The sequence below is a fragment of the Bemisia tabaci genome, unplaced genomic scaffold (genome assembly GCF_918797505.1).
Source record: "Bemisia tabaci unplaced genomic scaffold, PGI_BMITA_v3".
NCBI lineage: Eukaryota > Metazoa > Arthropoda > Insecta > Hemiptera > Aleyrodidae > Bemisia > Bemisia tabaci.
The window spans coordinates 1-52,500 of NW_027311797.1; the positions used below are offsets into that span (position 1 = coordinate 1).

General features: G+C 38.2%; 3 protein-coding genes and 1 long non-coding RNA gene across 8 annotated transcripts; 2 read left to right on the top strand and 2 right to left on the bottom strand.

The window, feature by feature from the left end:
- Positions 1–436: 436 nt before the first annotated feature.
- On the bottom strand, positions 437–11,502 carry LOC140225942 (centrosomal protein of 97 kDa-like; the record flags this gene model as incomplete). The annotated part of the gene is given in 11 exon segments (XM_072305980.1): positions 437–536; positions 1,617–1,740; positions 2,473–2,907; positions 4,192–4,335; positions 4,779–4,975; positions 6,003–6,086; positions 7,027–7,223; positions 8,170–8,271; positions 9,049–9,207; positions 10,166–10,311; positions 11,352–11,502. Coding segments are annotated over 11 exon segments (1,695 nt in total), but the record flags the coding sequence as incomplete, so codon positions are not given.
- A 5,101-nt stretch (positions 11,503–16,603) lies between these two features.
- Positions 16,604–19,637, top strand: LOC140225943 (uncharacterized). Its single transcript, XR_011900780.1, has 3 exons — positions 16,604–17,066; positions 18,082–18,288; positions 19,228–19,637. It is a non-coding gene; the product is annotated as an uncharacterized lncRNA (long non-coding RNA).
- A 2,992-nt stretch (positions 19,638–22,629) lies between these two features.
- On the top strand, positions 22,630–31,268 carry LOC109036400 (G2/M phase-specific E3 ubiquitin-protein ligase). 2 transcript variants are annotated; one of them, XM_019050601.2, is made up of 5 exons: positions 22,630–22,952; positions 24,117–24,165; positions 25,549–27,098; positions 28,161–28,424; positions 29,236–31,268. In XM_019050601.2, exons 2-5 carry the CDS (start codon positions 24,155–24,157, stop codon positions 29,472–29,474), a joined length of 2,064 nt encoding a protein of 687 aa, XP_018906146.2. In that variant the 5' UTR covers positions 22,630–22,952; positions 24,117–24,154; the 3' UTR covers positions 29,475–31,268. The 2 variants fall into 2 exon arrangements, with proteins under 2 accessions (XP_018906146.2, XP_018906147.2); XM_019050602.2 differs by having other exon boundaries at positions 29,239–31,268.
- A 2,683-nt stretch (positions 31,269–33,951) lies between these two features.
- Positions 33,952–38,782, bottom strand: LOC109041012 (uncharacterized). 4 transcript variants are annotated; one of them, XM_072305982.1, is made up of 3 exons: positions 38,437–38,782; positions 36,449–37,195; positions 33,952–34,858 (listed from the first exon to the last, which is right to left on the bottom strand). In XM_072305982.1, exons 2-3 carry the CDS (start codon positions 37,117–37,119, stop codon positions 34,060–34,062), a joined length of 1,470 nt encoding a protein of 489 aa, XP_072162083.1. In that variant the 5' UTR covers positions 37,120–37,195; positions 38,437–38,782; the 3' UTR covers positions 33,952–34,059. The 4 variants fall into 4 exon arrangements, with proteins under 4 accessions (XP_072162083.1, XP_072162082.1, XP_072162084.1 ...); XM_072305981.1 differs by having other exon boundaries at positions 38,433–38,782; XM_072305983.1 differs by lacking the exon at positions 38,437–38,782 and adding an exon at positions 37,549–38,011.
- Between the last annotated feature and the right edge of the window lie 13,718 nt (positions 38,783–52,500).

A 52,500-nucleotide genomic window follows, 5' to 3' on the forward strand; every position in this document is an offset into this window, starting at 1 on the left:
ACAGTTTTTTGTGCCTCTTGAAAATTTTCATTTTTTGGAGTTGGCATATTTTCGTTCTCACTGGTTTAATTACATACTAAGATGGCATGAAAATTTGAACAAAAAAAATCGCACTCACAATCACACACTCGTAGGGGGTGCACATCCCCCCCCCCCTTTGCCCAAAAAAGTGAGATAGAAAAAGCGAACAAAGTCGGAAGGTAGGAGCGAAGAAAAGGAAAAAGAATGCTTAGATTTAGTAATTAATCATGGCCAAATTGACTCAAACTGCATATTAGATGCTTTAAAATTTTGACAATTTTTTGAAGAGAGCCTCCCTTACGCTGTCCCTCCCCCCTCCTGTTCAAAGTGTCTGAATCAGCCTATGGATTTAACGATAACTAGCCAGTGACCTCCAAATAAAAGTTTAATAAAAAAAGCAAGAAAACGTAGATACCTTTTTCCAAAGAGCATTCATTGCCTGCATTTGTAGCACTTGTAAACGATGCTCATTGTTCAAAGCTGCCCTAGTGGCTTCCATATCATCCGACAGTTTTCTGGAATACAGAAAGCAAGCATTACAGTAATTTTTGTTTTTACCTTAGAAGAGCGAGCACTTTCGGTAGGCCGTATCTCTGAGAGGCTATTGGCTAAAGTCAGCAATACACTATTAGATTTTTAAAGAGATTAGTAAAAAAAAAAATATATAGAAAAGTAAACTGAATTGAGACACAATATAGGATTAGGCTTTTGGATCAATACATTATTATTGTTGACATAACATTAACTTGCCTGCTGTAATTGTGTTAATCACATTCAGCACACCAAACATTTTCATTCAATATTTTTTTTGAAGTTCAGCCTTCTCAGGATATCTATGAGTGTAAGGCAAATATCAAGAGTAAATAGTAATAAAACGATGCCTCAATTCTTGTAGTTATGGAGGTTGTAATTACAGAGGATGCACTTGGTGTTCCTTGCAACATCTAATTCTGAAAGCAGCCAAACGAATGGCCCCTCTGTTACGGTAAATGATCTTTATAAAGTGTTATGTACGAGAGGTGTTGATTGCTGGGAGTGATAACAGTATTCAGCTTGCTGATATAAGTGCCAGATACACCTGCAAGCTAGAGCAACTTGAGCATCTTGAGCGGCGAATAGGCCTGTGGCCATGTTTTGCAATCTTCATAGCCGATTAGGTTGCAACTTGCCGCCCGTAACTTGCTCAAAGTAGGATCTGATCCTACTTTCCGCGTCTGGACGCGCATCTAACAAGCAGTGTATGTGGCGCTTCAGTGTTGCCCTCAAAAATCTTCTGATCATTCAAATGGTCTTGAAGACCGATTTTCACTATCATAGAGCATTATGCTTTTCATTATGGCATCATAAAACTTGTTGATGTAGGAAGTCAATCACTCGAAATGATACGCATTCAAGATTTGTCATCACAAAAGGATTAATTAAATAATTCTGTGATAAACTTATTGTTGAGTGATTTGATTCTTATGATAAAAAAAATTTAAAGGTAGAATTTCCTCAAATACAATTCAAAGGTTTCAAAAGAAAAGTGTTTGTGAACAAAAATGTTCTACATAAACACAAAAATCATTTTAACAAAAGTGAATGTTACAACTCACTTGATGTACTGATGCATTCTCATGTTCTGAATCTGCTGATAAACATTTGCCACTCTCTTGTCGAGCATTCTGGTTTGATAACCCCGCCACATTTTCTGAATACATGTAGCAGCAGAATCAGCATCTAATAGCAGACATGAAAATTATTTATGAATTGATGACAGAATGTACCAAGTTCAAAACAATTTTAACCAAAAGCTATTCTACTTGTAAGGGCTGTCAAGAAATAATGGCAGAAATGAATGTTTGACTGACCAGTGAGGAATGATTACTTTTGGTCCGTTATGAAATAAATGAATTTTGCATTAGTTTCTAGAAATATGCAGAAGTTGAAATTCTTTTGTACTATCTATACTCGACACTTTTCAATTCCAGGTTTTGTCAAACTTACCAGCCCACCAGAAATAGGGCATAACTTAATCTCCACCGGGAAAATTATAGGATGTGAAAAAATGGAGTAAAATAGTATGGAATTCCTGTTTGGACAGAGAGCAGAATTTAAAAATCTCCAAGAATCGACTAAGATTTTTACTTTACGTTTTGACCAATAGATGTCTGGGTCACCCTTTACAAAAAGCTGACCTCCCAATTCAAAACTTTCGGTAGATTTGTCTCAAAATTGCGATGCAAGATTCCATCTTGCCTCGGAGACATCGATTCTTTTAATCTGTTAATGCTCTTTGGCTGAAACAATCAGCAGTATCGAATTATTTTCTTTATAAAGTGATGTATTTATTTCAGTTTTAATGTTTTGAAATTTGGGAGTCTTTGATTATAATGAATCACTAATTTTGTTCTATTCTCTATGATGATGATTTCTTCGCGCATTTATATTAATTTAATAACAGTCTGGTACCTTGGTTATGCTTCTTATCCTTCTTTTCCAGCGCCTTACTACGTATCAGCGACAGCTTGTTGTGGTTCATTCCTGAACTTGCCTCTGCTAGAGAGTTGCTTTTACTCCAAGAACTTCTCCTGGATGTGAGCTTCTCAGAGCTTACGTCACTGGTGGTTGAAACATCACACTTTTCAGACGCTTCGTCTGCCACACTCTCTTGCTCAATTTTTGAACCATTAGAGTTGCTATGTTCACTCAATTTTTTTACTCTTAGTAGACTCGGCGGAAGCACTGGAGGCGTTGCAACAAGAGGACTGTTGAGGGACTCTGGAACGGGCAATAATGTTGTTGCAGCTGGTAAGGGTCCTGCTGTTTTTGGTGTAGGTGCACCGGGACACGGCAGCGGACTCATACTTGTATTTGGACAGTTGATGCTTCTGGACAGATTGTTCTCTGCATGAATAAAAACAAATAAAAAAGCAGTTCTGAAAACATGAAGGGCATATAAAGCAGGAGGAAGACTTCTTTAGAAGTCATATTTCACCAATGAGTAAATCACTCCTCTGAAGAAAATAACGACTATGTCAACATGAGTACCCAAGACTTAAATGCTAAGACTAACTCAGCAATGGAACTGTAGAAATATGCATCTCGGTGGCAATTTTTAAAAAACTCCGCTCCAATTTTATATTATCCAAGAAAAACACAGTGACATAATTACTTGAAATTTCGTTGAATTTCATTGAATATTCGTTACACCGAGAATAAAATTAGGGACGTTTTCAAGAGATGAAATTGTTTGTTTCTTCATTCAAAAAGTAAAGTATGAAACGAATTTTTCAACATCGCAAATCGAGATCCGCATTCCTGCAAATGCACTGTTGAAATGCTCACTAGCTCTTGTGATAGAAATTGCATCCAAAATGTGAAATACAAAATCTTAGATAAAGCTCTTGATTTCTTGAGGCAGACAACGGAATACATGGGATCGCTCACAAGAAAAAGCCCTTTGTCCTTAAAGGCAAATTTTTTTAACGGCGGGATCCTTAGAAAATTGGATTGAGAAACTGCCTTTGGAATTTTCATTTTCCTACAAAAAATGCTCTCTAGGATTCTAAATAGTAAATCGAGATGGATATATTTATTTTAATGCCAATAGAGGGCACAAAGTTATAATTCAATTTGATACTTCTGAACTCCAAATATTAAAGATAAAAGCTGAATGTTGACTACATTCAGAACTACAATTTTTGGACCGCTAACTTCAAACTGTTATAATAACAGACTGGTATGCATTCTTTAGCATAGTTTGAGACGAAAAGTTCCTATGTCATTCATTTTACACAATAGTAATGATTATTAGCATTAGGATTCCTTCTCTTGTTTGAGTTCCTTGGTTTCCTTCTCTTGTTGTTGAAAGTTCCTTGGTTTCCTTCTCTTATTGTTGAAAGTTTTCTTGTATGTGACTCTGTAGTCACATACAAGAAAACTTTCAACAGAACAAGATGTAAGTGGCTCTGCGGCTTTACATTTTCTATACTTTAAATGGTTGCAAAAATTCTGATTTCATTATTATAATAGTTTTGTTCGAAAATCCTTGCAAGAGTAACAAAATAGATTAACATGTGCATGGTCTCTTTCAGGTAGCAAAATTTTTCCGAAATAATGATCCCAAATAATAGTTTATGAGAGGTCTTGGAGGGAAACAGTAAGATCTCAGTTTCTGACAAAACACACCTGCCTCCTTAAAACACGCTAGTATATCCTCAGATCCAGAGACTTGCATTGTCGAGCTAGTTAACAACGAGGGATCCAAACTCCTTGTCATTAGAAAATCAGTTGAGGGGGGCCGACTTTTGTTCACCTTCTTGTTGCGAGGGGCTGAAAAAAATAAAACAAAAGAGCAATAAAGATTTTGCAGGACTACTGTGATTTATTTTTCTAGGTACCTGAGGCTTAGTTGACTGGCACATAAATGCGTCTACTTTAACATACTTGGATACTAATTAACTTTCTCCGTTTACGACATTACAGACTCCCCGCCATACTTCATTTTTCTTTTGAAAAGCTAGTCAACATACTTTCTTGTAAACTCCCTTGCTTTTTCTGCTCTATAAGCAGAATATTCTGCATAACTTTCAAGGTGGGAAGTTGGCATGTTTTTCTTCGAACAAATAAAATAGGAGCGGAAATTTTGAGATACAGCAATGGAGATACATCATTTCGCACTTTAGCCATCAATATAATGACTGTATCACCAATGAAGGTTTTTTTTTACACTAGATTGCTTTTACATTTTCGGTTAGCCTACGGTTAAAACTCACCAGGTTGTTCTTGCTTTAGCTGCTGCTGATGTTGTTGAGCTTTGAGTAAGATTAAGCGAAGTTTGCGATCCTGCTCCGTGACAAGCTTCTGACTTGCTGATGGACACGTTTCACAAAGGTATTGAACAAGTGCTGTATGCTCGCCAATGTGATACTGGCGGCCTCGACCTTGCGAATAAAGCCACTCTGCTTTGAGCCTGATAAAATAAGTTAATATTCAAAAACTAAATGAAATAGAAAGATACGATTCAATCACTGTGGAATATATTAGTATACACAGAATACATCTAAGATCTTTTATTATATACCTGTGGAGTACGTCAACTGGGGAAAAGGGGTGCAAAAAATTTATAATCTCAGGATCCGAGGATTGTGGCATATAAGAGACAAATCGTAGACATGAGGAAATTTTTACAAGTAATATTCTTTTTTCTCTCTTTCAATAAACTGGAAAATTGGGAAGATTCAACATTATTCTTGAGAGGAAAAAACATTTTGAGCTTTTGGCACCCCAGCTGAACTGTTGCTGATGTTACTAATTATTGCTTTAAACAGACCTCTTTATCCTAGACATGGCGTCATTTCACCAAAACCTTGAAAGAGGGGGGAAGGACAGCGGCGGCAAATGACTTTATTTTTCTTCTTTTTTTTGCTCGTCAAAATAACATGATACTAAATTTAACCTCTAATACTTCAAAAAAATTTAGCTTCTCTTACACTATGATTTAAAACCTACGAATGAAAGTTTTAAAAAAATCTAGTTTCCAGCAAATTTGATAAATTTTGCTTGTTTTTTGATATAGGCCTTCTGAAACACAAGAAGCAGGGGCAGTTCCCCTCTCCCCCTCCCAAATGATGCCACTGATCCTAGAATTATGTTTCAATCTCAAAGTTACTTTTCCTGTGCACACATTTTAACACTCGAGTGGAACCAGCAAAACAGATCTGTCAACTGGCAGTCGATACCCGAGCACAAAATGAGTCACCAACAACCTGTGGCAGAAAAAAATGAGCTAAGGATTTGAGAATGTTTGGAATGTCCCAAAAGAGTTAAATGCATGTAATATTTAACCACTAAACTTCTTGTCTTCCACAGGTCGATACTCAAGCATAATTTGTAAAGCATCTTTGTTGAATGAGAACCCCCAGGCAAAAAGAGTTATGAAAACTATGAAAATGAAGAGGAAAAACTTTGAAATGAAAAAAGAAAAACAGATGGATTACCTTTCAAGATCATTCACAGGTGTTCCATCAATCCCTGTGAGAGAAAGGCACCAATTAATGACAAATGAACGGTAATCAAAATCACTGAAAAGTTTTAGTTAAGGAAAAAATATTAAGTTTTCTTCACTTATCAGAAGAAATTACTTAAACCTCTTAAAACCTTGAGGCCTTGTCCACACGAAGGCGGTTCGCGGAACTTATTTCGAGGAACTTGTTCCTGGAACAATAGTTTTTAGCTCAGCTAAAAACTTATTCCTCCAAAACCAGGAACTTCCCCCGTACTCCGAGCTTCTACATATGTTTCTTTTGATGTGAATTTGTTTGTTTTTGTTTTTTACGTCCTTTATATGCGTCTTGACATTTATTTTTGTTACTTTGGCGGCCGTATTATAATCTGTTATTTTGCAATAATTGTATAGTTTTATTGAAGTTCCGGTTCCAGTTCGAACGAACCCATGTGGACAGCATGCCTCGTTTCAAGGAATAAGTTCCGGGAACTGAGCAAGTTCGAGGAATAAGTTCCGGAACTGAGCAAGTTCGAGGAATAAGTTCCGCGAACTGCGCTCGTGTGGACAAGGCCTCACACTTAAAACCTCCAAACCTTTTACCTTACCTTCCTAACCTTACAAATTAACTAAATCCAATTAATGGCTGCATGTAAGAAGCGGTGGAAACAGGTGGTTGCAACGAACAAAGGTGGTAAGTACTAGACTAACTAACGGCAACGGAGGAGAGACTTTTAGTCAGTCTATCATTTCCCCCTTCAGTCTATAGCAAGCACTCACTTCAACCAGTAGGATTGCTCCAAACTCCCTATGTCATTGTCTATTGCTATGTCTATCAATTTCAATAATCAGCCCACAGATTTTTTGTTTTAGTCAAGTTTTTTCATGGTTTAATTTTAGTCAAACTTCATCTTCAGGTGCTTAGGTTGCAATGAGAAAAAGAAGAATTGTTGTAATTAGCAAAGAAAATTCTTTATCTGAAGGTAGAAAACGTTCTTTGATAAGTGATTAAAGGATACACTTGGTTGTGTGACTTCATGACACAAGGGTTTTCTGCTATAGAGAATGCAGAGAGATGGTCTAACTGTGCTAAATGAGAGACTTCATTCAAGTCTAGAATATCGTTGTGTGCAAGGGTGAGAGCTGTAATGCTGGACGGCAAGTAGAGTTCACAATGGCGGAGATTCGTAATACGATTCTTTTCTAAATGCAGCTCCTGAAATTCAATGATGAATATGATTATGATTGATAAGATAATGAAAATATGATTGATAAACAAGGTGAAAGACGAGGAAAGTACCCAATTAATTAAAATGGTAATTGCTCAACTTAAAAAAAACCCTCAATCTTCCCTTATTTATTTATTCATCCATGCATCATTTTGGGAGGTCTACCACTCTCCCATCTTTACAGGTGACAAATAATATACTGGTAGCTGTGCGACTAAAACACTATCACCACTAAAGAGGGAGGGTAGCGGACTCTCCGAGATGACACACTGATAAAGAAATAGGTGAGGAGAGTTTAAATTTTTTACATTTAGCAAATCCCATTTTAGGTAAAATATCCTTAAAAAGTGAGGTTTGTTCGCTTAAATTACAACAGATGTAGGTTAAGAGTTTTTTTAACTCAGCCAACTTTGATTTCTCTCCTCCTACAGGGTAAAAATACATTACAGGGTAACAGACTTTGTCATAAAATTTCTGTTACCCTTGAGCTGTAGCTCTGATGCCCGTGAAATAAAAACTAGAAGATTATCAATTTTCTTATTAGAAAACTGAAATAAAATTTCAGAAGAGATTTTGAAATATAAAATAAAATTTTAGAGGAGATTTTGAAATATAAAATAAACTTCCACGTCTAATTTATATCATATAACAGCTTCAATTTGAAGTTAAACAAAGATATTGAGACACATCATGATTTTTTTAAAAATTAAAGAATCCAAAATATGAATTTGGTACATTCATGAAAAATGAGGAGTAAATCAATGTTCAGCAATTTACAATTCCAATGCAACTTTTCCACTTACAAAAAAAAAAAGATGACAGAATAAAGCCTTATGTAATCCAACAGTAATGTGCCCTCTCACACTGAAGTCTACTTTATCATACTTTAAGAATTATCTACAGCGTAAACAGGAACAAAAGGAACGGACATACCTTCAGTTTTGTCAGATGAGAAATATTTGAAATATGAGCTATATTATTTTCAGACAGGTTCAAGTATTCTAGCTGGCGATTATTGTGCAAGTGTTCTATAGCCTGAGAATTAGAAAACCACAAGAGAAAAATTGTTATTAACTTCATTAAATTAATTTCACCCGTAGGCAATAACAGTCATTCACATATCACGCAACATGTATTTGATGCAGTCTACAAACCTTCGGCTATTATGGAAACCAAATAAATTACTGGGTAAAACAACAAGGAAAATTATTTGGGTAGACTAAGGACTCAGATCAAATCCCTGAAAGCTAGATGCTGATACTAAAACAACTCTCCTAAAAAAAAACTGAGAGTTGCCTATTTTGACGATACTGTTACAGATATTGAAACCTGATTTGTGAGGAATTGCATTATACTTCTTTAGCTTTCGAACGTACTCTTAATGGGAATTTGGGAAAAAATTATTTTTCTGAGGAGCTTATGGCAACAAGAGGCAAAAACTCCAGAATTTTCCATCCGATTTTCACTGTCCAGCTCCACTCAGTGAAGACACAGCAAAACTTACTAAATGCAGGATACAAATTGTTCAGCTATCAAGAAAATTATATTATTAATGATAGTATTGATGATAATTATTTATGATGATTAATTCATGATGTACCTAGAGTTATACAACATTAAGTAGTGAGCATATTTACGAACACCTATCCACCTGAACAAAAAAAGCATCGAATATAATCATACTTGTATTTTGAAACAATTTGCTCAATTTGGATGGCTTATAATGGCTATATAATATTACAAAATAGTCTGTTGTAAATGCTCGGCTTTCTGGTAAGTAGTTCATGAGTTAAATTATGAAGAAAAACTTACCTTTATATGGTTGGAAGATAAGTTGAGATACTGCAACCTGATAAGATCTTTTAAGCCCTCAATGTTTAAAATATTGTTATGGGACAGATCTAATTTCACTAAATTCTTGAGTTTCAGTACAGGTGACATTCTTAAAACCTCATTGTGAGATGCATTTAGCTGGAATGAAATAAAAACAAAGGTATGTAATAACAGTGTAAATAGAATGCGAGGAGTTAAATGCGGAGTACCTATAGGGAAAATCAAAAGATTGGAGAAATACATTTTTCTCTATTGCATCTATCTCTTTTATAGCAAGTATGCTGAGCTACAAAACTTCTCTTGCTCGACACTGATCAAGTATACAAGTGAGTAATGTATTCCACTAAGTACTGTTTCAAGGTTCTTTATGTTTACAATATATCAAGTTACTGTAAAAATAATGACTAAGTAGATGGGGCAGAGCTGTAAACTCATGTATTGTATTTAAATGAAGTGATCAGAATTTTTTTTTTTTACATTTGATAAAAGAATGTCTCTTATAAGTTTTTCAATAGAGAAAATATTAATAATTTTTACAAAATCATAGCGAATGGAAATATGCAGCCTTTTGCTCTAACGACCATACACACATATGTTTAGGTATCATTTGCAGCATTTTGCCCTATTCATTAGGAAAAAACCGTACTTCCAAAATTAGGAGAAGAAAATTCATAAAGATTTTGCAAATAATTCTAAAATTCTGGAAAGTAAGCCACCCTGTAGGTGAGGTCTCCAGTTAATATTTTACCACGTTGCTAAAATTTGAATGTGATACGGCAGCCAAGGAATAATGGAAATGGAGAAGTGTGGTCTTATACTCCAATCTAACCTACCCTTGCTTGTAATATGTCTAATCTTTCATTTAACTTCAGATTTGTTGTTGCGATCCCTTCACACAGAAGGGAAAAAATTTAACCTCGGTACCTTTTGACAGAATTAGAACCGAGGAATGCCAAAATGACCGATAGAGAATTCTGAATAAGAGAGAATGGAAATTGAACTTCTGAGGGAATTTTTGTATTTTTTTCCAAACAGACCGTCGGGCTCACTATTCTAATATGTCCGGAAATTAATTCACGAGATAATTGAAACTTACCTCTCTTACGTCAACATAATACTCCAGGTTGTCTAATCTGGGCAACTCATTTTTGTGGAGGTCTAAAACAAAGACTTGGGCTTTTCTTGACTCGGGTGGTGGAATTTTTTTCAGACTTTTGCAAGACAGATTCAATACGGATGGATCTGAAAAGAAAATATATTCATGTGTTGCTTAATTGAATAATATAGAAAAGTGTTCTATTCCCTGTAACTACCTACATTGATTCATTTCTTGAAGAATTGAGAGCACAATAGCAGGCTGAACATCGATGGTCAATGGTTTCCTTTGATTTAGTTGAGGTTTTTTTCCAATTTCTCAGGCATGATTCTATAATTCCATTCTGCCATTATTTAATTATAACTTTAAACCCCTCGATATTGCCTGGATATGCTTTGTCTAGTGGAGTGGTATTGTAGTAAGTGGCTATTCTGATGAATGACATATTTATTTTGACTGAGTATTAAGAGAATAAGGGAACATTCTGCATGTTGAGGAAAGCTTTTACCAGATCCTGCGTTTGTCTCATCATACTTCACTCCTTCGTGTTCTGATGAAGACATGATATCGTTTTCCACAAATTAGTGTTGCATGATAGGATCATATTATCATCCTCCATAGCTACTCTTTGCTATTCTCTTGCTTTAAAAATAGTTTCTGACATTTGGGAATAGGGAATTACAATTAAAAAATCCCTTTGCGTTCTAGTGAGTCCTCGGTTCAAGAGAAATATCATCTGGAAGGATCAGTCCCTGGATAGTATCTCATAATTGACTTCTTGTTAACCATTTTACGTCAGCTCATGCTGAGCAATTTTCAGGCACAATTATCAGCTTTGTATACAAAAATGTATTATTTAATAGGAGGGTGTAATGAGTTTCCAACAATTTGATAGCATCACTATCATCGTTCAGCATCTTTCAGAGCACATCATGTCATAAATTAAAACAAAATTAACCTCTGAAACCGTGGATCTTTAATTGCAATGCCAAAGTTAACACGGGTACAAGGCTGTGTTGATGATTTAATGATAAAGCAAATAACATATCCCAGATACATATACTCGTAAGGCGAGAGGATAAGTAATTCAACCCTAAGTTACGAGCATCTACCTAGATACTGTAATGTTTAAAAAGATAAATCAGAAGGCACAAACTAATGGTGAAAAGAAAGAGCAATGACTCACCACTCATTGTATTGAATACAGAAAACTGTTGAGGGAAATAAAGATAATAAGTACTATATTATTCAAAAATTACTAGGGAAATGGATGCTTATCACTCAGTTCACTCACGCATGTCAAGAGCGTAAACAATCTTTTGCCGCTGTGGTGTTCACCATTCATCGATGATCAGCCAGCAATCATCCACGACAAACGACACTCGTTGTGTTGTTAAATTACTGTTGCTGCCCAACAAAAATGGCCGGGGAGTACGGTGGTAAGCGCCCCCCTTCCGCCCCTCTGGCTGAAATTAGGAGGGAAATTGTTTTAAGATTTAAAAAAATTTCGGAATCTTCCACGAAGTGTCAGGATGCTCATAATTGTCCTGGTTTTCCGTAAAAATGTGGTTAACTCGAAGAAATTTTACTATTCCTTTTAAAATTTCAAAATTTTCCCAGTTTTCTGAAAGCTATTGGATCCTCAAAACCTCTGTGAGAACTTTGGAATATTTCCACGCACCGCTTAGCCTTAAACTTCTCGCACCTATGTTTTCGAAAAAAGTCAGAAAAATTTCGGCACTCTGTGTTTTTTTGGTAAAATTTCAAAAAGTTTCATAACTATTTAGTGGTTGCCCACAAATTTTTCAGAAAATCTTTGAATTTTCCTAATTTTTTGGCAAACCTCCTAATTTTTTGAAATGTCTAATTTTTCGGCATGCCTCATATAATTTGGCAAGCTCTTTGGAAAAAATCAGAATTTTCGTATTTTATTTTTGTGAAGTATATCTCGCTCCGTAGAAAAAAAGCTATGCAAGGGATATTGTAGCTTGCAGGGAACTTGTCTCGGCTCCATCGTTTTCTTATACTTTTCCGAAAGTTCGTGAATGAGAGTCGGAAGTCGGAAGGTTCTTTGCCCCCTCCCCTTCCCCTACAAAAAAATATAAGTGAGGTTGAAGGCAGTGAGGGCCAAAAATGAGGAAAATTCACTTGCATCGTGCCTCGTCAGGACTTAAAGATGTATTTCCGTGTACTACTACTCCCTGGTAAACAGATGTGATATGAATAAGTGTCTTTGCGGGATGAAGTTAGTAGCATCAACTGTAAGGCATAAGTTGAGGCGTGAACCTGATTTTCAGCTCCTCTAAAATGCGACTGTAATCGTTAAAATTAATATAGAAAGTATCCCCTACGCGAGGTTTAATATCACCATAAATCCAAAGAATCGTGATTGTAGAAGCCCTCACGAGGCGAGGGACCTTTCCATTACGTATTCCGAAGAATGAAAGTCACTCACGCTTCTGACGGGCAGTGGCGTAGCTAGAATTCTATAAAGAGGGGGGGGGGGGGGGGGTCCATGCAAAAGCGTGACGGTAAAGTTACATTATTTTGTGTACGTCCCTGATAATTTTTTTTGTCTGCCCTCCAAAAGTTAAAAAGAAGGTACAATTAACGAGGTTAAAGAGGGAGGGGGGTCCAGACCCCCTGGACCCCCCCCCCCTTTCGCTTGTCTACGCCATTGCTCTCGGGTTATGACGGCACGAGGACCTAATAACGGCACGTCCGCAGAAAATACTGATGTATGTAGCACAGGTATGTCCTCCTCAACTGTACCTGCTTATATGATTTAATGCTGGTCATTTCTAATTCTAGCGGTTTTTTTCTGTTGTAGACGCTGCAGGCGCATGTTGACAGACGCTCACCTCCATCAGTGTGATATGTCTAAGTAATAATTTCGAGTTTTATTTTTTCGATCAAATTCTTGTGTGTACTTCTAATCACAATCCAGATTCTTTGCTTTTTTGTTAATAAATTCATGTATTGTTCATTCGAATCTCCTCTTTTAAATGCTTTTATTTCGCCTGAGTCCCTTCTTGCCATAGCCGTTGAAGTATTACGTGAGGTACTTAAGGGTAGGCCTATGACCGTGGGGTTTATTAGCCCAAGAAAGGGTGGAAAGGAAGGGAGAAAAAGGAGCATATGCTGGAGGGTACCCTGCTGATCTCCTCTTTCGAAAAAAGCCTGGCATCGTGTACGTGCAGAAGGGGTCCTCTTGCATTACGTGGAGGTGAGGGGGATGAAGGCAAGTCTTGATGCCTTCTTTTTGAAGGAGAATCATATTTTTTTCAAAAAGAAAGAAAGAAAGAAAGAAAAACAAATTCAATAATTTTTTTTTTTTTTTTGGAAGTCTTTGCTCACAAAGGCGCGATTTACCTAAGACTTAGCTTCACCTGTCTCCCCCTCGTAATGCAACGCAGACCCAACGACCATCAGTGAGTTACGCAACACTTGTACTTATGTACTTACTTACAGAGGTGCCGTAGTCAAAGAAAAGTCCAGGGGCGTAGCTAGGAAATTTCTCTGGGGGGGGGGGGAGCATGGGACCACCTCTCGTGGTGAAGAGAGCAGGGGGTGGGGCAGGGATGGAGGATCCCGTTTTTCTGGGGGGGGGGGGGCACGAGATTTCTGGGGGGCAGCCCCCCCCCCCCAAGACCCCCCTAGCTACGCCCATGAAGAAAACCGGGAAATATATTTTACGAAATGTGAAAATTTACTATCTTAGGAAGGAGGAATTATTAGATGACAAAGCCCTTGAAAATATGAGAGGGCGCAAACGGCAAACGTGCGTTGCCTACTTCTTAAATACATGCAATAACAGTAGTACTTGTATAACAGATATCTGGTGGGGAAGAAGAAAAAAAAACAATTATTTTTTCATAATTTATTTACAAAAAATAATGGACAGTGAAATCGTTAATGGAAAAAATCTGCTCATCCTGAAAACTTAAAAATAATTTTCAGTGAAATGTCTGATATAGTATAATAATGAAGAAAACTCGAATCAGTCTAATGCCAAGCAAAGAATCAGTCATAAAATGGGGATGAGGGCAGCATTGCAAACGGAAAATTGTCGTAATCAAAAGGCCCTAGACCTGTAAGGTCGTCAAGTGTCATAGGTGTATTTTCTCCCTTAAATTTTATTTTATTTTAATATTTCAAATGTAAATTTATTGTTATTTAAAAAAATCCCAAGGCATATTAACGTTCTATCCTAATCTCTACAAATCGTATTTCAACTCAATATTGGACCAAAATAAAATTCTACCTTTTTTTAAAAAAAAAAAAAATATCCCTGCACGGGTCAAGAGTCAGAAACAAACCCAAAAATGTCAATAAAAATCATAAAAAAAGAGTGAGAGAACAAGGGGATAAGTCTATCGAAACGTGGAAATGGAAATGCGGGCGTAAGGTGGCGGAGCCGTCAATTTGAATGGCGCGCCACGCTGTCTGGCCAACGGCTAGGACGAATGGCGCGCGCCGGTTGCTCAGTGCTCAGTGCGACGCGAGAGAGTTGAAAAGGAAATTCCATAGAGTACAATAGAGTCGCAAAGTACTGGAGCGGCGATGAAGCCAATCCATGAACAGGCGTTTCCGAGCCGCGTGTGCTCCGAAAATAGTGAACCATTTGCGAACCCAACGGCATTTTGTAACACGGCGGCTTATGGAGAAATCAAGAACTGCTTGTGTTTTTTAGGTATTTCATAATTCAATCAGCATTAATTTTTGCAAATTTTGCTATTTAAAGGTAGTCAAAGCCATAATGAATCCATTGATGTATATTACTCCTGGATAATATTCATATTGGGATTTAATTTCTGACTTATACCAAGTGTGAACCAACCGGCATTTCTTATCACGGCGGCTTACGGGAAAAGCAACGACTGTCCGTGTTTTTTCGACATTTTTTAATTTCATCGATATTAATTTGTGCAAATTTTGCTATAATTAGATAGTCAAAGTCATAATGAATCCATTGATGTATATTACTCCTGGATAAAATTCATATAGGAATTTAATTTCTGACTTATACCAAGTGTGAACCAACCGGCATTTTTTTACACGGTGGCTTATGGAGAAATCAGCGACTGCTTGTGTTTTTTCGACTTTTTTTAATTCCATCGGTATTAATTTGTGCAAATTTTGCTTGAAATAGATATTCAAAGCCATAATGAATCCATTAATGTATGTTACTCCGAGATAATATTCATATATGGACTCAATTTCAGACTTATTACCGGCCTACTTATTTTAGCTGGTTCAGTGTGTGTCTAGCCGACGAACGGAGCCGAGTCGGGACTGTCGGGAGTGGGGAGCGCTGAGCGCGAGTCTCTGCGTATGCGTCATCGCTAGTCGCCGCACACTAGTCTCCGGAGAACTGGACAAAACAGCCTCGAAAAGTGACTTCATCGGCGATCCAGTACTTTGCGACTCTATTGTACTCTATGTATAAGACTAGCTCCCAGCGGCCTGGCGGCCGTGGCTTTTAAGGCTTTGAGTATCCGCGCAGGGCTGCCGATTCGTGAGTAATTACTCACATCGTGAGTAATTTGAGCACCGGTGAGTAAAACGTGAGTAATGAGTAATTGGTGAGTAATCCGACGATCCGTGAGTAATCGTGAGTAATGCAAAATCCATGGGTAATTCTCAGTAATTCTCCATTTTTGGCGCGATTTGTGTGAGTAATCGGTGAGTAAAATTTGGAACGGTGAGTAATCGGTGAGTGAAAACAATGTCAATGTGAGTAAAATCGGGAAATGGTGAGTAAAAAGTGAGTAAAATTGAGAACGGTGAGTAAAATCGCGATCAGTGAGTAGCAAGTGAGTAAATTTTAGATTGGTGAGTAGCGGTGTGAGTAAAAAATTCGCGAAATGTGAGTCCGAGTATCGGCAGCCCTGCACTAGTCTCCGGAGAACTGGACAAAACAGCCTCGAAAAGTGACTTCATCGGCGATCCAGTACTTTGCGACTCTATTGTACTCTATGGGAAATTCTGACAAGACGAGAGTCCAGGACAAGTCGCGACGGCAGCGGTGCGGGATGCAGGGGAAGCGGTTGTGTGACCTTGAAGACCGTCGTGCGCTCAGTAAACAACATGGTTACCATGCCAACCGTTTACCGTTCCTCTGTCTCGCTCTCGCTAACCGTTTCTCTCGTACTCATTGTCTGTTATGGAACGATTGTTTCCAAACGTTCTAGTAAACTTATTTCTGACTTTCAAGTATAAATTTTTTTTTGCTTGCGTATGATGTATGCTGGGAGGGGCTATCGTCTCTCTTTTTGAATAATTTTATTGCATTTGCTATAAAATCGTTCCTAAAGTGGCTGTCATTTAGCAGCGCGACGTGGTGGGCAGCGCCACGAAACTAGCGCCATTCGGATCGTGACGAATCACCTTAAGGTGATTCCAAGTGATCTAGGGACAGCTCGTATCCGCGCAGAGAGCGCCACTAGTCGTTTTTCTGAAGCGACCAGTAAATCGTCTATTACTTCAAATTCCCTGCGAAGATTTCCCAAATCGGATCCATAACTTATAGCTAATTTTTTGTATTATTTTTTGATGTATTTTTCATCGAGATTGATTCAGTTTACGAGGTGAAAGTACGGTAACAGATTTTGAGGTGAGGAAAAGCGGCCGTGAGAAAAGTGACCGCCATGATTGTTGTTGTTTTGTTTACCTAACTTTAGGTTATGTCTTCTGTTTATCTGCACAATATACAATGTTCAAATTGTTTATCTGATAAAGACTCTACCGCCTTTACGTATAAGGAATAGAATTTCCCGTTTTTTTCTTGCTTGTTATTCTAATGCCATCATTGTGGAAAAATCGCGTGTGGAACTTGTGTTTAACAAGATTTTGGGACGGAATCGAGCGCACTGGACCTGCTCACCGCACTGTAACTTAGGTAAGTTCTTACACTCTATTTACTTCTTCAAACGCAACCCCTATTATTCCAGTAGGCGGAAATACTTTAGAGGAACAAGCAAAATATACGGAGACTGGGGTGAACACTATATTTGCGCCAACAATTCTCATTAGTTGGTAAATGAAAGCGCTGTATGTTCCGAGTATGTTTATGCACTCTCAGAGACGAACCAAAGACCTATCTTGAATCATGAATTAAAATCAATGAGCAAAGACAGCTAGATTTCCGACCCCACACCTTAAAAGGCTGAAATCTTTTGACAAGGATACCAGCGAAGGAATAGCGCGACACTGACTATGTTGTAAGGGGATGGTGGCTGACCCAAAAATTCAAAGGGGAAGTTTTATGCATTTTTAAAAAATATATGTGTGTTCAGTGAATTTTTCCTGTTGCTTACCTAACTTTCAGTATCTCTGGAATATTAAGTCAATTGTAATTGGACTGCGTTAAACAGAAAGGAACCAAGCCACATCAGCTATTGCCAAATTTAATCGGGCAATTTAAATTTTTACATGAAAACGGTTGTGCGGATTTTTGTGCAAATTTCAGTGGATTTTCTCTAGAGTATGAAGCTAATTCCTTAAAAATTTCAAAGGAATCCACACAAACGTCCTCTCGTAAAAAACTAAATGGCCCGGTTAACTTTGGCAATAGCTGATGTGGCTTGGTTCCTTTCTGTTTAACGCGGTCCAATTGAAGTATGCTCTGACCGAACTTTGATTTGGTTCATTGAATGAGAGGATGGACACGATAATAGAAATTACTTAAACGGTAAGTAATTTTAGAAAGGAAATGAATGCTTGAACAGGTAAGAGGTACCTTCAATTTCTGGATAATATGAGCTTTGCAGTTGAGGGAGGGACGATCGAGTAGATTATTAAGAGTGCCTACTTAGGTACTTGGCTTATTTTACAGAAATTTTCTATACAATGTTCTGCTCTGAAAAACCATCCTTTGCCATTCATTTCATCAGGAATGCATGTTTCTTTTCCAGGAGGTGTCCAAGTGTCAAGTCAAAGGATCATACTGATGCAGCATTAATTTTAGTGAATCCTGTCACTCTCTACTGGGATTCTCTGTAAGGACATTGCCAGAACCGGACGTTTAACTCAATGAACACCAATTCTTGTGATCTGATCCAACCAGAGTGGGCACCAGTGACCTTTGGACCTTTGGAGATAGAGGGTGCTCTCCAGAAAAGGTAAGGGATTTTGCAAAATATCTACGCGATATTTTTGTATTCTGCAAAATTTTATCAACATTTTTTCTGTGAAATCAAAGAATGTAAAAGATCTCTCCTTGAAGCTGTAGGTGTGCCCCACTACCCCAGGTGGGTGCCTTCCCTTGCTCACTGACCCTCCTTGATGCAAGTGCACTGCGACCCCCTACCTCCCTCAGAAAGAAAATTCATAATTCGCCTCATGCCAACTCTGAAATTGGTGAACTCTCTCCAAGGAGGTAAGGAAAGAAAAAATTAGCTAATTAGTGAATCCACGTTCATTAATCACAGAGACTATGTGAGTAGCTCAGATCTAGAGGGTCGTAACACACTGTTTTGAGAAATTTAGCTAAGTACACGGGTCTATTCAAAATAAGTTCAAGAAGAGTTCTGTACGGTAGAAATTGTTTGTGCACCTCCAAATGCAATGTGCTTATACCTCCGCTCATGCTTTATTAATTTTTTAAGGAATACATGAACCAACAGTTTTCCTTAAAATATTCTGTATAATTTCTAACACAATCGTAAATATTTTCATAACAATTTGAATTATATATTTTTGTCAGTTTATTTTTCAGAAGAACAAAAAATATAATAGAAGGCTTTTGAAACGTTTCAATGGAAGGATATTTTTCGGCCTTAGCCATTGCACTCTGTTCTCTATTGTCCTTTTCTACCAAGAATTCTCATGAGAGGCGAAGAATCAGTGAATTATTGTTGGGAATCCCCTCCCTTCTCCTGGGAGGTTTCTGTGATTTTCATTCCCCTCTTCTCCTGTAACTTCCGGATGTGGCAATCAAATCGGATTGTCTTGTTGGCTACCTTCCATGTCTTTGTGCTCGTCAAATGCTACTTAACAATAATCATTTTCTAAACTGTTTAGTTTTTAATTTTGATGAAATGCCTTATGTTCTTTTGCAGAGAGACCACCCCAGTCATATGAATCAGACAATCCTGTGCTCCCATATTCCAGAACTGGAACTGGACTTAGAGTAAATGCTGGGTCTATCTTGTCGCTATCGGTGAAATTTTCCACATCTCAGTAGGGACTGACTGGCTTCAAATTTTCTTCAGACGCCACAAGGAGCATCGTTTTCCCCCTTAGTCTTACCTATCTTACTTTTTTTAGTTCTAGAAATTACTCTTTAAATTTAATCGCTAAAACTCAAACGTTACATGTAGGTATCCTAAAGGGTTAGAAATCAGAGTATCATAGTATTTGAAGTTAGAATAAATAAGTCATAGTTAGAATGGTCTGGCAGCGTCTCTCTTAATGTGTGTAAATTTTCTCTCATTATCTTAATAAATTTTTTATTTTCTTTCTTAGATAAGTTTTGCTGGTTTTCATTCATTCACACTTTTAAAGATTTTGGTAAGCTTTATTGAAAACAACTATGGACCTCTGCAGTGGCAGGGCGTGCTTTGCGATATATCCATTGATCGACCCTTTAAACCTATGGAAATGGATCAATAAACAGGGTGTTAGCAACGAATACTTTAATAAGCGATTCATTACCATAGCTTCAAATCTGGAGATATCGGTAACCGATCATTCACGCCTCGCCACTGGACCTCTGAGAATAAACAGGATAAAACCATCCAGTTTTGCGCAACTTAAAGAAGTTATATATTTTCTGAGTTCCATTCTTACAGTAACCTGTTTGCTGCGATCATCTAGTTTAACTTGAGGTTTTCTCTAGAAAAATTGTAAACGATTTGACAAACGTTTTTCCTCATGAGAAAAATTAAAAGCAAGAAAAATATGAATCCTAGATGGAATGAAATTTCTTCTGTTTGCAGGGATCATATGAATTTAAAAATAAAAAATGTAAATGATTAAAAATAGTTAAGTACTAATTTTGAAATTAAAACGTCATTACTTTCTCAAGGTTTTTTTTTTTATCAATTTCAACAAAGTAAATGTATGCATAAAATTTTCCTGTCAAGTTCAGAGCAAGGAGGGGGAAGTCTGGAATATGTTGGAACGTTAATATGCATTGTAGGTATGTTTTTCTTCGAGGGTTTCCTTGTATTGTTAAACCAAGTAGCCTGGAACTTATAGGTATAGGAAATTTCTTGCTTTGATCCACAATCTTCCCTGTGAGAGAAGGAAGTGAGGGAAATGCTCCCTTTTGCTTCTAGAATGTGAAGTACATCTCTGCCGTGCCAAGGAAAAACGTCCTATGAACATTCGAGAGTTACCAGATTTCCTCCTACAAAATGTTTATTTTGGAGGAAAGATATGAATATTCTCCCTTGAAATTTTCAGGGGCTTTAGGTTAAGTTGTGAACAAAATTATCTGAAAAATTGGAAGGAAGATATTCATAAGTTTACCAGGAAATTTGTATTTTATCAAAGGAAATTTGGCAACGCCTGAAGGTCCATACAGCATTTTTCCTTAGCACGGCAGACCTCATCTCAAGCTTCTTATCTTCAGAATCTGTCAACTGAAATGTTAAAAGTATGTATGTTGCTTTAATTGAACGTCTGAGAACCCTTATACTTAACTTTCAAAAGAAAATTTAAGAAATTCAAGAACAGAAAGTTTGAAGCATAAAAGAGGATAAAACATTTTATGAGATTTAAAAGCAATCTAATCTGAAGCAGTTTCCAAGGTATAATTTTAATTCAAATTTTCACAGACAGGATTTATTCAGGTCTCTTGAATTGATTTATTGACCTATGATTTTGTAAAAATAGAATTTATGCAAGCCAACATCTGAAAGAAAGAAATTCAAAACTTTATAGCGCTTTTGTTGTTACTATGCTTGTGCAACTGTTCCTCTCATTCAACAGAAATTTGGTAACTTAAACGTAACAGTTCTGTAGGGAAAATTGCCCATTACTAAGTTGACGAAACGAAGGTATTTTGAAATCTTCAAACGGAACCGGCAGGGAGAGATCGATCAAATTTAATTTGAGATTGGACCAATAACAGAACTTGTCTTGAACTAGTGACCTGCGTGATTCAAATAGTTATTGAGACAAAATTTAGTGGAAGTGAATTTACGATTGATAGTGAGGAGTAAGTACACTTAGCGACATGAATTATTTTAAGTTAAGTCAATACTGAAAAAAGTAAAATTAAATACTTACTTCAGTATTTTCAATTCTGATTGAATTTTGATGTCTTGTGATTTCTTACCTCAAGTGGCTGCTTAGCATTAAATGCTTTAGTTTTGGTTTTGATGAGTGAAAGTAATGCCAGCAGGCCTTTCCAAAATCAAGTTCTTCTCATTGAGAGGACACGAACTGACCTTTGGAAAGACCCCAAAACACTCTTGATCACATGATGTTGAGGACAGAACGGGACGGACCAATTATGTGTTTTTCTGAGCTTTATCATACCTAATACTAATTTCACATTGCTAGGTCAGTGGATCAACCCAACTCCACACTCCTATATCTTATGGCAAGAAACATGAATTCTGTCACAGAGCTGTCTCCACTTTTCCTTTCGCGACACCTGTGATCACTAAGTGTCATCACACATACACAAAAAATCCACTCCTGTCATTTCACTCTGCAATTATAAGGTCTTTCAGTTAGAATGGTAGATCAGCAGCCTGATTTTTTACATTTATGTCGGCACGACAAGAATCGGAAATCGATATATTACGCAGCGCAGATGGGGCAATATCTTGTCTTATCTTGCTGACATAGCCAGTTAAAGTTTCAACAATCGGGCTACTTGAGGAAGTTAGTTGTCAGGCATTCAACATGGGAAGGAGGATTTTCCATCCTCGTTCTTACAATTACTTTCAAGGTCTAATGGATGGAATAATTCTTCCGCACTCTATAGGTTGGCCAACTATTTGGACGTTCTACGACCATTATGAGGAAGATCACAGTCGGGATGGAAGTTTGAAGCAGGCACTCTATGAAACATTCAGAGGCTTGTAAAGGCATCTACGAAAGATAGAATTGGGGAGGAGAAAGAGGGTTGAATCAAAGACTGCGTAACTTTCTTTGTTAGGTTTTCAGTGCTGTAACGAAACCATTGGCGAAGTATCATCGATACACCTGAATTCGAAACAACAAGGTAGTGGGAGGCTGTATTACCTGACATCACAATTTTGTAATGGTTCACTGCTTTTGCAGTGTCAAACATCCAATGTAAAAAATATTGTTATGTATCTACATCAAGGAGCAAAGGAACTGTTCATTGCTAACCTCCAAACTTGTATGGAAACAAACATGAAACAAATAATGAATTTACATAATTTATGGTATTAGCACAAATCTGGTTCAAACTTGTCGCGAAAACGATAGTTGACACATTTTACGACACATCTTACACGGATGAATATTCTCACTATTGCATTTCTATGGTGTTACATCTGTAAAAGTATCTCGCGTATGAAGGCGAGAGGAAAAACGCATAATGTTGAGTGTTTTCGGTTTGTGGTGAGCGGTGAGCGTTGAAAGAGAAGAAGAAGAAGTATGTTTTGAAGAGAAGAAGAAGAAGTATGTTTTGGTTTTCTTCCCTCCAAAAACTGTTCCTGCTCCACCACGATGTCTTCCAAAGAATGTCTTTTTATTAATTATGTTTTGGTTTTCTTCCCTCCAAAAACTGTTCCTGCTCCACCACCACGATGTCTTCCAAAGAATGTCTTTTTATTAATTATACTAAAGAGTAAATGGGGTAAGTAATTTATTATTATTGAATTCACCCTTTAAACCTATTTTTAATTTATCCACGAATATCGCATGTGTAACTCACATCGTATGCTTTGCTGAAGTTGCACGAAATCAACTTTGCAGTTCGCAAGGAAACACTCGAGTACCTAACAAGATTTTGATTCGTTATAGTGACATTAGTACTGTAGAAGCAGCAATATTCATCATATGCATCATTCTGCAGTACTGATGTCACTATGGCAAATCAAAATCTCATTCTACCCTCAACAAGTGCGTGTAACCCACCTGTTCCGTGCCATGTTTAAGTACCGACCTATCATCAGCTTTAGCCTAGGGTCGTAGAGCGCAGATCGCAAAGTATTTCTTTCCCAGGTCCCCCCTTTAGCCTATCACTGAAACTTCGGATCAGTATGACATTCCCGGCCCAAACAAGTAATAGTACCCGAAACAGTCCTCTATCAATTTAAACTCCCCGAATCAGACCATGTGGACCGTATCTTATCATGAACACGTACGATAGGCCTCCTCCACTTCGCACTGTGTGCAGTAATGGTTGGTACAATTGTTAAAATGGAATGCATTGAGACTGAAAACCGCTGAAAGTGTGTTGCCAGATCCCATAATCCTATAGCAGGATTGGATTGGATTGTGGAATTTTAGCCGGGAAAGTTAGCAGCCACATGGGCAGTGGCCTTCAGAAGATGTTAGATTGGGGCTTCTTCCTCTCCTAAGGAATGCATAAACGCTTCCTGACCCCAATTGCGATATCCCTAGCGCATCATGTGGCTAAGTTGACGCTGTTCTGGGGCAATGTGTATACTCGAAATTAGAAGTATTCTAGCGCTATTGGCCTGATGGCAAATTCACATTTTGAGGTTAAGTAACAATTATGGTGTCTGTTTTATCAGCAGAATTCACCTCCTTGTGCCCTTCCCTTATCAAAAAGAGCGCCTTAGTGACCACAGCACTTGTATCTACGCATCCAGTTGGCTTCACTTATTAGTGACTGGTGTCAGAGCATGAAAATTCCTTGTGTTATTACCGAAAGTGGCTTGAGGAGAGGAGAACTATAGATCCTGCCTCTTACGAATTTTGATGGCAACTGCCATTAATAAATGTGGAAATTAGGGCAAATTCAATTCTAATCTGGTGTTTATAATGTTTTCAGGTATTGCGTTGGTGCCTTTGATTTGAAACCCTGAAACCATGTCTCAAAGGTATGAGTGTTGTAGTATTAACATGTCATGTTCCTCTCACATATGATAAATTAATTGTAGTTAAAAGTAATTTTGGAAGTCAGGAAGTGTAAAGGAACATCTTTTCTTCTTTTTTATTAAGAGGACAGTTTTCGGTCTCAACATTGATAAGTTCAGATCCCCAAAAAATGCAAAATGCACTGGCCAAAAGTCATTATTATTTTGTCTCAGATGACTGAAAAACAAACCTCGATGCCGAATTTCAACACGCACAAAGTGATAAAAGGATTGACAGGTGTAAAATAAATAAAAAAATGAAATCCACCTTTTCAATGCTTCACAGGAATATGATCATTGCATGAGGCTTCACATCTGGAAATTTGTATTTTTCATTTTTTGAATGAAGTGTACTGTTTGAGACTGTACAGAAAAGACCATGATAAGTCACTTCCAACGTTGTCGAAATCTTGCAAATTCTCATTTTCCTACGAATCATTAATTTAGAAACAGAGAAATGAATCTTTCACAAAAATTGCACCCATCGCTTCAATTCTATGAGACCAATTGGAATACGTTTGAGTCAGTAAGTTTTCTTCTTTAGTTTTCTCAAAGTTGACAATTTTCGCTATCTACATTTGATACGAAAGTGTGCAGTTTGGGCCCGTCTACAAATTACGTTACGCTGTTTTCCCGTTTTTTTTCACACCCCTCCCCCCTATTTTACTCAGAAAACATAGAAAACAGCTTCAATTCTGCCTCTAAAAATCTACAAAGCTTAAAATTCTCCAAAAAATTGGCGGATATAGCATGACGTAACGCTCAGCTTAACTCACCCCCCCTCCTCTTCCCCTCATAACGTGACCTGAAACCCCCACTCCCCCTTGAGCATTACATAACTTATGGACGGTTGCTTTGACAACTCATTCATACTCCCCTCGTCTTGTGACATTTTATATTTGAAGAAGTCTCCTAAAATTATGTGACGAACATGTGAAACATTCTTAAATGATATAAATGATGGAGGTTAGTACTGAAATCCCAATTATTTTCATTTCACATGCTTTGAAAGGGTCCATTGCAGAAAAAAAAATGTGTGTTTCTTATTTTTGTCTATATTTTATGCATCTTTAATGTGATCCAAATCCGAGGGGGGCAAGCCGTACCGTCCCCTTGTAAGCCTTTTGACAATGTGTGGGCTGTGTACAATTTTTTAAGATTCCTTAAATGTTATCCTATTATTCTTTAATAAAATCAAGCGTCACAATCTTTGGTCCAAAATCAAGGGTATCCATGTCACTCTGTTCTATATTGACTTTCAGCTGGGTGATTTGAAGAAGAATGACCCACTGATGAATCTTAAGGTGCCTCTATCATCTGTTTTAATCTTTTTTTCCTTTTCTGCAGGCCAACACCAAAACAGTCTCAGCTGAGATCGCTGCTTCAACTATTAGATCAAGACCCTGATGCCGTTGAAGAATTCCTAAGTCAAAGAACGTCAACAGAGCCCGTTTCAGGAGATACCCCCAGAGGTTTACTTGGTTCCAGTGGATTGATTTCTTCACAAGGCACTTCGAGAGGATTGTTTGCTGGAGGCACTCCACGACAAAAAAATCAAGGGAACCAGTTAGTATCAACGACCAAATTACTTGGTAGTAAGAGCAAGAAAACCACAGTGGAACCACTAGATATCTCCTTCTGTAGAAAGCTCATTTTACTTCGTGATCACAATCACCGAAAGGTTCTTACTGAAAGTGAAGAGGCTGAACATTGTCGTGCTAATAATGTGTGTGACTCAGCAACCTTTCAAACAAATTGGTCCGAAGCAAAAATCAAGGATCACATTCGAGCTATCTTTAACCAAGGTGACGTGAAGAAAATTAATAACGAGGAATTAAAAATCCTTAAAATCGTGAAACAGAGCCACCTTGCGAACTATTTCCTAGAGCCGGGCGCTGAACTCAATGGCAGGTTTCTTAATGAATATTCCAAGGGAATTATATACATCAGCGCCGTTCCTAGTGACAATGAAGCCAATGCTTTAGTGCCCAAAACAGGGAAAGTAAATAAGGATCCGAGTTTCAGTGCATCTGGCTCTCCCCAACCCTCCACTTCCACCACCTCTCGGCAGTGTGATTATGATGTTTCCCATTGCTTGCCCAAAGGAAGAACCATTGCATTTGATTCATCAGAATCTTCAGACGAGGACATTTTCCTGCCAAAAAAGAGACCGAAAGAGACATCAAAACCGATCACCAAAACAGAGCATCGCAGCAGTGATATTTACACAGATCCGAACGGTAGACACTGGTTTTTTGATGATAACGGAGTTGGACACGAATTGGTCGACGCATCCACCACTACCAGGAGGAGCGTTTCAATGGCAATTGATATGGCCAAGACCAGAATCACCGGACCCTACAAACTTTTAACGTTGCGAAGGTCTCAAGTTTTGCAGGATCTGTTACAAAACCTGATGGAGTGTCCTTCAGTACCCGTAGCTGACATCTCTATGCGGTTGATGAACGAACGTGGTGTGGGAAAAGGAGTAATGAAAGAGGTGATGACACTTGCTATGCAGGAAGTCATCAAGTCAGACCTATTCGAAGGTAACGAATACTGCAAGACATTAAAGAAGAGCATCATCGCCGAGCGGATTGGGGAGTACCAATCATATGGTTTCATCATTGCATTTTCAATAGTACATGATGGCCCGATGCCAACATTTTTTAGTCCCGTTCTTGTGGATCTTATTTTTAATTCTGATCCAGTAACTGCGACCCTAGATGATGTGTTAAATCTGCACGTCAAGGCTCAGATAACGGCGTTACAGCAAGCCGAAAACTATGCAGATGCCAGGTCAGCTTTAGCAAATGGAGAAATTTTTGAACGCGCTGGCACCTACCAACAACTCAGCGAATCAAACTGGTTTGAGCAGCGAGAAATAGCAATAAAAGGTACGTACCTTTTTGTATTCTTCTTTAATGAGTCAGTAGACACTTTTTTTTTAAATAGCCTATTCTAAAACTACTAAATGAGCAGAGTATACAGTTATTTTCCTGGGTCATTTTGGAGCCGAAATCGTGGAGAAAAACGGTTTCCTGTTTACCGAAGATTCAAGGAAATTTCAAATTTACCTCGAGACAGGTCCACGTTTCGCGCCAGGTAACTGCACCTCTGTTAGGTTAGGTTCCTACGCGCGTCCTGGCCTTGTAACTAAAGAGCGAGTCTCGAACTCCTAGTGTTGCTTCTGATTCGTTCCTTTTGATGTCAGTAGGAGACTGCAAAAATAAACCAGGTATGAATCTTGCCTGTAACTGCTAATGCAGTTTTCTCAGCTTAGGAGTCATTAAGTCATTATTTTGAATTTTTCTTGTTTCCATCGTGTTCCTCGTTAAATTTGCAATAAGAATCATGTTGTTTGAAGCTTCAATTATTACTTGTCTACTGACTCATTATATCTTTGCACCATGACGTGAATGGTCACATCAAATAAGTAGGCAAATTGGTGCTTTAAACTTTGACGATACGGTTCAGAAACTAAATTTTTGTGGGGAGGCGATAATAGTTGCAATTATTAGATAACCCTTGACTGCCAAGTTAAAATAATAGCGTTTAAAGAACTCTCTGATTTTCATGGAAGAAGCAAGGTGGATTGCTGATCATTCCATGAAGTCCTATTTTTCTGAAAGTTGCATGTTGCTGTTCTTCTTGAATGTGATGAGTCAAACACGAAAAATTTAGATTTCACTCTAAATCAAATCGCAGTCCTCTTGGTGTAAATCTGTTTTTCATGTTCGACTCTGTATTCTAAAAATTTGTTGTCTCCCAGTCATATCAACGTATCCTCAATTCTATGTTGTAAAATTTACACAAAAGTTTCAGTTTTATGAGGAAAGCATTTTTAAATTTATGGTTGTATTCTAGATACAATGGTACAACTGGGAGACAAATTATTTCCACTGTTCATTATTCTCTGTTTCTATTTTAATCTTCTTCATTTTTTTTTTTTTTTATAGATGCCATAGAATTCTATTGCATACAGAATGTTAGAGAACCAGCACGTCTTCTAGGGTTTGGCTTAAATAGATATTACAGTCTAATTGATGAATTGAAACACTGCGATATGGCTGATGTGAAGCAACTTTTTTGTCACAGCCATCCTAAAAACGCCATCCTTTCGGCTAAAATGATGAAGGAATTATTCAAAGTTTCTCCTGAAGATGCAAAGACACCTGCTTACAAGAACTGGCTTCGTTTTTTAGACGAATTAGAAAAGAAAAGTAAGTAGCCTCCTGTCATCTTTTTTGTACAGCTAACGTATTCACAACCAGGATTACTACTTTCTGAAAAAATTGGCAAATCTTTTCATAATTTACTCCGGAATTTACTTTTCTCAAATTATTTTAGAAATTTTTCAATTTTTTACACTGAATTAATATGAAAAAAAAAATTAAGTCAAATTTTTTAATTAAAAATACTTCTGATGACTTTCGCACTGCTAGACTGACCAAATTCTGCACTGTGCGCCGTCAAAAAACTGTTTTTCCGTTACGAAAGAGGGTTACTTAGGTCCAAAAATGTGTTAAAATTGCATCTAATTGTAAGATGGGTTAATTTTTTCAAAAAAATTTCGGGTACGACCCCTGTACCCCCCCTCAGGGAAGTGTTCCGTCTCAGACCCGTATGTTGCGCGTCGTTATATTGGGGCATAATAACTCAAAAGTGGAAAATCTGAAACCATCTCATGATTTTAATTTTGAGTACTGTCACTGATCGTCTTATCACCACTCGCATACATACACCTTTAAGCTTGCTGAAAAACTAAGTGATATGTTTGTTTCTTGGTAAAAGTTATGAAAATAGTCATTAAAGAAGTCAGGGAAAAAAGTGAATTTTTGTCTGGAAAACCTAGAAAAGTCAGTGATTTCTTTTTTCCTGAAATTACGAGAAACCCTGACAACCAAGGAGTGTTAAGAAGCAATAAAGATAAAGATAATTTCGGAAAATTTGGACTCCTACTTTTTCTGAAAAACCGCATGCAAGTGTCTTGACCCTTTTCAACACTGTTTTTAACTTTTTTCTTTTTATCAGCAGCTGCACCTGGTCTTGAGTTGAAGGACATGCTTCGCTTCGCGACTGGCCTTGATTCAGTGCCACCCTTTGGATTCAAAACAAGCAAGCCTGTGATAAAGATTGAGCCTTTACTAATGCCAAAAGGCAAAATTTGTTTCAACCAACTTACGCTGCCTTCCCTTAATGCTTCTTACTTCGAGTTTAAGACGATGATGGAAACAGCAATGGAATTTGGTTCTGAACTGGACGAGGCGTAACCTTTTTACATTCCCTCCTTTAATGTAATTATGTCCAGTGTCGGTGCCTTTAGTGTTTTTCTAATAGAATAAGTTGCGTGTTGTCTCTAAGACTGAGTTACCAAAGTTGACTTGGATTTGAAAAAAGGGACTAGGGTTAGCACCTGCCTCAGAGCCTTCTGCGAAGTGTAAAAAATTTTCAGCTTGAAAATGGTCGAAGTTTAAAATGGCGAAAAATTGCGGGAAATTTCTGAAATTGAAAATCCAGAAATTGTGTTTTTCAAAATACCTCATAGTTCCAGAAAAATACTGCTGGAACGCTAAAAGTGTTGCATTATTGAAAGTTGAAGGATCTTAATGGTTTAACACCGTTTAATCATCGAAATGGATGGATTTTTCTAAAAACCTATACTTTTCTGAACTTAAGGGTATTTTGATAAACAGAATTTCTGGATTTACAATTTCTGAAGTTTCTCCTCGATTAGCTGCCATTTTAAAATTTGATCATTTTCAAGCTGAAACATTTTCACCTTAGTCTGTTATCGTGCTCACGACATATTTTTTTCTTAAAAGTAGACATATTTATCTTTAATAATCCCAGGTCGAACGTTTTTCTACGACATCTAGAAGCTGCACAATTAATTCTCAAAAATTGGTCTGATTCAGACATTGAACAGCCATAACTCGTGAACGACTGGTCCAAACTATAAAAACTTGGGGTCATTTTATTTGTAATATTAAGGCCTATTCAATGGACCATAAATAACTAGGGGTTACCATAAGAGATTTCAAAGTTGAACACTGTGCGAGCCCCTCCTAAAGCGGCTCAATTTTGACAACCCCCCCCCCCCCACCCCCTAAAAAGATTCCTCCTCGATGCAATAAAAATTGCTGCAAACCCGAAGTTTCTATCTCTATTCATTCTGAAATAAAATTTATTTTTCAGTTACTTTTTGGAAACCCGGTATGTAAGGATGTGTAATGACGCATTTGTTTTCATTTTTTTTAACAAATAAAATGTTCAATATTGGGTGCAATCCAACAGAAAAGTGACTGCAGCGTCGAAAACCTCTTAAATTACTCGCTTTAAGGTGATTCGTCAAGCTCAAGTGACGTGGTCGAACTTGCATGCGATATATCGCATCTTATAGGTAAAAAATCTCGGCAGATTTTGAATTTTCAGCAAAACAAAGGACGATAGCCCCTGCGCATGAGCCTAAAGAATCACTCTAAACCCAAAAATCGGCATAATTTAGAGAAATGAAAACAGAATAGTGTTTGGAAAAAAACCTCGCATTCAATACAGAAATCGATAGCTGAATCGAATGCGAGGTTTTTTTCCAAACACTATCCTGCTTTCATTTCTCTGAATTTTGCCGATTTTTGGGTTTAGAATGATTTTTTCGGCTCATGCGCAGGGGCTATCGTCCTTTTTTTTGCTGAAAATTCAAAATCTGCCGAGATTTTTCACCAAAAGATGCAATATATCGCATACCAGTTCGACCACTTCTTTTGAGCTTGACGAATCACCTTAAAGGAAGTCCATTGTTGCAAGTCAACCTCTGTTGGAATCATTAACAATTATTAATATATATTAATATATTACAGTGCAGTGTGATTATTTCTAATTAATAGTTCATGCATTAGTTTTTTTCTTCTTTGTTTTTAAATTGATTTTGCAATGAAAAGTTGCATCAAATGAATGTGAAAAGCTTGCTACTTCTAAGTTTTCAAAGCTAAGCCCCTTCCTCATTTAAAATGTTCTCATTCATCATTTATTTTTAGCTTAATTAAATGATTGGTTCTAAATTCTAATGTGTTCTTGCTAGTATAATTGTTTTTCTTCTTTCAATTCTAGTTATGTATTCCTAATGGTTTTAGTTGTAACTAGTCTTTTTGCTGTACTGTATTTCCTCTCATTATTTTCTCACTCGAAGTAGATTTTTGTTAAGAGCTGATACATTCTAAGAGATAAATTGACTAGAGGAGAAACATTCTGAGTTTATGCTTTTGACAGATAACGGTTAGTTCCTAAGACACACCAAACCATGCCAGGGGGGTGAGGTAGCGCAGGGATGCCCTAACCCCACCCTGCACGCCCTATTTTTGAGACTTTTTGGAACCGCTATCTGTGAAATGCGCAAACTCAGAATGTTTCTGCTCCAATTCAGAAGACGTATCAACTTGCTTCGGTCATTACTTACCTTATTTCTATGATCCATGTTCATAAATGTTTAAACTTACAGTTAGTTGCGCTATTTGTCCAAACAGAATACTCAAAGTGTATCAGCTCTACAAATATTTATAAGTGTACTTATTGTTTCTTTGGACCTATCTGGTCTAAAGCTTTGTTCGTTAAACATGATGTTACCTAATCTTATTTTTCTGATAGTTTTTTAATAATTGCCGGACTAATGTTCAAAGTTTTGATAGTATTACTTTTATTAGTCTCTACCTCATTTGATTAATGACTGATGTATCCTTAATTTTTGTCCCTACAAGCACAAACATTGTGGAGTAGTGAGACTGATTTTTTGAAAAGTGTTCTCCTGTCTCTTATTTTGCCTATTCTTATAAGGGGACTTAATTTCCTTTTGTCTTTTTAAAATGGCTATTCTCTTGCCTCTTATTTTGTCTTTAGTTTTTTCTTTTCTATTTATTATTTTTTCACTTTGTTTTCTCATTATTTTATTGTATTTGCTTTTCTTCCTTTGTTACCTATTTGAACTTGCTTAAAGTTGTAACCTGTTAAATGAGGTTCAACACAATTTTTAACTTTTGTTGCTTTCTTTTCTTTATTCATCTCATTAAAGTTTTTGTATTCTTCTACTTGCCATTGATTTATACTAACCTGAATCCTTGACCCACATCAAGCAGAATTAAGGACCCAGCTGAAAGACCATTGTCAATGCCATATCTTAAAATATATACCCTATTTTTTTTATTAGAATCTGATTTTTCGGAGCATTTATAAATGCAAAAACCTTACATGCCCTGTTTCCTAAATTGTGCTAGAGCAGAAACATTCAGAGAAGCTTTTGACAGATAGCGGTTCGTTCTGAAAAGTCACCAAATCAGGGAGGGGTTACAGCACCGGTGTAACAACTCCAGAACTAGCCGCTATCTCAAAAGCTTAGACTTGGAATGTTTCTGCTCTAAGTATTATTGAATCAGTCTATGCAGAAAAAAAAGTATGTCTTAAATCCAAATTTTACTGAAGGACTAAAAAATTTCCTCACTTCCACGGAATGGGCCAAAAGTTTTTTTGAAGATGTCAGTTGCACACTCAAAGGGCTCTGTGAAGCTGTGTATCTACTTTTCGCCAGTTTGTCAAATTGGTCTCTCTGTTATAAATCATTGTAGTTTGTGGCCATGTTTGGTTCCTGCATCAAAACAGATAAATCGTGTGTTTTTTTTCATTAAATTAGGCAGATACAAGAGAAATTGAATTTCCTCTTCATTTTAAACCTTTAGGTTAGGTTACAGGAAATACTTTTTATGATGAGTGAACCAAAAAAAAAAAATAATTTTACTCTTTGAATGGACTTTCCACTTAGTGGTCTCACTGTCATTTAATTTAAAATTTTAGTGGCTGAATATAAGTACATATGTCCAACAGTTGAGTTAAACGCAGTAAAAATTGCAGAATTAGTGTTGAAACTTTATGAGTAAAGAATAATTTACGCGGCAAAAGAAGTTCATTTTAAGTAGCCTACACTATGACAATTAATTGCTAATCCATCAGTTTTTAAAACACTATGTGCCCTATTTTGATGAGAGAAGTTTAAACTCACCAAAACATCAGGTAACTTTTATTGATTGCAAACTCAATCACCCCCTATTTATTTATTTTTGATAAAAATGCAAATAGGTAAGGAGTAAGAGGAACGCTCCTGCCGGGGCTAAACATACTTACACGTCATGACTGTTGCATCACTCATAAATGAAGGGGCCTACATTCGATTTACAGTGAAGTATGATTTTTATCCAGTTCCTTTTAGAAGTACCTAACAAGACAATTTGACTCACTAAGTTTAAGACTTTGGCCGGATTCTTTACCCCTTTAAATCTGAAAGTTTTTTAGGGTTTTTGCAGTTTTACTTAATAAGAGAGTTAGAAGTACGTTCCCATGAAATTGTGAATTCGTAAATTTTATGAGAGGAGTAAATCGAACGCTACTTATGGTTCTTAATAATTTTGAGACATTAAGGACTGAACTCTTTTGTAGCATCTTTACCTTCTTAGTAAAAAAATAAAAGCCCCATATTTCATTGTTGCTTTTCATCAAGTTTTGATCCATTCGACCATTTTTGACCCAGAACGATCTCCAATTGCGACGTTGCAAATTTCGGCTCTGTTTTTATTTTACTGAAGAAAAATTAGGCGCCATTATATATTGAAAATGTTCATGATTTTTCATCATACTATTTGATAATAATTTCTAAAAATTCCAAAGGAAAATGAATGATACTTTTCTTAAAAAAAGGGAGACATGGTCGGAAATTTTGAAACGATTTTACTTACGATTTTTTCTTAACAGAAAGAAATACAAATTTTAACAAATTAGACTTTTTTATTAGGTAAGACCAGGTTATGTACAACCATATTACTCAGATGCATCAATCAGAAAACGGTCATTCAGTAAATGATTCCTCAGAGTCATATACAAGGAGACACCTTCTTGGGAATCATCGAGTAGAGGATTTGGCACCAAAGTGTGAGCAACTTCACCAAAATGGTCCAATTCCTCCGGACTGAGCTGAAATACTGAGACATCTATGTTAGGTAAGGGCAATTCAACATCACTTGAAGCAGTGAAGTCTAAATCCAAAAATTCTGGTACCAATTCCAGCTCAAAAACATCCTCTTCACTACTTAACTGGCGCAGGCTCAACAACCACAACTCATTAGGAGTAGCATTATGTGCTGTCCTTAAACCATGATTATTCCAAAGATTACGGAAACTGTCAAGGCTTTTCTGGATTCTTGGAAAGTAAACATAGATTAGACATAATAAATCCAAAACAGAAAGTTGACTTAAGACATCGGCATGTTCTAAATGTCTAAAAATTCGACGAAATTTGGAGGACACAACAGAGTTTACCTCTGCCCATAACCTCTCGATCCTGGTGTTGTGTACACTTCTACCTTGAATGTAAGGGGCCTCAATATTGCAGCGTCGGGTTTGCATGAAATCCATCACTCTAACATTTTCGGTTCCCCTGTCCCCACGTACTCGCATTGGTAAGCCATGCTTCTCTACTCCTCGTTCAAATATTTCCAGGACTGTATCACTTCCTTTCGTCACAGACAGCTGAAGATAAATTATCTTTCTAGAGAAACCGTCAGTGCATCCATGGATGTAGAGATGCCACGGAACAAGCTTTTCATTCCCATCCATGTGCCTGGAGGAGAAAAAAATAAAAAATGCTGTTAGCAAGATTTAAAATCATAGAAATAGGTGAATTTAAAACAAACAATGGGTGAGCTTCTGGAGACTGAGGATTTTTTGAGATATGACACTTCCAAAACTGAACCAGGAAGAGAATTTCTTTAGAGAGAAACACTGATGAAGTTTTCAGAGCACTTGTATGACACAGTAAGTTACAAATCGGACGATGTCTGCAAATTGTTCTCGACCACGCAACGGACTGGTCGCAAGAGAGGCGAGAGTGAGAATCAATACTTACAGTGCATTTTGTTGTGGATGACATTCAGACCATTGACCTGGGGGTCAAAAATCGAAAATGGTAAATCGCCGTACTGCAGGCTGATTCATGTGGGCTAATTGAAAATTATGGTAATTTTTAAAAGATCGTAACTTGGACATCCTTTGACAAAAAAAATGATCCAATACCAAATTCATAGTATTTTCCACGCTCTTTAAGAGCATGATGACAAAATTTATCAAAAATTTTAAAATTTGTGCGAAATTTTCAGTTCTTTGAATTTTTACATTTCCAAAAACTCAAAACATTCAAATTTAGTACAAATTTTAAAATTTTTAATAAATTTGTCATCATATTCTTAAAGGGCGTGAAAGTTACTATTAAATTAGTGTATCCATCATTTTTTTGGTTGAAAGACGCTCAAAGGTATGACCTTTAAAAAAGTCCCATAATTTCGCGAGAGAGCTCACAATACGGGGGTTTGTCATTTACAGTGCGATTTTTTACCCCCTTGAGGGACCACTAAAAATGCATAAAAATAAAGATCCTTTTAATGGGGGTCTATTTTGATCCGAATGAGTCAAAAAAGCTCGAGGCCCAATTACTTTTGCCATTTTCTGAGAAGTTGAAAAAATAAGCAACACCATACTGTGCCGCTGCGATCTTCGCTTGTCAACGTCACAGTCGCAACAGCAGTAAAAAGCGCTTGGCAGAAAGCTGACTTTAATATCGCGACTAATGTGGAGGCAAAGAACAATGTACAGGTTTGGTTTGGATCCTCCCTCCCCCTCTAGCAATGCATAATAGCGAATGCTCCCCAGGCAGTAATGCCTAAATTATTTCACCATTTTTTTTGAATTTTTAAAAATTGTGTTGGAAACTTGTTAGTACCTTCTGCCAGCATATCATTACAGATGGCAGTGGCCATCTCCGGTAAAATTAAGTACGACTTTCAAGTCTACAGCCGGATGGCTACCACTAAGGTTACCACTTGACATTGGATGATTTGGCCCTTTTAGTGGATAAGATCATTCAATTTACTTCACTCCTAGAGCATGGGCCAGCAAGGGGTGACCCTCCCCCCGATTATTTACTTTTGCTCCTTTGGTACAAAAAATATTGAAACGAGGACGTTCATAGACGAATATCAAAGCTTCAATCAAATATAGGGGTTTAAAATTCCCACTGGGGGGGGGGGGCGCCCCTTGCTGGCCCATGCTCTATCCACCTTTAAATCTTAAGAATTGAAGTGAAATACCAACGTAAAAGTTTGAAATGCATGACAGTAATTTGGCTTACACTAAAATTAGGAACTGGAATACTTACCATAGATAATTCGATGCTTTGACCCTATATTCTCTTCTTCTCAGCCTTCGCCGACGCCTACTAAGCACTCCAATAGGATTTATCAAGCGGACGCATGAAATTAGGCGAGCCCAAGTTACGAAAATTCCACGGGTCTTCAGACTTGCCCATAAATATTTGTAGCCAATCGATGGATGCTGAGTGTAGATGGCAAAAATTTCATTGGCGAGCTCCTCATCATCCAAGTTGCTGAAAGCGTGAGGATCTTCTAGATTACTTCTCCTTCTGAAGTTCCACAGAGATTGTCTAGATACGTTGAGGACTCTGGCAATTTTAGACCACGATAAGTTACAACGTCTGAGGGTTATAACTTCGTCCACAGGGATATCGAGTCTCGGTTGACCGACGTGCCCTCCTCTGATTACTGGTAACAAAGGTTCATTGGTATTGGCAACAGTAGATACTTGTAGAAGGCGATTACATTGAAACAACTGATCGCGAAGCAGGTCTAGTACGGATGTTAGAATTTGTTGAACACCATTATTACCATTCAAAACATTTCTGACGTGATTGAGTGCAGCATAGTTTTCTGCAAGGTTAGGAGCCAGTACAGCCAAATGATCAGCATTTCCTTGTCTGATGCAGTTTTCCGCTGAACTGAAATCTCTTAAAATAACTCCGAAATATTCCATTGGTTCTGATTCATGTCCGTCAGGGAGAGTTCTTGATGAGTTGATAAAGAGCTCCAACAATCACTCAGAGAGGCTCCTGAAAAAAAAAGAAGAAAAATCTAATTATGCACTCCACACAAACATGATTCCTTGGGATAGAAGTTTAAATGGCCCTTTGCATCATCAGGTATCTGCCTCTTTCATGTACAGCATCGTGAAGGCAATTCCAATCACACAGACTTCAGTTGCATTATTAAAGTTAGCTGTTGGCACAGCGTTCAGTACTTGCCAAGCCAACTGGTGTCACATAGCAAGCAGCGCAGTATGACAGTCATCTCTGGAGGCTGCTGCGGCTGTTGTAATCTACGGTGTTCCTCCATCACACTCATGACAGCGAGAAAAAGCTTCAAAGAAAGCTGACTTTAACAACGCAACTCAAGAAGTACCTACCAAACGGAGCTAGAGGCTAATAAGCTGGACTCCCAAATTATACATCACTTTAGCTACCTAATAATTTAAGATTGAATACCCTCATCACAGGCATGCACTTCTAAGTTTAGGAGAGAAAAGGAAGGAGGAAACGACCACGGCTTTGACAGACACTTCAGCTGCGTAGTTCAAGTCAGTAACTGGTGCAGCGTTTGCTACTCGCCAAACTAACTGGCATCAGTAAGCAAATGTGTAGTGAGTTAAGAACTGAGAACTGTCATGTTATGATGCTGACACCACAGGTCTCAGTTCTCAACTCACTACAAATAGCCCAGCATTTCCACTGTCCTAGGTCGTTTTCACTGCCCCGATTGCTGCCTTCCATAACGCAACTATAGGCCTTGTCTCCACGAGCCGTTTCACGAGATTTGTCCCAGGGAAAAAACCCACTTACGAAGTTGGGAAAAATATTGAGTTAATCAATATTTTTCCCAGTACCAAGTATGGTGCTTGTACCCCTAGGACCCACTGAGAGAAGAAGAAGAAGTGAAAACGAATTGTGCGATATTTTATTCATTACTACATTGTTAATGTTTGTTTAGTTGAAATAATGTGTCTAATTGTCAATTGAGTGCAATTATTATTTTAATCCTGGTTAAATACTCGACTTTAACTAATTTATCTTCCCGCGCCAACTAGTCGCAGGACTGTATGAGCCCCGTCTCGTGGAGACGGTAACTGGGAAAAATCCCAGAAGTTTCACTCCTGCGATTCGAACTTGGCACAAATCCCATGAAAACGTTCCGTGGAGACAAGGCCTTAGCAAGTGCAATGTTACATAAGTAAAAACTTAGTTTCCACTGGAAAATGAAATGAACAGATACGAAATAAAAAAAATTACTTACTTACTCATTGATAGCGAAAGCATAACTAATCCGATCCGAAACTAGAGTATCCGAATCCATAACGGCATAACTTTAAAAACTGAAACTACTTCTTCTTGTGTTAAGTCAACAGGTCTGCATTATTTTGTTGCATGCAACTTTTGACAGTTACACTATTTCCAAGAACACTTTCGAGGAACTCCATTAAGTATTCATATAATATGACAATAATAACAATGAGAACATAAATTCGGAAACAAAAATATTATATATAATAAAATAAACCCGAATTTGCAAGAATGCAAGCAAAACAAAAACAAAACCGTCAACACAAATTGACTTTTTCTTCTTCTTCATTTCCAAATTCCATCAGCAACGGACCGAACGGTCATCAAGATCGGGGACCTCTCGTGGCGTAGAGTCCCTTTATACTGAGAGTCAAGACAATTCGAATCCATTTCTGATTGTTCCCGTATTTTAGGCCTCCACAGTGTCACAAACGGGAATAAAGATTACAGTTTTACCGATTGCAAAGATTATAATCTGGAATGGACCAGGGAATTACGGGTTCGGCAAGGAACAAACGGAGTGAGAGAAGGAACGGAGAAAGGAATTTGAGAATGGGCCGATCAAAGATTACGAAAAACGTTCAATTTCTGTAATCTTTATTCCCGTTTGTGACATCCATGAGCCGAATTGTCTTGACTCTCAGTATAAAGGGACTCTAGTGGCGTACGCGCGTGCGAATACTTTTACAGAAATAACACCATAGTCAAACTAGGGGCCTCAAAGAGGCTCATCGATGGAACTGTTGACTGTTGCGTCCTTTAAGATCGTCGGGCCGACAATCTTTGAGGTAACCGATGTGTTCGGGATACATCACAGATCAGAATCTTGAAATTTTCAAGGCATTCCGTGCAGAAACGGCTGAGAAATAGAAGAATTTAGTGATCCGATGTCTAGGGATTTATCCCTAGATCTAGGGATTTTCCGGAATTGCTAGGGATCTAGGGATTTTTCAGAAAATCTAGGGATTTATTTGATGAGGTAACGCAAGCAAAAATTGACTTTTTAACCTCAATTCCAGCTTCGACCATCGAAAATATTTTTTCATCCATATTTTGTAGGCCTTTTTGGCAACACTATTTTCCCCGTAAATAAGCCGGAAATTAAAAACGATTGCGTCACTCGATGTACTTGACATTCAATTGCCTTCAACAGGAAACAAACAATAATAAGAACTCAACTAATATTCTTTCATTTTATTGTCTGGATTAGCCATAGAGTACAATAGAGTCGCAAAGTACTGGAGCGCCGATGAAGCCAATCCATGAACAGGCGTTTCCGAGCCGCGTGTGCTCCGAAAATAGTGAACCATTTGTGAACCCAACGGCATTTTGTAACACGGCGGCTTATGGAGAGATCAAGAACTGCTTGTGTTTTTTAGGTATTTTATAATTCAATCAGCATTAATTTTTGCAAATTTTGCTATTTAAAGGTAGTCAAAGCCATAATGAATCCATTGATGTATATTACTCCTGGATAATATTCATATTGGGATTTAATTTCTGACTTATACCAAGTGTGAACCAACCGGCATTTCTTATCACGGCGGCTTACGGGAAAAGCAACGACTGCCTGTGTTTTTTCGACATTTTTTAATTCCATCGATATTAATTTGTGCAAATTTTGCTATAATTAGATAGTCAAAGCCATAATGAATCCATTGATGTATATTACTCCTGGATAATATTCATACAGGGATTTAATTTCTGACTTATACCAAGTGTGAACCAACCGGAATTTTTTAACACGGTGGCTTATGGAGAAATCAAGGACTGCTTGTATTTTTTCGACTTTTTTAATTCCATCGGTATTAATTTGTACAAATTTTGCTTTAAATAGATATCCAAAGCCATAATGAATCCATTAATGTATGTTACTCCTGGATAATATTCATATATGGACTCAATTTCAGACTTATTACCGGCCTACTTGGCTGGTTCAATGTGTGTGGACCTAGCCGACGAACGGAGCCGAGTCGGGAGTGGGGAGGTGGGGAGCGCTGAGCGCGAGTCTCTGCGTATGCGTCGTCGCTAGTCGCCGCACACTAGTCTCCGGAGAACTGGACAAAACAGCCTCGAAAAGTGACTTCAACGGCGATCCAGTACTTTGCGACTCTATTGTACTCTATGGGATTAGCACTGCTTTCAGAGAGCGGCAAAATTCAAACGAGCCAATCAGATTTAAATATTGCAATCGATACATGGAATGACGTCATGATTCTACGTAAGAAATGGCGGTCTTTTGCAAAATCTAGGGATTTTTTGGGGATATTTGAGCAAATCTGGGGATTTAGGGATTTTTAGCGAAATCTAGGGATTTTTTTTCTTCCCCGCTAGGGATTTAATATCGGATCACTAGCTACGTTTATGCGAGGCTCGAAACCAAGACCAATCCACACAGGTCAGTCATTCCCGAGGACGAATTTTGGTACTCTACTGCGCAGTGACGTAGTATTGAGTGCAAACAATGTATTTCTTATGGGAGCACTCAATAGTACGTCACAATGAGTGCTGCGAATTAGGGCCGGGCGGGGGAGTGGATTTCAAAAAAGCTGCGCAATGACTGACCTGTGTGGATTGGTCTTGCTCGAAACCGGGGTTTCACGAAACCCGAGTTTGTAATGCAAGTTTCCTCCGTCGGGTTTATGCGGGCGCTGTAACCCGACTTTCGCGGGAAATCAAACTTTCCGATTTTGGCGCTGTTTATGCGCATATTTTTCGATTGAACTTGAATTTCATGTTGGCGCCATTTTCACAAGCTATACTTCATTTTTCCACTATGAAGTAGCTACGTTTATGCGAGGCTCGAAACCGGGGTTTCATGAAACCCGAGTTTGTAATGCAAGTTTCCTCCGTCGGGTTTATGCGGGCGCTGTAACCCGACTTTCGCGGGAAATCAAACTTTCCGATTTTGGCGCTGTTTATGCGCATATTTTCGATTGAACTTGAATTTCATGTTGGCGCCATTTTCACAAGCTATACTTCATTTTTCCACTATGAATTGATTCAATAAATTATTAGGTATTACTCTTTTAACCTGTGTATGTTCAATTTTTCCACAATATATAAGCGGAGGCTTCATCTTCACTAGAAAAGCCTTTACTGACTTTCTGAGCAACAGTTGGAAAAATGACAGTAGATGTTTAATCATTTCACGTTCATCTTTAAAATTGAATGAATACCTAATCTCAACAACCCTCCAAATCATGCTCGAGCTTATATTCTGAGTTCAGAAAAGTTGCCATAGGTAATTTTTAGTCATGTTAAAAATAATTATGGCAGGCGCAGAAATTCATCATGTTGTTGATTGAGCTTCTAATGATCTTACAATAGGTACTAGATATAGGCATTGAAAGTGTAGGAGTGCTAATCCAGTAAAGCACCGCACTTTCACTCCATGCTGTCGTAAAGATTGTGTGTCTGCCATTATTGTAGTGAAACAAATAAAGAATCGGGATATACTTATGGGAATTCCTCCTTCAAGATATGATCAAAATAAGCAGATATTGATAGGTCAACAATGTATTCGCTGAAGCAGAAGCGTCTAAATCCTCTTGAGGCAACGGACGGTGACAATCTCAACAAACTGGTGACGCTTCACAAATTTTGAATTTCCACATTCCCAGAGACACGCGCTGAAATCCTGTTTCTCACCCCTCTTTCCGACTGCTCTCCGAGTCCATGAGCAAGACAGGAAGAAAATAGGCAAGCTACCTACCACTGTTTGCCTACCTATGTGTGTTTTTCTTAAACTTGATTTTCAAAGGTGACTCATGTAAAGAGCAACTGAAAAACAAGATTTCAGAACCTGCCATTGCATTTCACTAACCTAAGACACAAACCCAACCTTACCATTGATATTCTTTCGCTTACACTGTATATTATTCTCCCACTGAGATTCGATATGAACTCAATTCAAAAATGCTTCTGAATTTAATTATTCAGGTAGATTGGAATATGGAGCCTTCAGGGGTGTAGTTCGGTATTTGGACTGCTCGGAAAGTCCAACAACCGTACTCCCTACGAGTTCGGTACTTGGACTGTTAGTCGTGTGTGTGTTTGGTGTAGAGTTAGGTGTTTAGTGTGGGCGGAATTTCGAAAAATGGCAGTGGTTTGTAATGGTAGGTTTTGAAATGGTTTTCGAACTTTCTCCACTAAGGGTGTAAGTCCAACAACCGTACTCCCTACGAGTTTGGTACTTGGACTGTTAGTTGTGTGTTTGATAGAAAATACAGTTATTTATGGGCGGGTTTTGAAATGGTTTTTTGATAGAAAATACAGTTATTTATGTTGGCATAAGTGTAATTTAACTTAATAGGCACTTCTATCACAGAATAAGAAAAAATGCATAAATTATAAGTTAAAGGCACTTCTATCACAGAATAAGAAAAAATGAATAAATTATAATAAGTTAAAGGCACTTCTATCACAAAATAAGAAGAAAAGAAGTAATTAAAAATTAAAAGGAACTTTCATCACAAATCATTATAAATTTGAATTACATTCTAATAGGAATTTTAAGTATTGACGTAGAAAAAGTTGTCAGAGGCTACGTTGGGTCATTTAGGCTAGGTTAAATAGGTTAGGTTAGGTTAGGTAGGTTAGGTAGGTTAGGTTAGGTAGGTTAGGTTAGGTTAGGTAGGTTAGGTTAGGTTAGGTTAGGTAGGTTAGGTAGGTTAGGTTAGGTATGGTTATGTGTGTAGATGTTAGTGCAGTCCAAGTACCGAACTCGTAGGGGGTACGGTTGTTGGACTTTTCGAGCAGTCCAAATACCGAACTTTCTCCGCTTTCAGTCTATCTGTAAAGCGCATTTACTAACATTCACTGCTGTCACAAGATATTTTTGCACAGGCAGAGCCACTTTCCACAGTTGATGCATCTCTAACGCCAAAGCTCAATTATGACAAGTGGTTCAACGACCAAAAATTGTTACACGCCTCAATAATAACCTTATTCTTATCTCAAATTGAAAATCTTGGATCACAGAGCACTCACCGAAGAATCTCCTTCCTTCTGCATCAGTATGAGAAGAGTGACGATACTTTGGAGCAATAACTTTGAACTAGTTTCAATAAATGATGGCTTCAGAATTTGAGTCATCATTTACTAGAGATTGGATCAAAGAAATAAGTCAGCAGGTCACGGTTGTGGCTGGAGTCACACTTCCAGTAGGACAACCAGGAAATAGTACACGGATAACACACAAATTCAAGAGCTATGCAGCTCTGATTGGATCAGATTTTAGATTTAATCGGTAGATTGAAATGAAAAAATTCGGTGCACTACTTAAAGGGAAGCAGGGTGCCTTATCTTGAAATCCTAGGCAAATCGTGCGGATGCAGTAAAAAAGTTCTCCGCAGATGATGAACTGGTGGGTAAGGCTATTACTCAATTGTAGCCTGTAAAGCTCTTTGCTTGCTTTGCTTCTGTAGTCATAAAATGTTGATTAGAGTTGCAAGAATAATCTGAAAAAGCAGTAATAAGCCTGGATTCCATCTGACACTAAACACCTTCACTAGAAAATAACGTCCTACGTTTAGCTAAATAAGGATAAGTAAGCCACATATAACTGAAGGAATCACGTAAAAGTGCTTAAGCAACAATTATAGTAAAATTATGATTGTAAAAAATGTTGAATAATGGCAAAATTAAAGCTAAATCGTGGGATAAGCACCAGTTGTTTACGAACGGTATGATAATAAATCCGCCATATTGCCGATCGCGCACCTGAAAATCGCATTTGAAGTCGAATTTCAACTAATTTCAACCTCCGGTTCGTTTATGCGGAGTGCGAAAACCTAGTCTTTAGTGTAAAATGAGGTTTCAAACACAAATTTCGGAAACCTACATTTCGTTAGTTCCGTATCGTTTATGCCGTGATTTGAACCTTGGTTTCATCAAACTCAGGTTTCGATTGAAGTTAGGTTAAGAGGCTCGCATAAACATAGCTACTGAGTGCCAGTTTGAGACGGTTTGAGAGCCCCTAGTTTGACCGTGGGCTGGACGCTATAGAGAACTCTACTCTCAGCTTTCAGATACGAGCGCTCCGTCTTTACGTTAGAGTCCCTTTATACCCAGAGTTAAGACAACTCACTTTTGGTTCGGCTGAAAGTGGCCTAAAAAAAAATCCAATTCTGATTGGTTCTCGCTCATGGAGGCCGAAACGAGTGCACCAAGATGGCGGTACCTCGAATGTGAACAAGAATAATGAAAATATCACCTAATTGTGGTTTATCAAGAGTAAATTGTCATTTCCATCGGTCCAAAATGAAAAGAGAATAAGAAATTATTCACAAACCAATCTCATTTTCTTTTTAATTGATCAATTTGTTGATGTTGTTGTTTTTGTATGACAGACATCGCAGGATTCCTGATCCTTATCCCTCAATATCGTTCGTTTGGGTGCACTCGTTTCGGCCTCCATGGCCAGCTAAGGCCGGCTGCCAGTCAGCTGATAATCGAGTTGTCTTAAACTCTGGGTATAAAGGGACTCTACTTTACGTCTTTGGTTCAGCCAGGGACGACTTCTATAGGACGCCGTTCTGTTGTGAGCGGGTGATTGCAGCGCATTCTCGCGTAGGATCCTAGTCAACTCAGAGGATCCTCCCCCCCGAACCTCGACTCATCCATCGCCCGCTCCAAAAGTGAGGTTAAGCCGGAGATTGAAAAATAACACATAAGGCGGCTGAATTCTTGAAAAATAAGTATATTTTTGGCGTTTTTTCGACCCCTTTCGACTAGGAAGGGCCTGCCGCTTGTAGTAATACGGTGAAAAATTCGATTTTTTGCAGTTATACGCGATCCTACGGATTTTAATGAAGTCCAACAACTGGATTGCATTTTGCACAAAGGAACTACTAGCATTGCAATGTTGCTAAGATTGTGCAACTTCTTTTGTCTTGGAGGAAAAACCCGATTATCCCTTAATAGTTTCTATTTTACTCGCGAAAAACTGTAAATTTAAGATAAAAATTACCATCTAAATTTCATAGTTTTTCACAATTTCTGCAATTTTATTGCAAAGGATGAAGTTGCACAATCTTAGCATCATTGCAATGCTAGTGGTTCCTTATTGCAAAATGCAATCCAACTGATAACAGCAGTGAGTTGCGAGGATCCTACGCGAGAATGCAGCACTAGTACCTGCTCACGAATTTTTACATTGACTCTTACGGGAGTCCAGGGTCCTATAGAACTGGTCCCTGGTTCAGGGTTTTTGCGTTTGGCCCAGATATTCCAGACCAAATTTTCATCAAAGACCAAAGTCTGTCATCGGTGTCAAACTCGCTCCTAATGTAAACAAACAAACGGCGACATAGTCCGGACATAAACAAAGCGGACCTCGTCGAGATGTTCCAGACTCAATTTCTCAGCGTTAGCGTTTCTTCACCTCGACAAAAGAACTTTCGTCCGCGTCCATCATTTATCCCTTTCGTAAAATCAGATATCAGTTACCCCGTTGATCTGTTCATGGTGATTGCAAGTGAAATTGCGGCGAGATACTCCGGACTCCTAATGTAAACAAAGCGGCCTGTGCCTGGTCGAGATGTTCCGGACTCATTTCTTCATCTCGACCAAAGAAGTTTCTTGTGCATTCAAAGTAGCATTTTCCAGCTCCATTGTTAGAGAAGAAACAAGTCATTTTGTTGTAAGTTAGGATAATATTTGTGTTGATTAAGTGGCTTGAGCATCGGACTACCTTGCTGCGCCTTGCATGGCTGCCTCTATCTCAAGATGATTGGACAAAAAGCTTACTGGTTGATGTGCGAATCTGAATCCTAAATCCCTAGTAACGGTAGTTGTGAAAACCAGACGGATGTACAATGCCAGGTAGATTGCTCCCCACTTACTTTCTCATGGATGTTCGCTGGTCTCTCCAAGGTTCTGGTTTTGCGTTGCGTTGAAGCCAATGCTTTAAGTTTAGCTATAACAACCAGGCTTTGGAGATACCAATCAACAATCCTAGCAGTCACCAAATTCTCCAGCAAACCCGCATAGTTGTCTATTAACAGCTGAAGAAGCCATGGAAACCGTATTTACCCATGACAACAAAATTTTTTCCGTCGGAACTCTGATACTGATAGTAAGTATGAGGGGGAACTATCTCCTTTAAGGCATGTTTCTGCATGAATTTTCTTGTTTTTTGGCATCAAACTAAGTAGAAGTCAAGGAAAATGAGGCAAGACTTTACAAGTAACCATGTAAGGTTCATCTGCTGAAAAAATAGAATAAAGTCTAAAATTCCTAAAGAACATCACCAAGATGGTTCTGCCACCAGCAGCTCATTTTTGAAGGCACGAATCAAATGGACCGCGTCATAGAATGAAGAGCCTAACGTAGTCTATTTATTCTATGACCGCGTACAGAAAGGAACCAAGCCACATCAGCTATTGCCAATTTTAACCAGGCAATTTAATTTTTTACAAGAAAATGTTTGTGCGGATCCCTTAGAAAATGTCCAGGAATTTGTTTCGTACTATGGAGAAAATTCACTGAAATTTGCACGAAAATCCGCACAACTGTTTTCATGTAAAAAATGAAATTAGCCAATTACATTTGGCAACAGCTGATGTGCCTTGGTTCCTTTCTGTTTAACGCGGTCCAAATACTGTGGTTATCTATTTTTCTCACGGTGCCCACTTTTTAGGTAAGAAACCTTGTCCTGTAATAATAATGGCATGGAATGGTGGGCTCTAATTGGTAACTTGACCATCCCCAATAAGTTATCGAAAGAATTTACTTCTTAAAAGATCCTTTGCAAATAAAGCCAAGTAAATATGCAGATAAAAGTCCCGTGTGATAGGTATGTGAAGTGTATTCAAAGGGAAGGGATGAAATGTTCAAAAGGTAACGTCCAAATTTGCAAAGTTGCAGAGGCTCTAGGCACAAATTGGACAAGGTGCCGCTAAGTAATGACTATATGCATTTTTTATTGTTATTAATTACGGAAAAGAGGAAAAGAGAATCAGGCCGAAGAATGCCATAATTCGAAAAGTGTAGGACTGTAGGGTTGTAGGAGCAGGAGCCGAACCTTCTTCGAGATTACGGACGGCAACCTGATTGGCTACGAAGATTGCCGAGCACGGCCGAAGGCCTACTCGCCGCTTGGTAGGTGTTGACGGCGGTTTGACAAACAGCAGTTTTTGGTGAAATGTGGTCCGGAATATCTGGGCCAATCTGTTCACTTGTTCACTCCTGGTTCAGCCCCTGTTCAGCCCGGTCCCTAACCTCTTAATTCTTATACTGTATTTTGTATGTATGCATATTACTATATCACAGTATCACTGCTTGTGAACTCTTCACAGTTTCTGCTTTCTGCATTCAGCCGTTTCACATTATACACAACTTGTGTTCTCGCCTGATATGTCGAAACCGTTATTTATGTATATTCTCTGAAAGGAAAGTGTTTCTGGTTGCTGCGAGAGCTGCATTTAATGGAATATGTCCTCATTTTTTCGAACATTACTCCTCTCCAGAACCTCGAAATTCCTGATAACCCAGTCTGCCTCCGACTGGCTACTTCAATCAAACAGAGGATGTGGAGGAATCTCATTCAAGTTCAGCAAGAGGAACTTCAGTGCTGGTGAGTTGTTACTGCACACTAAATGTATGATGGTATGTACTTGGTGAACGTTAGGTTCAGTCAGTCACATGGCTAACAGCTATCCATGGTTCGAGTCCATGCCAAGTAAGTGTACACACTTAAGGCTGTGTTCACAGTGAGGAGACTTAGATTTGATCCTTACGGACGTGAATTCAAGGCAGCAGAGAGATGACCAACTGTAGGCAAATCACATCTAATTTGCAAGAGTTGTTCATGCTACTAATCAACTCAAAATTGATTCCAGGTAGATGTCTGGTGCTTATCTCCAAAATTATACCCATTGTCTGGATCAGTTTAGTCTTGCCCGAAAAAAATTAAAGTATTCCCTGGGAATTGAACTTCTTTGGTAAAACACAGATTTCTGGAGAATTTATGCATGATATAGGCGAGCCAGGATTACCATCGGACTAACCAGCCCGTGGTACACCAAGAAGCATGTATCTTATTGAGCCAACTTCCCCAACTGTTCCTAATGAAAAGGGTTTGTTGATCACATGCTCTCTTCCAGCTAGGTATCACCATGTCGAGCATTTCTGATTGTCTTGCATCAGATATGTTGTGATGAAAGGCTTTTGATGAGGATGACAAAGAAATGCCAAAGAAGAATAAACACAGTCTCATAACAGACAGAAAAATGTATTAGAAAAAACAGAGGACTCTGGGTGTCATCCTCTACATCGCTAAGAACTCCGACTGAGGAGCCGCGTTAGGAAGCCTGGCACCAGTCACTTGCGGATTCAAGCAGACTCAGCAAGTTTCGTAGGAGCAGAAAAATGCGCTGAAACTTGCCAAGTTGCCCAGAAATTAGCGAGTGCCGAGCCCGAAAACTTCCAACACGGCTCTGCTTTGCACTGTTCTCCCATCACAGCCACTTGAATTTTCAACAAGGTAGAGTGGGAACAGTTTTTTAGGTGAGTCTTCAGGCGATACTTATTGCTGCAGACAGATATTTGTTATTGACCTGTATGATGACTGCAATGGCGGTTTTCTGTTTATGAGACTTGGAAAATAAATAATTAAATATGAGACAACCCCCACCCAAGTTGTGCTGCTGAAGGAAAGGTTACCTTGGTTTTCGCCCATCACATTGGAATTTGATTTTTCATTACTTAATATCAGGGTTTCCAAACCAAAGAATACCTGTTTTTATTCCCTATTCACCAAATGCTCTTCGGCAAAAGGTCTTTCTCGATAAAATGGACCAATCTCAGGGGCAAGACAAAACAAATTCCGACATTCCACAATATAATATGGGGTTCACCTCTGTTTTGTTTTTTTTTTCTTGCAACTTTTAAGTGTTTTGTAACCCCGTTGCTTAGCCTCATCCCACTGTAAGAAGAGTGACAGTTTGGCAGCAATGTTTTCTAATGTTACCATCAAAACCAAGTTTGAGTTTATGTTTACATTTGTCAAGGAACAGATAATACGTGCTCCTGCAAAGTTCAACTTTAAAAAGTAATAGACGCTATTAGTGCAACGTCACAGAAAAGCGATATTTATCGATTTTTTCGCATTGGTAGCATTGAAAGAGGTTATGCCAATGTTATTGTTTGGATCCAATTCGATATAATGGAGAATCCCTATGATGACGTCGCCACTAATAGCGTCTATTACTGTTTATCATGAGTGGCGGTAGCCACATCCGGGCAAGTAACCTATCCTCCAACAATTGGCAACACAGCACAGCCCGGTCGAGGCAACGACACCATAGCTACACGTACTTGGCTTATTTGGGTTTTTAGTTGCTGTTCAGTAAACTTTTAAAAGCAACGGAGCAACGGAATTCAGAGATTTCGGTGTCTAAAGATGCATCTCGGTCCCGTCTAACGAACTGAAGAGTTTCAAGGAAATTGAAGATTTATCAAAAGAGATAAGTACGCATATGTGTCAAAAATAGCGAAAAGTATCCACTTTGACTATTTTCATGTTCTGTCAAAGCTATGGAAAATACGAGATATCAGAGCCCTATATAATGTAATGTTATATCAAAGAATTGTCATGTTCCCGTCTAGTGCGCCTGAAAGTTTCATTTAGATTCAAGCAATTGTAAGAGGGAAATGGTCTTAAAACTGCTTTTTGGGTACAATGGGCGACCCGACCTGCCGACGCTTATCATTGAATTTCTCGCTTACACTATTCTGGAATGAGATTATCGTTTTTTCGAGGGAACATCCTGAAGATATGAGGATTCTACAAATTGTATATGAGTAGGGGTTTACTTTTACCGTTTAGGCTGTAGCTTTGATTAAGTCCCAAAAATCGTAAAACCCGAATTTACTGCATGCTACATCTACAGATCTGCTACATGGCTCGGGCCGGACTGATTACATTGTAAACACACCCGTCCGATCACCTGATTACCGGGGTACCCAAAGATTTTTTCTCGCTATGGCTTATTACCGGGTGGCCCGGAAAGTAGACAGATCACGCTGGAAAAAATGGATGATACACTAGAATTAGCTTATCAATATCAGCCCTAAAATTACAAGTGTGATCTTTATTCCTTAAAATATGTATCATCTCCAGCAATGATCTCTTGAAATCATTTTTTTCTCTGTCCAAAATTGCCACATTTTTGAAATTGAAAACATGGCTCGTTGCCTCTTGGTGGGCATGTAGCGCAGTTTTTTCCTTCCGGTCATATTGGTGCCCATTCAATCGCATCTTAAGAAGTTGATGTGTCATGCCAATGTAAATGACATCACATTCGGAGCACTTGATTTTGTAGACTACCCCTGACTCATTGAGAGGAGGAGTAAGTGCCTTTACTTGTGATATGAGACACTGAAGTGTGTTGTAATTTTTTTGGACTATTTCAAACCCAAATTTCCGGAGGAATGATGCTATGTTTTCTTACAATAATGGAACGTAAGGAATGCTGATGACTTTTGAAGGATCGATTTTGCGACGAACAGTTGTATAAGTATTCCTCCCAACATTATACAGGGTGTCCCAAAAGTCCCTTCCACCCCCTCTAAAATTTTATCTAATTGATATTTTGAAACGAAACTTTGGGGATGTTCATCGATCAATGTTAGCTACTTTTGGGGCCCCTCAAAATTTTCGGGCCCCCCCGTGGGGAGGGGCTGCGGACCCCAACTTTTTTTTTTCAAATAGCAACCCCTATCTTGTGATTCCTCATTCGAAAGAGCATAAAAAACTAAGAATTTTGGCGCAAACCGCAGATCAGTATCTTAATTTTTGACCGAGTAATGATAGGTCAAAGGTCAAATTTGACCTGTTTTCAAAAAATCATAACTCCGGTTCAAATTATCGTAATGAAAAAAATAAAACGGGAAAATTTACCAAATTGTAAGCACTTTTAAGTAAAAATCACAGAAATTAATTCAAACTAATTTTAAGGGGGGTTTCGGACCCCCAAATACGTCAATTCAAAGGTCATTAAATTTTCCCGCGAAATAAGCCAATTCGTTATCCTATTTTTTAGCACTTGCCCAGATACCACTTTTTTAGCACTTTTCCCAATTCAAATCCATGTAAAATATTCACATTTATCGCACAATCTGGCAACCTCTCGAGTGAAATAGAAAAAGGCAGAATCGCTGAAAGTCTGAATCCTTCGAAGTTTATATTAATTTTAATATTTATATATATATATATATGTGTGTGTGTGTGTGTGTGTGTGTGTGTGGGTGAGGGAGGGTGTGTGAGGGTGTGTGTGTGTGTGTTGTGTGTTAATTTATGTATTTCCGGCTCATCGTGGTTTTTCCGATTTTTGCTTGGTTATATTTCCCTCATTTTAAAAAATTTCCGGGTGAAACTTTTTGCGATGAAAAGTAGAGGAACAGGACTACCATTCTGCGAAGAAAAAACGGAGATCGAAGTATTACATTTCGAATGATGGGGGCGAGAAGTGGGGGGAGGTTCAATTTTGTGGGCGCGATAACTCGCGCAAATTAAAAGCTTTCCCCCCGAAATTTTTACAGAAGGAAGATCTTACTTAGTTCTAGGCTGGTATTGAATATGAGCAAAATCGGTCGAGCCGTTTATAAATGGCGAGCTTCGAAAGTTTTAGGCGGGGGGTGTGCGGCAAAAGAGGAGGGAAGCCGCACAGTGGGTCACGACCTGAAAATTGGTGGACAAGACGGCAATGTGGTCGCACAGTGAGTCACGAACTGAAAGTTGGTGGACAAGACGGCAATGTTGTCGCACAGTGGGTCACGAACTCAAAATTGGTGGACAAGACGGCAATGTTGTCGCACAGTGGGTCACGAACTGAAAATTGGTGGATAAGACGGCAATGTTGTCGTACAATGGGTCACGAACTGAAAATTGGTGGACAAGACAGCATTGTTGTCGCACAGTGGGTCACGAACTGAAAATTGGTGGATAAGACGGCAATGTGGTCGCACAGTGGGTTATGGAGATTTATTCATTGTCATTCAAGCTTTGCCCCGCC

Coding starts and splice junctions, on each gene's coding strand:
- LOC109036400 (XM_019050601.2), top strand. Junction 27,099..28,160: donor GCGAGAAATAGCAATAAAAG/GTACGTACCTTT, acceptor TTTTTTTTATAG/ATGCCATAGAATTCTATTGC. Junction 28,425..29,235: donor AGACGAATTAGAAAAGAAAA/GTAAGTAGCCTC, acceptor TCTTTTTATCAG/CAGCTGCACCTGGTCTTGAG.
- LOC109041012 (XM_072305982.1), bottom strand. CDS start 37,119: ATGGAATATTTCGGAGTTATTTTAAGAGATTTCAGTTCAGCGGAAAAC. Junction 34,859..36,448: donor AAAGCATCGAATTATCTATG/GTAAGTATTCCA, acceptor TTTCTCCTCCAG/GCACATGGATGGGAATGAAA.